Raw genomic sequence first — 68,750 nt, forward strand, 5'->3', positions numbered from 1 at the left:
TCCAGGTCCAGCACGTCACTGGGTGAATAGCCCATCCCTAGCTCCATGTGGCCAATACAGACCTTCAGATGCGTCTGCAGAGCGAAGGAGGGTTGGGAAACCTGCTCCTCCAGCAAGGGGCCCACCCAGAATCCGGGAAGCGGAGGTTAATCTGTAAGCCAGCCTTGTAAACAGGGAAGCCATTTCGCCAGTCACCAGCAGAGGATGGCCTCTGGAGCCGGCTCTTCCCTTGACTTGCTATGTGGCTTCCGGCAGCCCCTCCCCCCTCAGCCCTCAGTTTACTAAGCATAAGAGTCATCATTTGTTAGCATCACCTTCCCAGGAGTCATCTGTGTCCATGGTCACTCCTCTGACTTGTACAAGGTGCAAATAGCCTACCCTTGAACCCAGATCAGTCTGGCTCAGGGCTTTGCTCATTCCTGGTCTCCGGGGTGCTATGTGTATACCCTGAGAGGCCTTCGCCTCCCAGGTGCCAGGGTTCTCCTCCCTGCTCCTCTCAGCAGGTATCCAGGCCTCGTGCCCTTTGACCTGGCTGGGCCTCAGTTTCTCATCAGTGAAATGGGAGAACTTTCCGAGAAGGAAGCCAGCGGTATTTAAAGCTGAATCCCGGCTATGAGTCCAGGAGGACAGGGGAAGAACCCGGGTGGGTGCGGTGCTGACCCCCAGGAGGGCAGCCTGAGCCAGGAGGGGTGGGAGAACGGTGGGGCCAGATGGTGGTGGTGGGTGGCCTTGTGGCTAAAGTGGCATTTCCTGGGTGCCCACTTTCTCTGCTTCACTCCTGCCCCCGGCATCCAGATGCACTTCGCCTTTTTATCTACTTGAAAGGGTAATAATTACCACGAACGCCCCGCTTCAGCCCCTTCCTCAGCAGTCATATCCAGACTGACTTTGATGGGCTGCCTTACCTGCTTTTTTAAAGAAGAGCACATTAAAATGAGCACGAATCTATTAAAAATTAACGTTTCTCTTCTCCACACTGTGTCTCAGGCCCCAGTCCCCACTTTGGGAAACTAAGATCAAGGCCAGAGCCCGTGCCTCAGTTTCCTAATCTGTAAAATGGAGATAATCACCCCCCCCCCCCACTCCCTCCCAGCCCAGCGGGTTGTTAGGAATAGATCCAAGGTCTCCCAGACCATGGGCATGGCACCTGGGAAGAAACGGAGGGCTTCATTAGCGCTGATATTATTATTACTATTACTAATATTGCAAGGAGTAGATGTGGAGGAAATAGGGTGGGTAGGCTGGGGGGAATTAAAGAGGGGCGTTTTGGCACGGGGACCCATGGGGGTCCTCCAGGGTGGGGCGTTTTTACCGGGCGGGGTGGGGGGCGGGTCTCCTGCGCCTCGAGCCTCCGTCCCCGCCCCCCCCCCAACACCCCCCGCTGCTCCTGGACCCCCCAACCCCCTGCTTGGGTCGGGGGCCGCGCACGGGTCTCTCTCGACTCACCGGCGGGGAATCCTTCCCACGCGCTTCCTCCTTCCTCCTCCTCCCGGCCCCTCCTCCCTGCTCGTGCGCTCCCTCCCTCTCCTCCCTCCCTCCCGGCCGCCGCCTCCTCCTCCTCCTCCTCCTCCTCCTCCCTTTCTCTCCCGCTCGCTCTCTCCCGGCCCGGAATCCATTCCGGCCTGGGAGCCGGAGCGGCCTGGCCGCCGTCTGCCCGACCCCGGCGCCCCGGGCCGCCCTCCGCGCGCCCATCTGCCCGGTGCGCCCGCCGCCCGCCCGCCGCCCAGGTGAGCGCCCCCGCCCCGCGCCCCGTCCCAGCGGCGCTGGGAGCCCCGCCCGGGACCACCCTGGCGCCGATCGCCGGGCCGCAGGGCTCCGGTCCCCCCTCCGCCCCACCCCCGACGGGTCCGCGGTCCCGGAGCGCCGGGCGGGCGCGCAGGGCTCGCCCAGGTCGGCCTTTTGTTGTGATGCCGCGGAGGGAGGGAGGGGGCCGGGCGGGGGCTCGGGGTCCTGTCCCCGCGGGGACCTCCTCCGCCTCCCCCTGCCCCTCGGAGCCCCTTGAGGATAGCCAGCCCGGCCCCAGCCTCCAGGCCGGGTCTAGGCCAAATCCGAAATCTGAGCCAGGCGGCGCCACCTCTGGCCACGGCGCAGGGCCTGGTGCCCGGCCCAGGAGGGGAGGTGGGGAGGGGTCCCGCGGCACCCAGGCCTGGGGGCGCTGGCTGGGCACCGGAACCTCTGTCCTCCTGGGGCTTTGGGCAGGGCCTGGTGGGTGCCACTGGCTTGGAAGGGACTGGGCCAGACTGTGCTCGGGCCCTCCGGGGCCCAGCCCCCAGACTCACCCCTGATGGCGCCCAGAGGCCTACCTGCTCAGAAGTTGACAAAAGTTTTGGGGTTTCACCCCCAGGCCGGGTCCACCTGCCCGCCTGGCCCGGGTTGGGCGTGGTTGCCCTTGCTGGCGATCCTCAGAGAACTGCCTTCCCTCTCCGAGCTGGAGGGTCTTCCCCCGTGGCCGGTGGGCCTGGCGGAGGGGGTGAACCTAAGGACCTCACCTGTGGGGTACCGGTTCCCTCTCTGGGGCTTTCGGGCCAGCTTGAGCGTGGACAGAGCCTGGGGGGGGGGGGGGGGGGGCCCTGGGGAGGCTTTCTGAACTCCAGGGATTCTGTACGCTTGGAGCGTGGTCCCTGGGTGAACTGGGCTGAGTCCAGGCCCCGCTACAGGGAGTGAGAGGAGATGAGACTGTTTTCAAGAATGGGCTGGGCTGGTCCTCCTGCTGCTGACCCTCTTCTCAGCCTCCTGGCTGGGGAGGCCAGACGCCTGGGCTGCTCATCCCACTGGGTGACCTGGGGCCAGGGCACTGGCCTCTGAATTCCCATCGGCGGAATGGGAATCCTTGGGGCAAGAACCTATGTGTTTCTGCACGGAGGGGCTTGGCATGTAGTAGGCGCTTAATTAATGAGCACTTCCCTGGATGGATTTCCTGAAGTGGGTAAGGTTATAGGCCCTCAGGGGAAGCCTCCTCATACCCCCTGCACAGCCCTGCCACCCAGCCGCTGTGTGACCGTAGGCAACTCCCTGCTCCTTCTGGCCTCCGTTCTGAAATGGGCCAGTGAGAACGATAGCTGCGAACATCTGCTGAGCACCTCCTGCGAGGCAGGGACTCCTGCTTGTCCTCATTTTGCCGATGGAGAAACAGGTGTAGAGGGGGGAAGTGACTTGACCAGGGCCACACAGTTTGGCACCGGAATTAGAACCTAGACCTCGGGGACCCCAGCCCAGCTGCCCTCGAACCCCTCCATGGTCGGGGCAGCAGGAGTTGCCCAGTGTGCGACCAGGCACATGGCATTGTGGGAAAGGACTGTACCGGTGGGTGATGGCGTGGGAGACACGAGGCTGTTTGGTGATGTGTGTTGTCTTGGTGATGTGGTCTTTCCACCCCAGGGAGGTGATTTATGGTGTGTCACCTCTCTCAGCTGACTGTCTGGCCAGGTCCTCCTGGGTGGCCCTTGGGCCTTTGCTCCTGACGTTGGCCCTGCCTGGGCTGCCCTGTCCTCTGAGCTGCTTATCTGCTCTTGCTCTTTAAGGCTTAGCTGAAGGCCCACCTCTCCCAGGAAGGCCCTCCTCTGCCACCTCTCCCCTGCTCTGTCTCCTCCTCTCCCTTAGCCTCTTCCTGGAGCTCGAACTATCCCTAGCTCACAGCCAGTTCCTGCTTTTGCTGCTTCCCTGATGGTGCCCTGGGAACCAGGCAGGAGATGGCTCAGTGACCTGCTGACCGACACCCTCTCACGCCCCTGGCCCGCAGTGGACTCTGTGTTTCCCAAACCCACCTTGATACAGGCGTCCATGACCATTGAGCGCCGCCTGTGTCCTAGGAGCTTTGAACTCAGGCTGAGCGGTGTGGGGAGGGGGCTGGCAGTGCGAGCTGGAGGGAGGCGCTGGGAGGCTGCCAGGAGGTGGTGCTGAGAGGAGCAGCAGTTCACTTAACAAGGGGACAGGGTGCTCTTTCTTTGCTTCTGATCCGGGTGGGGAGGCGCTGGCCGGGGAGGGTTCCTGCTGGGGAATTGTGAAGAGATCCCTGGCCTGCCAGAAATGTGGGTCTAGGGGGTGAGCCAAATGGCAAACAAGTTGCCAAATGAATGAATGTATAATCACGGATGTGATAAGGGTGCAGAGAAAGAGGTGTGGGAAACAGAGGATCTTGAAAGAAGCGCGGAGGAGTTGGTCAGGCGTGGAGGAGCTAGGGGAAGGGCTTGTCAGAGGAAACTGCGTGTGCAAAGGCCCTGTGGTGCAGGAGTAGGTGCTGCTGTGGAGAAGCAGTGGGAAAGCCGGTGAGTCTGCAGACAGAGAATTCAGAGGATTAGGTGAGAGGTGTTAGCAGCAGGGCTGGACCATGTGGGCCTTGAGGAGAGTTTGGCCGTCATTTCACACTGGGAGCTGAGGGGGGTCCCCTGTGTGAACAGTTCCATGCGGAAGGCCAGGGGTACTGAGCTGGCCAAGGCATCTGGTAGCACTAGATCTGTGGGATGGACTCCAGGTGTTCCGTGGAGGCCTAGATCGGGTCAAGAGGAGGAGGCGTTTGAGGCTGGGCTTTGGAAGTGGCGTAGGAGTTCACTAGCAGGAAGGCAGGGGAGAGTGAGAGCTGTGCGTTGGGGAAGTGCAGTGCAGGGTAGCTGGAGGCTGGGAGTGAGGTGGGGAGCAGTGGAGGGGTCAGCTGGAGACCAGAGGTGTGGTAAGGGCTCCGGAGTCAGACAGGTCTGACCGTCTTCACTTGTGTGTCTTTGGGTCACTCATTGTATCTGAGACTTAGTTTCCTTGTCTTGAAAAGGAGGACAATAACTACCTCCCTATCAGGCAAGGGTGAAAGGAGGGCTGTGTGCCCCGTGCCTGGCACAGGGAGGCACTTGCGTGGCATTACATTGGGCAGGTCGGTTGGCACAGTGAGTCTCGCCTCGCCAGCTGCGTGGCGAAGGCTTTGCGTGATGACCTCACTGAGCCTGGAGGTGCTGATCTGGGCAGGACTGTCCCAGGAAGGGATGCTGGCAGCCGGGGCCACCGTGTTCGGGGTGAAGTTAGCTCTGCCCTGACCTCTCTGTGTGCGGAGGCTGACCCGGGGAGGGAGGGTCCAGCTCACCCCAGCTTCTTGAAAGCCTGGCCTGGGGCGAGGGCGGTTCATTTTCCAGATGAACATACAGCGGGGAGAAGCCTCTTGACTAGACCGTGACTAGGGTCTCTCCCCGTGGACAAGTGACAGGGCTGAGTCGAGGCTGTAGGGCTCTGGACTCCTGGTCCGGTGCTGGGAGCTGCCAGGAGCCTCCCCTGTCACTGTGGGCCTTAGAGCCACTTCAGAGGCCCTCTGCGCCCTGCGCCGGGCCTTCCACCAGAGCCTCATTTCCTGCCTCCATCATGTGATCCCCCACACCTCCGTCTCCCTTTGGGTTCCCAGAGCCCTTCGCTTCCCTTCCACGGTCCCCGCCCCCTTATCTCCCTGGTAAACGGTCTGGTTTCCACTTGAACCCCTGGGGGAGGCACTTCCTCTGGGGCACCTCAGTTTCCTCATCTCTGAAGTGGGGTGCTATGTATGAGTCATGGCTCCCACGATGTCCCGAGAGGACTGGCACCATGTGCTTCATGCGTTCACCTGGTAAATACGAGTGGGGAAGAGCCAGACACGGGCTCCAGTCCTTCTCCCTCTGGCAGCTGGCACCCCTCCCGGTGACTCCGTCTCTGAGCCTGTAGAATGGGCATGAGGCTTGCACGTAGTAGGGCCCAGAGGAGAGTGGAGCGTTAGGGGCTTCCGTGCTGGCTGTTGGCTGGCTGTGTGTCACTGTTCTGGGGGAGGGTGGTTGAGTAGATAGCTCCGGTGTCCGAAGGCCAGTCATGCAGCCTTGCCGAGCCTCGGCCGCTGCACCTCTCCCCTGTGAAGATTCAATCAGCTCACGTCCCCCGTGGCTCGACTCTCTTGGATACTCAGGAAATGCTAAGTCTTTCTTTTCCCCTTCTCCTCCCTCAGGGGGGCTCAGCTATTATCCAGTCTCGGGTAATTCTCCAGCCCTGTACTGCTGTGTGGAGAAGCATTCTGAGGCTCGGTCTTGGCTCCATGGGAAAGAGCACGGCGATAGATTTGTAATGTCTGCCGTGGGCAGAGGATGAAAGAACACCCTATGGGTGCCCTGAGTTTGTTGTTCCTGATCTATTCTGGCCTTCTCTTCACAGATGGGGGAAACGAGGCCAGAAAGACCCAGGACATAGTCTCCAAGCCGGGAGGAAAATGCACATCTTTTGTCTTTTGATCCAGGGCTCTCCCTACCCAGTTAGCCAGCCTGCCCCTTCCCACAGCCTGGGTGGGGCTGAGCCAAGGGGTCAGGGGTTGGAGAGGATCCTAGAACTGGAAGCCAACACCGCCATTTCCCTCCTCCTTGCTGTGGGGCACGAGTGACTTCCCTGCCACCTGGGCCCCTCCCCCTGGAACTGCCCAGAGAAATTCTAGAATGAGATGAGAAGCCAGAGGGAAGGAGAACCGGGTGATCTGGGCCAGCTCCCTTCCTGCTCTGGTCCTCAGTTTCCTCACCTGTGGGGCGAGGGTTCTTCCCTCTCTGAGGCTCTGTGGTGGGGATCCTACCCCTCAGGGTGGGCCAGGCAGAGCACTCTGCTTTGCTGCCCGCCGCGGGGCTGGTAAGGCCCTCTGGGAGTGGGTCCTTTGAGCCCTCAAGCTTCCAGTGCCGGGGGCGGGAAGTCGGGCTTGGGTGGTGGTGGGAAGTTTGGCTTCCCCGTTAAGGGTCGGTTGTCTCCTCCTGGGCTGCTCTGTCCAGGTGTGTGGCCTTGACTTTCACTCTGTTCGATGTCAGTGTCTTTGCGTTGTGCTCTTCCCACCCAGGTCAGAGCAGGCGGCCCATTCCGTCCCTTCCCCCATCGTGGGGAGGGTAGAACTTTAGTTCCTAATACATCGCAGAGGAGACTGAGGCTCAGCAAGGCCAAGGGCTGGGGCCATGGTCATGGGGCTTTTGTTCCTATTACATCGCAGAGGAGACTGAGGCTCAGCAAGGCCAAGGGCTGGGGCCACGGAGTGAAGTGTGAGCCCAGACTTCCGGCTTCTGGGTGGTTTTGGACACCTGAGTCCGGCTGCGTGTGCACCAGCGTGGCTGAAATCTTTCCCTAGGCGGGGCTGAGCGTGTTGCTGGGAGCAGGTATCGCGACTCTGGACTTGCAGGTCTGACCGATGGATCTCCACTTGGGCCTGGAGTACTCCGATCTCACAGGGAACCCTCAGGTCTCAGGATTGGCGTAGCAGGGTGCTCAGTGGACGTTAGCAAGGCCTTTGGAGCTGGTTGGATCTGGGCTCGAACCCTGGCTGTGCCCCTTGTTCGCTGTGTATGGTTGTGGGGAAGTGATGGCGGTGAGCTTTAGCTTCCCTGCTTGTGCAGTGGGAGGACAGTACCAGTACCGGCTCTGATGCGGTGATGGGAGCTTCAGGTGAGCGAATGTGTGCCTGCTCTGTCTGGTGCAGGGCCTGTACCCAGGACATGCGTACTATTTCTGAGTGCCTGTGATTAAGAAGGTAGGTCCCTGGCAAGGTGGGTTGCTGGGCCTCTGTAGGCCGATTGATTCCAAGGCGTGAGCCTGGACACACCTCTGTCCATGGTGGCCTTGACCTGTGGGGCGGGGCTGAGGAAAGGTTAACTAGCGACAGACAAGGGTGGTGGCTGGATAGACTGGAAGTCACCAGCTCTAACCAGCCTGCCTGAGCCCAGCTCCCGCCTCCACCCTTGCCCACCTGTAACTCGTCATGGCCTCTTTGTGCCCTCATCCCTGACATTCCGTACTCTCTCCATCCCCCATCCCCTGACCCCCAAATGCATCCATCTCTCCAGAGGTGGCCGCTGGGTAAGCACCGGCACTTTGTATCTTTGCCCACTTGGCCTGGGAGGCAGCGGAGGCGAAGAGAGGCCAGGATGGGCCCAGGCTCCACAGCCCGGGCTCCTGTAGGGGCTGCTGGTCTGGGCCAGAGCTCTGCCCTCTACCTTCTCGCCCATCACCTCCCACATTTCCCTTCCACTCAGGTGACCTTTGGCCTTTCGGAACCACTGGCTGTCTTTCTGCTCGCCCTGGGATGTCAGCTTCCACGCCTTGGCCTCTGGGGGTCCCAGAGCCTCTGTGCCCTTCCTCTCCGCACCGGCCTCTGTCTCCCTGACCATCCTCTCTGCCCAACCGGAGCCCATTCTGCCCTCCCCTGCCCTCCCTCAGGGCTCTGACATGTCCTGCCTTAGTTGGCAGGTCATTCGATTCTTCTTATTGTTTAATCCTCACCCGAGGGCAAGCTTAGAGAGAGAAGGGGAGGGGGGTGGAGAGAAAGAGAGAAAGAACAATGTGAAAAATATGTCAATTGGTTGCCTTCCCTATGTGCCCTGACAGGGAATCGAACCTGCAACCTTGCAGTGCACTGGACAACACTTGACCAGGTCATGCCAGCTGTTCTCTGTGCTGGACAGATGGAACTGAACCTGCCCCCTCTCCCCATCCCCGTGAGCCCCCTCTCATAGTCCCTTAAAGCCTCCACGTATTGCCTAAAGGGGCATCTAGAGGTTCTGAGAGGTGAACTGACTTGCCTGAAGTCACACAGCCTGGAAGGCTGGCAGAGCTGGGAGGGTTCCTTTTAGGAATTAAAGAGGCAGTTCGTGTCCACATTCCCTCCGCTTCTGAGTGCAGAATCAGATACAACCAGGATCCTGAAGGAGCAGTGAGCTGCATGGACAAGCCCTGGATTCCTTTAATAGTCATTCATTCCTTCAGCACCCGTGAACGCCTGGGTCTGATCCTCACAGAATCCCTGAGAGGCAGAACGTCTGGCTCCATCTCACCAAAGAGGACACAGGCTCAGAGAAGCCAAGGGACTTGCCCAAGGTCACCCAGTGCCTGGATTTGGACCCAGGGCTTTCTGAGCAGCACAGGCCTGCCCCATCCTCCAGGCTGAGTCCTTCTGTGCTCCCTGCCTGACCCCTGACCCTTCCCCAGCCCCTCCCCGTTTCTCTCAGGGCAGGGTGAAGGCCAGGTGCCCCTCCTGTAAGCACGCCGGCTCCTAGCCCAGGGTCTTCTCCTTCTAACTGCTGTCATCCACCATCTGTGTGGCTCCGTGAATCAGTTCACCTTTCTGTGCCTCGGTTTTCCCATCTGGAAAACGGGTCACGTGGCAGTCTCCACATCCTGGGCTTGTTCTAAGAATCAAGTGAGTTAGTGTGCAAGACTTGCTCAGCAATACCAGCACATAGTACGCTCTCAATAATAAATGTTCCTTGTTGTTTTATTACGATTTGCATCAACCTGAAGAGGAACGGAATGACAGCCCTGTTCTCTAGAGAGGGGAACCGAAATCAGAGAAAGGAAACGGGGTCCACCAGGCCACCGTAGGGTGTCACAGCCAGAGGTTCCTGGGGGGACATCCCACTTTCCAGATGGGGAAACTGTCCCCTTCCAGGACTCAGTTTTCTCATCTGTACAGTGGGTCTGTGCATATTGTGTAGGAGACAGTCTCATCACATTGTGCCAACGCGGCTCCTCCCTCAGCAGCCAGCCAACTAGGGGGGGGAGTTATTCTGCCGAGGCAGGTGGGATTGTGCCCTGTATACTTCGCTGGGCCTGCGTAGGAGGCTGATCCAGGCCCCACCAGGCCTTCTGGGTGCCCTGTGACTGCTGGCACCTAGGACCCATCATATCACCTGGCCCACCTGCCTCTTTGGCTGTGTCCTTTGGGCAAATGGCTTCTCTTTTTTTTTGAGCCTCAGTTTACTCATCTGTGAGATGGGTGCAGGAATCCTTTCCTCGCAGGGATGTTGAGAAGACCTGATAATCTCATTCTTCTCACATGCCTGCCCATGCCAGGCTTACAGAGAGGGCCCAGGCAGTGGTCAGGGGCATAGAGATGGCAGGATTCTGATTGGCAGCCGGGGAACTACATTCCAGGCAGAGGGTCCATGCAAGCGAAGGCTCTGAGGGGGGCAGCTTAGGGAGCACCCTGTAGCCAGGAGGGGTACGTGGGTTTGGACTGGCCCTGTGCGAAGTGGTTGGGGTATCCGTGCCGATGGTGATGAGGTTGACTCCTCTGCTTTTCAGTCTTCAGATTTCCTTTCGGTCCTTGGGAGCGGCCACCTGCCCTCCCCACCCCCACCCCTGCCAGGTGTTCCCGGAGGCCCTGGAACCAGATGAGCCACCGTTCTATTTGGGGACAACTCTGCTGTTCCCGTTTCTCTCCTGTGCCCTAGATTTAGAAACAACGTGGGTTTGGTTACCATTTGGCCATTTGCACAGAGAGGCCCCCTCCGCCTATACCTCAGGTCTGTGGACTGCGCCGGGCAAAGTGGGACTCGGCACTGCCAGGGGCAGTTGCTCCTGCCCTCTGCCCCTGGGTTTTCCGGGTAGGGAGTCGGCAGCTGGAGTCTCAAGTACCTGCTGGTGATGTCTGGCCCTTGTGCTGGGTGCTGGGGACCCCAAAAGTACCCTCCGGGAGCCTGCTCACTGCCCTGCCCTGGGGGAGGTGCCGACTGAACCGTGGCAGTCCATCACCCATGCCAGAAGGGCTTCCCGGAGGAGGTGACACCTGGCCTGAGGCTCAGTGGTAAGCAGGAACTCAGGAGGAAAAAAGAAGGCTGAGGACTCGCTGGGGAGAACGGCAGCCCGCGGGGCAAAGATCTGGAGGTGGGCAGTCGTCTAGTGTGTGCAGGCAGAGCCTGAGGAGGTGGGCGCTGCGCGTCATGTTCAAGGCCGTTAGAGGATGAGCAGGTGGATGAGGGCAGGCCTCCTGCGGAAGGTGTGGAGAGAGGACAGAGAAGGGTCAGACTGGGCTCAGGTGCTCAATGACTGCTGTCAAGGGAAGGCAGCCCACCTGAGGCTGGGGTTCCGGATGGGGATCAAGAACCTCCGCTCGGGGCGGAAGGCTGAGGCTGGTCTGGGGCTTTGGAGGGAGTGAGTCAGGGAAGGCTTCCTGGAAGAAGCGGTGCATGTGACATACCTGGAAGGCTGGGACGATTCTCTGCGGTGAGGTGGGGCTTGAGCACAGGCCTGAAGGTACTGCAGGAGCCATTCCTCTGGTTGGAGCTCAGAGGCGCGGAGGAGATTTAACCTGAGGGGTGGCCAGTGTCAGTCCGTGGAGGGCCTCGAGTACCTGCTCCGACGTCTGCGTGCCGCCCTGAGGCCGTGAGGAGAGGCTGCTGTAGGCCTGACGTAGCCAGCGCTGTGGGAAGTGCCTGGCTCAGGGGAGTGTGGCTTTGGTGAGGTGGCCCTGGTGGCTTCCCCGAGAGCTGATGAGCCTGGACAGAAGGTGGGTGCTGGCTGGCCAGGCAAATGGTAGATCTGGGTTGAAAGGGGAACAGCGGGGTGAGGGCTGGGGGGCCTCTACCCTCTGGCCTGCCTGCCCTTACGTCCTTTCCCTGCAGGTGCCCTGACTGGCAGGAAGTGGCGGGGACGTGTTGGGGCCTGGCTGGCAGATTCCAGAAGTGCCGGGAATATGGGCTGGGTGTGTGTAAGAGCTCCGGGCGCAGGGGCCAGCCTCCCTCCCATAGGCAACCTCCCTGTAAGGGGCAAGGCCACCTGTGCTTCCAGAAAGGCCCCTCCACCCTCTTGAGCCCACAGGGTCCCTACTCCAGACAGGGGGTGCTGAGAGCGGTAGCTGACGACTCTGGTGCCAGACGGGCCTGAATGGCCTGGATGGTGCCAGATGGTCTTCGCTGGCTGGGAGAGCTGGCCTTTCTGAGCCTTGGTTCCCCCAGCCACAGAAATGGGGGTCATCCCAGGGCCTCCCTCCTGGAGAACAGAAATGAGATGTTAGAGGGCCGCGCCCAGCACCAGGCCAGCTCCTGCGACGGGGCTTACTGGGGGTTCTGGGACCGGCTGGGCAGCGGAGGGCGACTTCCGGCCTGCCCCAGGCTCTCGGCACCGAGCACAAAGCCCCTTTGTGGTGGGACAGATGGAGCCTGGGAGCCCCCACTCTTTGGGGACGAAAGGGCCACCTGCCCCTCCTCCTCACCCAGTTCCCGAGGGGGAAGGAGTTTCCTCCGACGGAGAGGATGGGAACTGAAAGCTGGTTTGTGCAGGAGGAGCGGCCAGGCCGGCTGCAGCTGCTGAGGCCACAGTCTGGCTGGTGAACGTGGGAAAGCCATTCCCCTCTGGGACCACCTTCTCAGGGCCACAGGTATCTCTGGCAAATCCCAGGCCCACTGTGCGTGCCCTGTTCACTTACCCATCCATCCGTCCCTCCCTCCATCCATCCATCCATCCCTCCATGTGCTCGCTCATTCATTCATTACCGAGTGCCCGCTCCACGCTAGGTGCTCTGCTTTGGGCCACTGTCTGCTCTGACCAGATGGTGCCCAGTCATCCCAGCTGCTAACTGTTCTGAATCTGACACCCACTCCCACGTGCTCAGCTGTGCGTGTGGCAGACGTGTCCCTTGTCCTCACCAGACATGTACTCATCATACAGTGAGTGAGGGATGTGCTAGGGCTGTGGGCGGGGCCAGGAAGGAGAAGTTGAAGGTCCTCACGTGGGCCGGGGGAGGTCCGAGAGGACTGCTGGGAGGAGGTGGTTTTTGCACTGAGATGCAGAGAGCAGGCTGTCTGGGTGTGCTGCCCTTTAAGCAGGTGGCCGGGAAGGGCCTCTCTGAGTAGGTGTCATTTCAGTAAAGCTGCCGAAGGAAGTGAGGGGATTAGGCGTGAACATCCGGGGAAGTGAGGGAAGGACAGAGGGCCCGAGGCAGGGGTGCACCGCATTCTCTGGGAAAGGGGAAGCAGAGGTGTGGAAGCGGAATGAATGAAGGGCGGAATGAATGAAGGGCGTGGGCTGGTGGAGTCCACTCACTGTAAGGGCCGGAGGGCCCTGAGAGGACTTTGCTCGCAGTCTTTGAGTTCAGGGCCTGTGAGCCTAATAAGCAAAAGTTACTGGTCCCGATGGACACCTGAGAAAGGTTTTCTGCCCCCGATGGGCCAGCCTTCGGGAAGAGGCTGGGTGGAGGGAAGGAAGGGGATTCAGGATGTGTTTGGAGGAGGGACTGACAGGGCTTGGGACTGGGTTACATGGGGGACAGGAGGAGTCATTCTTCCTCTCTCGGCTGCTGATCATGAGGGGCTGGGCTCTGTTCGCTCCCCTTCTTCCTAATATATCTGGGGGCACGTGGGCCCGCACGCTGTCCTGAGGGCTGGACTGAGTCCTCCTGCCGCTATCCCTTAGCCCGAACTGGCAGGACCCCACCCATTTCACAGATGAGAAAGCGGAGGTTCCTGCCCCCCGGTGCTGCGAGGAGGACCAGGGGAAACAGCGCCTGTAGAGCTCCGAGCCTGGTGCTGGGCTACAGTAAGCGCTCAGCATCAGCAGGTGTTCTTGTTTAGTACCAGCAGGCAGTGCTGTTTGTGTGGGGAGTAAGGACATGTGTGCGAGTCTGGGCTCCGGTCATGTTCACCCCTAGAGCTGGGCTTTGGGGTGGGCCCGGAGGTGCGGAGGGGCCTCTTCTCGGTCACTCAGGACCTTGGGATTGAAGGACCCGGAACCCATCCCAGCACCACTTCCCACGGAGTGCAGAGGTCACAGGAGGGCCCATGCTACGCAGTAGCGGGGGACAGAGCAGGGTTTTACACGCTTTGTCCTGGGCCGGTGCCGCCACCTCCCACCGGGCCCTTCTGTCTGAGGCTCCAGACTGTGGCGGGCCCTGGCGGGAAGGGCTGCTGCCCTCCGCAGTGCAGGTCCGGCAGGGCCCGGGGCTGGAAAGGGGTCCCCTTCCTGCTCAGGAGGGAACCTGAGAACTTTCGGGGCCTGGACCAGTCCCATCTCTGCAGGACTGAGCGCCGCGGTCTACTGTGCTCTCCCAGGCTGCTCCCCAGGCTGCGGGTCTCTTCTCCGGAGCCCCCTCCCTCCCTCCCTCCCTCCGCCAGGGCCAGGCCAGCGTGAGCCTGCAGCGCCGCCCCACCCGCCCCGCCACACTGGCAGAGCCGGTTTGAGGCCTGTCAGCCCCCGGCGTGTTTGCGGCAGGAATATGGGACCAGACACGTCCGGGCCGCCCTGGCCCACAGACAGCCCCCGGCTCCGTCGTCATTCGCTCCTTGCTCATTCAGCAAACATGCTCCGGAACCTGGTCCCCGTCCCAGCGCCTGCCGGGCGGGGCTCTGGGTCTGAGGCTGTCCCAGACGTGCACGTGGCTCTGTCTGTCAGGGGGATCGGAGGCCCTGCCGCCTGGCTGTGCCAGGCCGTGGCAGGAGAGCGCAGTGGTCGGGGCACAGGCTGTGGTGGTGCTGGACAGACCCAGGGCAGAGATCCTACCCAGGACCCCACTCATCTTGTGGGGTCCTGGGTAGGATCCATTCATCCATCCACCCCTCCATCCTTCCCTCCATCACTCCATTTCCACTCCCACCCCCTTCCATAAATACCGTGTTTCCCCGAAAATAAGACATCCCCTGAAAATAAGACCTAGCGCAACTTTGGGAGAAAAAATTAACATAAGACACTGTCTTATTTTTGGGGAAACAGGGTATTTACTGAGCCCTGCCATGTGCCAGACAGTGTTCTAGAGGCAAAGAACCAACCGGACAAACCGCTGTTCTCGCACAGTGACCTTCTGGGTGAGGAGACAAAAGCCCCACAAAGGAGGGGAGTGTGCACACCGTTTGGAGGGTGACACGTGCTGCGGGTCAGAGGTGAACGGCGAAGGGGGTGAGGAGTGGGTGTGGTGAGAGGGGGCCCTGGGAGGAAAGACCTCTCCCAGAAGCTCACATCTAAGCTCGGGAGGCGAGTCTCGTTGCTCCGGGGGTAGCGAATGCCGGCGGCGGAGGAACAGCCAGTGCCAAGGCCCTGCGGTAGGGAGGGGCCGGACGGTGGGAGTGTGGGAGGAACAGCAGGGAGGGCAGGGGAACAGGACGGGTGAGGGGGAGAATGGAAGAAGAAAAGGGCAAACTGCCCCAGGGACCAGTGAAGGAGGTCTCTGGGCCATTCGCAGGTTGGCTTTTAACCGTAAGGCTGACTTTTAACTGCGAGTGAAATGAGGGCCAGGGGATGGTTCTAAGTGCATCTGGCTACTGCGGAGAACAGACTGTGGGAGTCGGGGCTTGGGGGGGCGGGGGGAGAGCGAGAGCGGAGGCAGGTAGATTACTGTGTTATCCAGCGAGGGGAGGGCGATAATGGTTTGCCCAGGGTGAGGGCAGTTGGTGGAAGGGGGAAAGGGGCTAAACATTATTTTTTTTGTTTTGTTATTTAATTTAATCTTCTCTTTAAAACTATTGTGTAGGCATATTTGTATAATGAACCCCCATAAACCCATCACTGAGCCCCAAACACCATCAACCCACGGCCTGTCCTGCCCCCTCCACACCCATCTGTCGCATCCCCATCCTGTGCCATTGGAAGCAAATCCCACACGTCATGTTTCATGTTTCAATCTTTCAGTATGTCTGTCTGAGAGAGAAAGTAGCCACAAAACCATAATTCCTCCAAAAGAAATGAGCAGCAATTCCTAACGTCACCCCAAATCCCCTTCTCTGACATGCATTTTAAAAAAATATATGTGTGTGTGTGTGTGTGTGTGTGTATATATATATATATATATATGTATATGTATATATATATATATATATATTATTGATTTTTTACATAGAGGAAGGGAGAGAGATAGAGAGTTAGAAACATCTATGAGAGAGAGACATCCATCAGCTGCCCCCTGCACTCCCCGTACTGGGGATTGAGCCCACAATCAAGGTACGTGCCCCTGACAGGAATCAAACCTGGGACCCTTCAGTCCGCAGACCGATGCTCTATCCACTGAGCCACACCAGTTTTGGCATCCCACATGCATTTTTGGATGCATCTGGGCCTCCCTCTCTTTACCATAAAGTGAGCTTCTCTGCGGCCCCTGCTCCCGGCCCCTGTGAGAGGACCCAGGTGAGACGCTGGGCAGGGGGCCTCGCAGGTCGTAGGTATTCAGCACGTACCAGCGGCTGCTGTGACGGATCGATGACACACCCTGACGGGACATTTGCTTACGTCTGGGCTCTAAGTAGTTCATGAATAGGAATTCCTTTAATCCTCACAGAAATCCTTGGAGGTCGCTTATCATTTCTGCCCCTGTTTTATGGGTGAGGAAACGGAGGCACAGAGAGGGGGAGCAACTTTCCCGAGGTCACACAGCTAGAATGGGCCGGAGGTGGGTTTTGAACCTAGGCAGTTAATCCCCATGGTATGGGGGCTATGTGAGCCCAGGAAAAGGGGCCGGGGAAGGGCAGGTGTTGCGTGTGGTCAGATCGTAGGTACACCGGAGGTCACGTGGGGGCCCCGGGGCAGCGGCGGTGGATGGGGAAGCTTCAGGGAGGGGTCAGCAGGTGCGAAGGTCTGGAAGCGAGGGGGTAGTTGTGAGCTGAAGGGAAGGCCAGGGGGTGAGGAGGAGGGAGCGTGCAGCAGGCCCTCCTCCATCCTCAGCCGTAACCTTGTGAGCTTTATGGGTTTTGGCCGTCTTGCGGACCACATGATGGGGAGGGTTGGACCTTCCCAAAGGCGCACGTCCAGGGTAGGCCACCTGCGGGCTTTGGGAGTGGGGCAGGGGTTAGCTCAGGCTGACGGTGTGCGGACCTGGCCACCAGGCGGTCTCCCTGAAGGGAGTTACTCTGTGTGTGTGGGGCGGTGGGGGGTGGGTGCCCTGTGTGTTCTCAGCAGAGAAGCAGCCAGAGCTGCTGGCAGGAAATAGCGGGCCCCGTGGGCAGGGGCCAGCTGGTGACTGTCCCCCCAAGGCCCCTCAGCCAGCAGCTCCTGGGGGCGCGGCAGCTGGGAGGCCCCGGAGAGACGACCTTCGAGAGGTTGGGAGAGAACATAAGGTCACCTCCGTGTTCCCTGTGCTCACCCCCTGACGCTGGGTCTGCTGAGTCCTGGGCACGCCAGGGCCTCCGCCCAGGGGCAGGTGCTGAGGCCCGAGGGGAGGCACGACTTGCCCAAGGCCACGCTCAGCCCTGCGCGGGGCAGCCCTCATCAGGACGGGCCAGTGGGTACCTGGCCGGTCCCTCTACCTGCCCGGCCTGTGGCTTGGAGCCAGCACCTCCTTCCTTTCCCAGCGTCCCCTCAGCCCAGCGCTCTCGGGGCTGGTGCTCCGAGAACCTTATCTTCAGTCCCGGGGCCCACACCCTCCTTCGAGGGCCGGCCTCCGCCTGGCCGTGTGACTGGGCCTGGGCACGCCCCTCGGAGCTCTCTGCACGCCTGTCCGTCCAAACGCCAGCATGACCCAGTCAGGCCGGGCCCACTCGGCCAGACCTCTCACCTGATAACTCCCTGCACCTCGGGCTGTCCCACCCGAGGGCCTCTGCAGTGCCGTGCCCGCCTCCCGGCTCCCCCCCACGCCTCCTCCCGGACGGGCGCAGCGGAGAGAGGTGGCTCTGGCATCACTGGGATCTGGGTTGCCATTCCGTCCCTCCACTTCCTGGCTGGGGCAGCTTCCTGGAGCCCCATGTCCTCAGGACTGAAACGAGCCTGGACACAGCTTGTTCCGGGCTGCTGGGAGAATTGAAGGGGAGGCACGAGCCCCAGGTGGGAGGATGTGGGAGGGGAGAGCGTGGGTCTCAACACCCTCATCAGCAGGCCCGTCCCACCTCCCCGGCCCGCACTGGAATGGGGGCTGGGGGAGGGGGGCTGAGTGGGCCCTGGAGCTGACCAGGCAGAGCCCAGCTGCAGGCTGCTTTCCTGGGCCCTTCCCAGGGGTTCTGGGCAGCACCCCTCCTCAGGGAGAAGCTCAGAGTGGGAGGGGCTTGTAACCCAGCTGCTAGAAGGTGGAGTTTTAACCACATCATTAACCTGCCGGTGCCTCGGTTTCCCCACCTGTGAAATGGGATAATAGGAATGGCACAGCATAGGTGATAAATAAATATTAACCATCATTCATGCCCTTCCCCCCCCCCCACACCCCTCCCCCCTGCTTGGAGGCAGGAGTCCTTTCTACAGTTAAAAAGCCATGTGTAGCTGGTTTGGCTCAGTGGATAGAGCATCGGCTTGCGGACTGAAAGGTCCCGGTTTCGATTCCGGTCAAGGGCATGTACCTTGGTTGTGGGCACATCCCCAGTAGGGGGTGTGCAAGAGGCAGCTGATCGGTCTTTGTAACTCTCTCTCTCTCTTCCTCTCTGTAAAAAAAAAAAAAAAAAAAAGCTGCGAGTAGAAAAAGTGCTCAGTTGAGTAGGTGGTTTTTTGAGTCTGAAGGGAACCAGTGGAATCAGGTGAAGATCGCTGCCTGGGGAGCTTCTCTTCCAGTGTGGGAGGGCACCGGGAGGCAGGAGAGGGGTGCAGCCCCTCTGTGAACTGGGCACGTTGGGGAGCCCTCCCCCATGCTGCTCCAGCCCCGCTTCGTCCTCTGGGCAGGCCGTGCTGGGTCCCTGCCCCACGGGGCTGTGGTGAGGAGGGTGGGGGTCCGTGGGGGACCCGGCCTTGGGCGTCGAGGGGTCGCATGTTCTCTCCATACATGGTCCTCTTGGGCTTTGTGGCCTGGGGCCAGCCACTCCCCCTGCTCCAGCCTCCATTTCCCCGAAGGGAAAATGGACTGTCCCTGCCATAGGATACCCAGCGAGCGCCAGTGGGAGCAGTGCCGTTGGTAAGAGACTGATAGTGGTCTGGGGCCGGGAGGGCCGGGAGGGCCGGGAGGGCCAGGGCTCCCGGCTGGCCCTCTGCTGTCTTGGCTGGTGGCCAGGGCACCTGACTTCCCTGAGCCGCCTTCTGCCCCCTCCTCTGAAAGGCCCGTGTGGCAGGGTCCTGGTGAGAACTGGAGAGCAGAACAGTGACAATGGAAATAATAATGTTAGCGGCAACAGTCACAGCACGGCCTGTGTGCCCAGGGCTTGGCCTGGGTAAGCGCACTGGCCTTTGCTACTGCCTGGGAATGACTATGGGCATCTTTATGGTACTGAAGAAGGCTTCTGTTTTTTAAATATATTTTATTGATTTTTCAGAGAGGGAGGGAGAGGGATAGAGAGCTAGAAACATTGATGAGAGAGATACATCGACCAGCTGCCTCCTGCACCCCCCCCTCCCCAATGGGGATGTGCCCGCAACCAATGTACATGCCCTTGACCGAAATTGAACCTGGGGCCCTTCAGTCCGCAGACCGACGCTCTATCCACTGAGCCAAACAGGTTTCGGCAAGGTTTTTGTTTGAGAGGAAAGGAGAGAGATGAGAGAGAGAGGGAGAGAGGGAGAGAGAGAAATAAATATATTGGTGTGAAAGAGAAATGTTGGTTGGCCACTTTCCATAAGTGCCCAACCAGGGTTCGAACCCACAACCTGGATATGTGCCCTGACCAGGAACGGAACCTGCCACCCCTCGGCATACTGGATGACGCTTCAACCACTGAGCCACACTGGCCAGGGCTGAAGGAGGTTTTGGTTGATTTCCCGGAGTCCTCCCTGTGTCACAGCAGGGCCCATGGTGCTGTACCCACCTGGTTCGGGCAGGCGCCCGATGGGGCCTTGGTGCTCCCCTCTCTCCGAGGCAGGACGATGGCTGCCCATGGGCCTCGGCCATCCCCACGGCCTCCTCCCTCCTCTGTCCCCACACATTCCTGCCACACCTCCACCACCCACTCCCCCCCGAACCCTGCCTTGGGCCATTGTTATCAGGAGACATTCCTGGCTGCCTGAGAACAGCTTCCACCTGGGGCCCTGCTGAGAGGGGTGCTGAGAGGGGTTCACTGATACAGGCCCTGCCAGCGGCTCCCCTGGGGGATGGGCCCCGGGCAGGAGGCTGAGAAACCCTAATAGCCTGAGCCTGCCTGCAGATGCTGTCTCTTATGAACTGTGTGACCTTAGGCAAGCAACTTGACCTCTCTGTGCTCGGTTTTCTCTGCGGAGTGGGGCTGTGCACACAGGCTGCAGCTGGTCTCCCGGGCGCGTGTGCTCGGTTTTCTCCTCTGCGGAGTGGGGCTGTGCACACGGGGTGCAGCGGGTCTGCCGGGCGCGTGTGCTCGGTTTTCTCCTCTGCGGAGTGGGGCTGTGCACACGGGGTGCAGCGGGTCTGCCGGGCGCGTGTGCTCGGTTTTCTCCTCTGCGGAGTGGGGCTGTGCACACGGGGTGCAGCGGGTCTGCCGGGCGCGGGTGCTCGGTTTTCTCCTCTGCGGAGTGGGGCTGTGCGCACGGGGCTGCGGAGGGTCTGCCGGGCGCGTGTGCTCGGTTTTCTCCTCTGCGGAGTGGGGCTGTGCACCCGGGGCTGCAGCGGGTCTCCCGGCGCGTGTGCTCGGTTTTCTCCTCTGCGGAGTGGGGCTGTGCGCACTCCGCAGCCCCGTGTGCTCGGTTTTCTCCTCTGCGGAGTGGGGCTGTGCACACGGGGCTGCGGAGGGTCTGCCGGGCGCGTGTGCTCGGTTTTCTCCTCTGCGGAGTGGGGCTGTGCGCACGGGGTGCAGCGGGTCTGCCGGGCGCGTGTGCTCGGTTTTCTCCTCTGCGAAGGGGGGCTGTGCACACGGGGTGCAGCGAGCGGGTCTCCCGGGCGCGTGTGCTCGGTTTTCTCCTCTGCGGAGTGGGGCTGTGCACACGGGTGCAGCGGGTCTCCCGGGCGCGTGTGCTCGGTTTTCTCCTCTGCGGAGTGGGGCTGTGCACCCGGGGCTGCAGCGGGTCTCCGGGCTCGTGTGTGCTGTGCAGTTCTTGGCATGGTGCCCGGCACACAGGAGTCTCTCTACCCGTTGAGTAGCTGTTGTGATCACCTGAGAAGCAATTGTCCCTCCTCCTGTGGGCCCCCAGGTTAGACTGCCTCTGTGTCCACCTCCTGCTGAGGGCACATCAGGAGGGCCCCTGTGGGCTTTCTCTCCTCCAGGCCCAGGGGCCGAGGAGAGGGCAGAGCTGAGAGCTATTTTCAGAAGCCGAGAGCCTGCTGTGTGACCTTAGGTTGCACCTCTTCGGCTCTGAGCCTCCTGTTTCTGGTCTGCTCTGTGAGCACTTGGACCTGGGGAAGGCCCTAGGCCCTCACTGCCCCCTCCCCGCACTGTCTGCAATGCCTTCCTGGCTGGGCTTTTGCTTGTCTTTCCCTCTATAGAGCCTGGCCCATAGTAGGTGCTCAGCTAAGCTTTGCTGAAGGAGCCGATCGATGCACAGTGATGGGCTTCGCTGTTCGCCGGCTCTTTGCCAGGAGCATCAGCCCCGTCCTCTCTGCTCGTGGAACTCCTGTCCTCGAAGCCCTTCTCAAATGCTGCCTTTGCTAGAAGCCTTTCCTGGTGCCTCCCGGTCGGAGGGGATTGCTGGTGCCCTGAACACGTGGTCCGAGGGTCTCTGGGGCCCCTGCTGCAGTCCTCCTCGGTACACGCAGTTCCATGTGAATAATCAACCAGACCCACACACTTACACTTACGAGGAGCCGCCGTGGTGGGGAGCCCGGTGCCTGCGGGGTCTTATTTAATCCTCCACAACAGCCTCGCAAGGCAGCTGTTACAATTCTCCTTCCCTTCGCAGAATCCAGAGGCTCAGAGAAGGGGAGGAATTGCCCAGCTATGAGAGAGCGAGCCAGGATTTGAAACCAGGTAAGCCTACATCTTTTTCTTAAAAGGGAAAGAAAAAGCATTGATACACACACGGTAAAAAAAATAATTCAAGCAGTACAAAAGAAACGGGAAAAAGAAACCTCTGTACCCAGGTCTCTCTGCCAGAGCTGTCCGTGGAGAGGTGTTTCTGGTGTGTCCTTGTAGGGAAATCCAGGCCTCTGTAAGCGTAAATGCCAGAAACATTATTTAAAAAAAGCACGCGTACCCTGCTCTGTGCCTGTGTTCTCTTAACAGGGTAACTTGGAGATAATTTTGTGCTGCTTCCTTCTTTTTATAAAAAAATTTAAATCTTTATTGTCGAAAATTTTATGTATTGCTTCTTTCTTTTTCTTTAAAAATATATTTTATTGATTTTTTATATACATAGAGGAAGGGAGAGGGATAGAGAGCTAGAAACGTCGATGAGAGAGAAACATCAACCAGCTGCCTATTGCACCCCCCCTCCCCCCCGGGATGTGCCTGCAACCAAGGTACATGCCCTTGACCGGAATCGAACCTGGGACCCTTCAGTCCACAGACCGACACTCTATCCACTGAGCCAAACCGGTTTCGGCAGTTCTTTCTTTTTCATGGTTGCATAGAACTCATTGTGTGGATGGAGACCACGCTTTATTTAATCAGCAGGGAATACTTTGGTTGTTTCCAGACTTTGCTTGATTATAGACAATTCTGCGGTGAATATCCCGCCATAGGCTTAGCGCTCGTGTGTGAGAGTGCCTTTCGGATGAATCCCACGTTGCAAGGCCATAGGGTGTGTGCGGTAGTAATTTGGTGTATGTTACCAGGTACCCCTCAGGGAGGCTGTGCTGATGTACCCTCACCCCATACTGTCCGGTTCGCCTCTCTCTCACCAACACGGGTTGCTGTGGAGTTTTGGGATCTTTGCCAACCTAAGAGATGATCAGTGGCCTCTGGTGTAGTTTCCCCCCCACAAACTTTAGTTTTTAATTTTTATTTACTTCAAGGAAGTTTTCATTGAATTTATTGGGATGACATTGGTTAATAAAACCATACAGGTTTCACGTGTACAATTCTATAACACATCATCTGCCTACTGCATCCGACAGTCACCACCCAAGTTTTTTCTTTTTTTTTAATAGTACAGCTTTACTGAGAAATATTTTACATACCAACCAAATCACCCAATTAAAATGCATAACTTAATGTGTGTGGTTTTTTTTAGTATATTCACAGAGTTTTGCAATCGTCACCACAGCCAATTTTAGAATATTACCCCCCAAGAAACTGGGTACCCATTAGTCACTCTCCACTTCCCCTCAAGCCTTCTTCCCCCTCCCCGGCAACGGCGAGTCCAGTTTCTGTTTCTGTACATCGGCCTATTGTGGACGTTTCAATGAAATCATACAGGATGGTGTCTTTTGTGTCTGGCTTCTCTCACTTTAGTATAATGTTTTCAACATTAACTCATGCTGTTGCAGTACTTCATTCCTTCTTCTTGCCAAATACTATTCTGTTATATGGAAATGTCACATTTTATTTATCCGTTCATCCAGTGATGGACAAATGGCTTGTTTCCACTTCTTGGTTATTATGAGTAATGCTGCTAGGAACACTTGTGTATAAGTTTTTATGTAGATTTTTTTCCCTTTTTGTTAGGTATAATATTAGAAGCAGAACTTCTGGCTCATATGATAACTCGGTGTTTAACTTTTTGAGGAAATGCCAGACTGTTTTCCAAAATGGTTACACCATTTTACATTCCTACCGGCAATGTGCAAAGTCCCCAGTTTCTCCACATCCTTGCCAACCACTTGCTGTTAATCTGTCTTAATTGCAGCCATCCTCGTGTGTGTGTGTGAAGCATTATCTCATTGTGGTTTAGATCGGCATTTCTCTAATGACGAATCATATGGAGCATCTTTTCATGCGATGATTGGCCCCTGGTATATCTTTCTCTGGAAAAATGTCTGGTCAAATCCTTTGCCCACTTTTTAAATTGGGTCCTTTGTCTGTTTGTTGTTGAGTTATGAGAATTCTTTATATATTCTGGATACAAGTTCCTTATCAGATATGTGGTCTGCAAACATTTCCTCCCATTCTTCGGATTCTTTTTACTTCACTAATGGCGTTCTTTGGCACATAAAAGTTTTTATTGTTGATGAAGTCCAGTTTAACTTTTTTGTTTGTTTGTTTGTTTGTGTCCTAAGGGTTCAGTGTGATCCAAGGTTTGGTGCCTATATGTTGTTGTAAGAATTCTAAAAAGTGTTCCCTGTACGTTTAGCTTTGTGGTCCATTTTGAGTTCATTTTTGTGTGGGTTTAAGGAAGGAGTCCAGCTTCTTTGCTTTGCATGTGGATATTCCCTTGTTTCTACACCATTTGTTGAAAAGACTGTTCCATTGAATAGTATAAGCACACGAGTCAAAAATCAACGGAGTGTCAATGTGCAGGTATATTTCTGGACCCTTAAATTCTGTCCATTGATTTGTAAGTCTGTCCTCATACCAGTACCACAGTGTAGATTACTGGAGCTTTGCAGCAAGTTTTGAAATTGAGAAGTGTGAACCCTCAAACTTTGTTTTTCTTATTTAAGAATGTTTTGGCTATTTCTGGTCCCTTGGCTTTCCATATGAAATTTAGGATCAGTTCTGGCTTCGGCAGCACATAAACTAAAATTAGAACGATAGAAGATTAGCATGGTCCCTGTGCAAGGATGACATGCAAATTCGTGAAGGGTTCCATATTAAAAAAAAAAATTAGGATCAGTTTTTTAATTTTTGCAAAGTACCTAGTTGGAATATTGATAGGGGTTCTGTTGAATCTGTGGGTCAATTTGGGGACTTTTGCCACCTTAGCAATGTTTAGTTTTCCAATCCATGAATATGGGATGTCTTTTTATTTATTTAGATCTTTAATTTCTTTAAACAATTTTTGTAGTTTTCAGAGTTTAAGTTTTGCACCTTTTTTGTTAAAAAAGTATTCTTTTGATATTGTACATTGTTTCCTTAATTTTATTTTTGGATTATTCATTGCTAGTATATATAAATACAATTTATTTTTATAGTGTGATCTGATAACTTACAATGTTACTAAACTTGTTTACTAGTTCTAATAATTTTTTTAGTGGAATTTTTAAGATTTTCTCTATATAAGACCATTTCATCTGCAAATAGAGATAGTTTTATTTCTTCTTTCCAATTAGGATGCCTTTTATGTCCTCTTTTTTCCTGGCTAGAACTCCAGGACAGTGTTGAATGGAAGTGGTGAGAGTGGACATTCTTGTCTTGTTCCAGCTCTTAGGGGAATGCATTCACTCTCTCACCATTAAATATGATGTAAGATGTGGGTTTTTCATAGATGCCCATCATCAGGTTGAGGAAATTCCCTTCTATTTCTAGTTTGTTGAGTGTTTTTGTTATAAAAGGGTGTTGGATTTGTTAAATACTTTTCTGAATATATGTTGAGATTATTATGTGGTTTTTGTCCTTGATTCTATTGGTTGGTGTATTACATGAATTGATTTTCAGAAGTTAAACCAACCTTGTATTCTTGGGGTCAGTTTCATTTGGTCATGATGATAATTCTCTTTATATATTGCTGGATCCAGTGTGCTAGTATTTTATTGAAGAATTTTACATCTTATGTCCTAGGGAATAGCAGCCTGTAGTTTTCTTTTCTTATGGTGTTTTTGTCCACTTTGGGTATTAGGGTTAATTCTGGCTTCATAGAACCAATTGGGAAGTGTTCCCTAGTGAAAAATTCGTATTCTTTCTTTTTCTTTAGTGTGTGTGTGTGCTAATCTTCACCTGTGAATATTTTTTTACCATTCATTTAAAATATATATAATTTTATTGATTTCAGACAGGAAGGGAGTCGGAGAGAGAGAGAGAAAGAATCGTCAGTTATGTAAGAAATCATTGATCAGCTGCCTCCTGCATGCCTCCCACTGAGGATTGAGCCCACAACCTAAGCATGTGCCCTGACCAGGAATTGAACTGTGACCTCCTGGTTCATATGTTGGTGCTCAACCACCAAGCCACACTGACCAGACTCCCACTGATTTTTAGATAAAGTGGAAGGGAGGGATGGGGGTGGAGTAAGAGAGAGACAGAGGAAGAGAGAAACATTGATGTGAGAGAGACATCAATTGGTTACCTCCTGCTAGTGCCCCAACCAGGGCTGGGTAAATGGATCTGCAACTGAGGTATGTGCCCTTGACCAGGAATCGAACTCGTGACCCTTTGGTGCTCAGGTCGATGCTATACCACTGAGCCACACCAGCCAGGGCTGTTTCTTTAAATGTTCAATAGAATTCATCAGTGGAGCCATCTGGGCCTGGCTTTTCCTTGTGAGAAGTTTTAAAATTACTAATTCAATCTCTTATTTTAATTTTACTCAGATTTTCTATTTCGTCTTAGTTTCGGTGGTTTGTGTTTTTCTAAGAATCTGTGCATTTCATTCAGTAGTAGGTTATTCAGTTTGTTGGCATAGCATTCTCTCCTAATCTTTATTTCTGTAAGGTTGGTAGTATTATCCTCTCTTTCATTCCTGATTTTAGTAATTTGAGTCTTCTCTCTTTTTCTCTTGGTCAGTCTAGATAAAGGTTTGCCAATTTTGTTGATCTTTTCAAAGAACCAACATTTGGTTTTGTTGATTTTCTCTATTTTTTTTTCTGACTTCATTAATTTTTCTGCTCTAATCTTTATTTCCTTTCTTTTTACTTGCTTTAGGGTTCATTTGCTCTTCGTTTGCCAGTGTCTTAAGGTGGAAGGTTAGGTTTTCCTTTTTTAAAAAAATATATTTTATTGATTTTGTACAGAGCGGAAGGGTGAGAGATAGAGAGCTAGAAACATCAATGAGAGAGAATCATCGATCAGCTGCCTCTTGCACACCCCCTACTGGGGATATGCCTGCAACCAAGGTACATGCCCTTGACGGGAATCGAACCCGGGTTCCTTCAGTCCCCAAGCCGAGGCTCTATCCATTGAGCCAAACCGGTTTCGGCAGGTTTTCCTTTTTTAATACAAACTTTTACAGCTCTAAATTTCCCTTTAACTTCTCCTTTACTGCGTCCTATACATTTTGATAAGTTGTTTCTTCATTTTCATTCATCTCAAAGTATTTTCTACTTTTTTTTGTGACCTCTCCTTTGATTCGTTGGTTATTGAGGAATTATTAATATTCACATATTTGTAATTTCCCAATTTTCTCTCTATTAATGATTTCATATCCTTTCATTGTAGTCAGAAACATACTTTGTATTATTTCACTCCTGAATTTATTCAGGCTTCTTTTGTGGTTTAATATACAGCCTACGCTGGAGAATGTTCCATGTGCATTGAGAAGGATGTATAGTCTGCTGTGGTTGGGTAGCCTGTGTAGTTGTAATTTGCATTAATCTTATAAGTGTAGTTGAGCACCTTATCGTATGTTTAAGAGCCATTTGCTATGCTATCCATGGTTACTTTTCTCATTTTGTGGGAGCTCATCATGAGGTACTAATATTTTTCCTAGTTTGTGTCTTTTTGAATTTGTTGATGATGTTTATTGAGTTATGCAGACATTTTATTTTATTAAACAAAGACATTTCACAAAGTCTCGTTTTGTAAAAAGATTTTGTATATATATATATATATATATATATATATATATATATATATACATACACACACACACACACACATATTTTTTAGAGAGAGAGAGGAAAGGAGAGAGAGGAAAACATTGATGAGCATCAATCGCTGCTTCCTGCAGCCCCCCTACCGGCGACCGAGCCCACACCCCAGGCATGTGACCTGACCCAAAATGAACTGCAGCCTTTTGGTACCAGGATGCTGCCCAAGCAACTGAGCCACACCAGTCAGGGCTACGCAGACATTTTAGATTTTTATGTGGATTGATTTGTCACTTTAAGAATGATGCTTTGGCCCTAACTGGTTTGGCTCAGTGGATAGAGCATCAGCCTGTGGACTCAAGGGTGTCCCAGGTTCGATTCCTGTCAAGGGCATGTACCTTGGTTGCGGGCACATCCCCAGTAGGGGGTGTGCAGGAGGCAGCTGATCGATATTTCTCTCTCATTGCTGTTTACAACTCTTTCTCTCCCTTCCTCTCTGTAAAAAAAAATCAATAAAATTTTTTTTTTTTTTTTTTAAATGATGCTTAGGTTTTGTGCCATGTTTAGAAATGCTTTTTCCATTTGGATATAAGAAAATGTATTCTCCCCTCCCCTTTTTAGAACTTCATCATTTTGGTTTTGTGGGGTTCAGAGCCGATTGATGTGGAATTCATAGGCATATGGAATGAGATTGAGATCCAACTTTGTTTCCTGATGGCAATTCCTTAGTTCCAATTCTATCTTAAATACAGTCTATCTTTTTCTCACTGGTGTGAAATGCCACTTTCATTACTTATTAAATTTTCGTATGTGTGGGGACAATTTTTGGACATTATTTTGTTCCATTTATTTGTCTGTTTTTGTGCTGGTATCACACAGTGTTAAGTACTACGATTTTATAGTAATTTTTACTATCTGGGTGGGCTATTTCCTCTCTCATTAACCTTTTTTCTATGATTTTCCTTGCTACGCATACCCCTTTTAATTATAAATTTTAAAATGGATGTCTTCAGCCAGAAGAAAATCCTATTGGAGGTTTTATTGGTATCACATTGGTATCACCAATTTTTAGATTAATTTAGGAAGAATTGATATTTTTATAATGCTAGGCTTTTAAAAAATTAATTTTCTGCCCTAGTTTGTTTTGCTCAGTGGTTAGAGCATTGGTCCGCAGACTGAAGGGTCGAGGGTTTGATTCTCATCAAGGGCACATTCCTTAGTTGCAGGCTCAATCCCTGTATGGGAGGCAAGCAATGGATGTGTCTCTGTTGCACTGATGTTTCTCTCTCTGTGTCTCTCCCCCTCCCTTCCACTCTCTAAAAATCAGTGGAAAAAATATCCTCAGTTGAGTATTAAGCAAAAAAAAATTTTTTTTTTTAATTTTCTGATTGCTGTTGGTATATAGATACAGTGCTGATTAAAAAAAAAAAAATATATATATATATATATATATATATATATATATATATATATATATTTTATTGATTTTTTACAGAGAGGAAGAGAGAGGGATAGAGAGTTAGAAACATCGATGAGAGAGAATCATCTACCAGCTGCCTCTTGCACACCCCCTTCTGGGGATGTGCCCGAAACCAAGGTACATGGCCTTGACCGGAATCCAACCCGGGACCCTTCAGTCCGCAGGCCGATGCTCTATCCACTGAGCCAAACCGGTTTCGGCCAGTGTTGATTTTTTGATATTACCTTTTAATTTCCTACCAGTTAACTTAGTTCACTTTTTGCTTAATAGTTTTGCAGCAGATTCTTTTGTGTTTCCCGGATCTACATTGGTTAACATCTGAAAATGGTCATACTCATCTTCCCTTTTCTACTTCCATTTTATTCTTTCCATTTCTTTTTCTTAGCTCATTGCATTGGCAAGTATCTTAGAGGAAGTGGACATGCTTGTCTTTCCTGAACTCTTCCCCTGTGAAATAGTTCTTGTAGGCCTGGGCTCCTGCTCCACTCCACCAGGCAACCCTTCCAGGGCCAGGCACAAGGCTTGACTCAGATCAGGAATTTTGGAAGCCTTTGCTTAAAAAAAAAAAGGTGATTAGAAAAGAGAGCAAGGGTCTGACGTGTAATGATCTTAACAGCTAATATTCACTGAGCACTTCTTAGGTACCAGGCACTTTACAAGTATTATCTCATGTTTTCCCCACAACAAGCCCAGTTACCTAGGAACAATTACCCCGATTCCCATTTTCGATAAGGGGTAAACTGAGGCCCCCTTGAGGCTGAATGGCTAGGAAGTGACCATCTGGCAACGGAACCTGGTGTTCTGGGTCCAGGCTTGTAGTTTTGACTCCTCCATGTTGCTTCCTCCTCCTGGAGGGTGCGGAGATCTGGATGGTGAGTCAGTGGTGGGGTGCCTGGGGCAGTGGGGTTGTCAGCACAGAGGCTGGACCATCAGAGGTGCGTTCTGATGACTCTATCGAACCTCCAGCGTCCCAGCTCTGCTGCACTCACTGGTGTGGCTTTTGGCAAAGTTCTGGCTTTTCTGAACCTGAGTTCCCTCTGCAAAGTGGGTGCAGTCATAGGCCCTCCTTCATTGCGCTGTCAGGGTGATTGAGTATCAGCTGCTTATGAGGATCTCAGCTCTGACTTAGGCCCGGCCACCTAACTCCTGCTTCCTTTGCATTGCTCCTCTTATTGCCTAAACTATCAGAACAACATTGTGTGCTGTTAACCAAACACTTATTTTGTGCCCTTCACATGGACTCTCTCACTTCATTCTCAGATGTTAGGTTTCTTATTATTCCCATCCTATCTAATAAAAGGACAATATGCAAGTTGTCCCTTCCACCTGGAGTTTGACTGGAGTTCGACCAGGGGGCAAGGCTGACCAGCCAACCCCCCTATTGGCCCCCCTCCCTGATTGGGGGTGGGGCCGGCCAGTCAAACTCCAGCATCCCCTCCCCTCGGCCGGCCCATCCCTATCAGCCCTGATCAGGGTGGGCCAGCTAGACCCCACTTGTGCACGAATTTGTGCACCGCGTCTCTAGTCATATATTCATATATATATATATATATATATATATATATATATATATATATATATATATGCCTAAGCAACCGAGCAACTGAATGACTGAATGACTGGTTGACAGGTCGCTAGGACATGCACTGACCAAAAGGGGGCAGATGCTCAATGCAGGAGCTGCTGCCTGGTGGTCAGTGCGCTCCCACAGAGGGAGCACCACCAGAGGGTGTGCCAGATGCTGTGCTCATGGCTGGCGAGTGCAGCTGCGGTGGCACCAGCCTCTCCTGCCTCAGGGGCAGTGCTATGGAGCAGCAGTAGCTACAGGCGCAGTGGGGCCAGGCTGAGTGGGAGTGGTGTGGGACCCAGCCTGGGCTTGGGCTCCTCCCTGGCCACCTGGCCTGCAGCTTCATGCGCTACTACACCCCTGAGGGATCCCGGATTGCACGAGGGTGCGGGCCAGGCCGAGGGACCCCACCAGTGCACAAATCCATGCACTGGGCCTCTGGTTTTAAAGATAAGGAAACTGAGGCAAAGTAACTTGTCCAAGGAGATTTAGCTAGTAAGGCTAAATCTAAGGATTCAAACCCAGGTCTGACTGAGTCCTTATTCTCAACTCCTAAGCTCCTGGCCTCCCTCCGCCCTTAGGAGGCGGTGGAGATGGTATTCTTCCGAGTCGGGAAGGAAGGAGTGGGTAGGTCATGACTGAGCACCCGTTTTCTCTGGGCTCTTCTGGATGTTGTGAGCATTTGTACACCTGAAGGGGCGGCACAGCCTATGCAAAAGCCGGGCGGTGAGAGCCAGTGTGCTCCCTCTGAGGGTCTGTGGGTGAGGGTGACAGCACCAGCTCTGCGCGTCTGTCTGTGTGGCTTATAGCGCTGCCTCGCCTGGGAGGAGGGTGCACGGAGGGCCCCCCTGCCCTGGCAGGATGAGGGCCTGGCCTGAGGGGTGGAGATAGGGCGGGAAGAGGATGCCTGTGAGGAAGATGGGAGGGAGGATGGGAACCCAGCCCTGACGGGGACGTGGGGCGGGGACGTGGGGCGGGGCCGCCTTAGGGAGAGATGCCGGGTCAGGCTGGCACCCGCTGAGCATGAAGTGTTGGGGGGCCTGAGCCGGGCCTCTCTCATGGGGAGCGATAGCTCATGCCTCTGTGGTCAGGAGCGGCTCCCCATAGGAAAGGGGCCTCCTTCCTCTGGGAACCTCAGGCGCCCAGCACAGCCCTCACCACTTCCCCTTACTATTTCTGCCTTGGAGTGTGCACGTGGTGGGAGAGATGTGTGTGTGTGTGTGGGGGGGGGGGGGGGGGGAGGGGGCGGCGGAGAGGGGTTGGCCATTCTCAAATGGACAAGTCATGGTGACTTGGTGTTTGGGCCCCGAAACGGGGTCCTGCCTGGAGAAAGGAGACGGAGGCCAAGAGGGCCGCCCCTCCGAGGTCACAAGCATGGCGGCAGCCCTGCAGGGACCAGACCCCGCCTAAACGTGCCTGTCCTTCCTCAAGCACGCTCTCTTTGTGAGGAGCCCGACACTTCCAGCTTTCTCTCGGCGCGGGGCTGGGCTGCCTCACCCGCTCCCGGCCCATCTGCCCGGTGTCTGGCTGTTTGGGGAGAGAGGTCCCGAGGGTGAGAGGTGGGCCCCAGGAGCTCCTCCGCCCTGAGCAGCCCCGGATGCCGCCTGCCTGCTGTGTTTTCCTACCCCCACTTCTTCTTTTTTAATATTTTATTGATTTTTTTTACAGAGAGGAAGGGAGAGGGATAGAGAGATAGAAACATCGATGAGAGAGAAACATCGACCAGCTGCCTCCTGCACAGCCCCTACTGGGGATGTGCCCGCAACCAATGTACATGCCCCTGACCGGAATCGAACCTGGGACCTTTCAGTCCGCAGACCGATGCTCTGTCCGCTGAGCTAAACCGATTTCAGCCCTACCCCCACTTCTTTCCGTTCTCACCCTCATGGTGTGACCTCAGGCAAGTTCCTCAGCCTCTCCGTGCCTCAGTTTCCTCACCAGTAAGACAGGGGCACTGTTAGCATCTACCTCCTGGATTATCACGGGGATTCGATGAGTCAGTAGTTGCCAGGTGCTTAGTTCAGGGCCCCGTAGAAGGACCAGGCTCTGGGAGGGCTTGAATATCGCAGAATGATACTTGGTCTCCACACGAAATTGCAGGAACAAAGCAGGATGCAAACCACATGTCTGTGTTCTTTAGTCTTTTGTCTATTCTGCAGATATTTCCAGAGCACCTGGTAGGAGCCAGGCCTCCTGGTACCCGGGAAACGGAGATGGATCCGCCCTGGTCCTGCCTGCGGGGAGATAGGGTCCCGGGCACCACGTGGGTCCCAGTTTACAGCCCTATGGTCACGTGATGCCAGGAGGAAACATGTGCTCCATGCACTCCCCTCACGGGTTCTCCCAGCAGCCCTATGATGTGGTACCTTTATTATACCCAGTTGACAGAGGAGGAAACTGAGGCACAGGGTCCCATGCCAGGGTGGTAGGGCTTGGGTTCAAACACAAGTACTCCAATCCAGGACTCTGGCTCTTAACCTCGACCTGCCTCCTGCCCACAAATATATATATTTATTTGTATGATTAGAATCAACCACAAGGACCAAAAAAAACCCCACAAAAGACCAAACCCCAGAAACCAGGAAACACTGCAGTCGCCTCGGCCTATTCTTGAAGGCTGTCTTATGCTTTTTGGAGTGCCCCAGAGGGGAGTGTAAGACTTAGGGCCACGAGCTGTCTCTTCCTTCGCCCCTCACAGGGGGCACATGCATCCCCTTGGTGCCGGGAAGAGGCTCCAGGGTCCCGTGCTGGCTCTCCCTCTCACTCCACAGCACCTTAGCCAAGTTCCTTGTCTCCTGTTCTTGGTTACCTCCCGTGACAGGAGGCTCACTTCCCATCATTCAGTTCCTTGTAAAGAACGTTTGGGACCTTAGAAAGCTCTTCACTTAAAAACTTTTAAAACATATATATTTACAATTTTTATTTCCTCTCAAAGAGCCACAAACAAGTGCTCTGTTAGGGCGTGCCGTCTCGGAGGCAGGGCCTGTCCAGTGCACCTCCGTCCTGCCACAGGGACCCACAGAGAGCCTCCTGCACAGTTGGCGCTGTGAAAGCTGGACCAGGGTAGTGGGCTGGAGGTGTGGTGGTTGGGGCTCAGCCTCCATCGAGCCTGGGAACGTGGGTGATCAGGTCAGGAGGTCCCACGGGACACGGACTATATGAGTGCTGATGGGCACCATGACCTCAATGGGTTGGGTTGCCGTAGAAATTGGTCATTTCTGTCCCCAGGCCCGTCGGTCCCTCAGGAGGCCCTGGTGATCCTTTGGGCTGTTAAGCAGGTCTCCCTAGGGCCTCCCCAGCCCCACATTCTCTGAGCTGGAGGGACCCCAGGGAGCATGCAGGCCACACCTCCATTGTGCGGCAGAGCAGGCTGCGGCCCAGAGGGCGGAGGGGCCGGCTGAGGCTCACGTAAGGAGTGGGCTCACAGAGCTGGGCTCAGCTCTCAGGGCTCGCAGGCTTGCCTGAGACCCTAAACAGTCAAAGGGGCTTCTCTCCATCCATAGATTCTCAGAGGGAACTCTGGGCTAATTCCAGGGCCTGCAGCGTGCCCAGTGCCCTGGAGAACCGTCGGAACCACCCGGCGGGTGTGTCCAGCGTCACACAGACCAGCGAGAGCCGATGTCAGGGTGGCCTGCTGTGTTGCCAGCACTCTGGCTTCCTCGCTCAGTGATGCCCACGACCCAACCATTTCCAGATGGAGAAACGGGGCACCGAGAGGAGTTAGGTCGCTTACCTGAGGTCATGCGACTGCTCAGGGGCAGAGGCAGGGCCTGAGCTGTGGAGCCTGGCTCTAGAGCCCACTCCTTACCACCGTGCCCGGCCCAGCATCGTTCTCGCTCAGAAAAGGCTTCGGGAGCCGAGAAGGAAACGCCAGTATTGGGAAGCGCGTGGCTTTGTCTCCCAGAGGCAGAGCCGTGGATCAGGACCCACCGGCACAGCCGTGGTGATTTCTCTTCTGCGCGTACCCTCACCGCAGCCCTGAGAGTTTGCTTTGTCCCTGCTTTGCAGGTGAGGATGCGGAGGCCCGGAGAGGGGAAGTGACTCCTTGAGGTCACGGAGTGGGAAGAGGCACAGCGGGGCCTTTAGTCTGCAACCTCTGACTCCACGCCTGGTGTTTGCCGAGACCCCAGGCTGCTTCCCAGGTCCTGGGACAGCCCCCTCCTTCCTCCAGGTGAGGTGAGGGCCCGTCAGGACTGCCGAGAAGAGGGAGCAGGGAGGTGGCCGTGATGGTAGGGAGACCCTGGCCACGTCCGGTCGGTGGGAGTGGGGGCCAGCCAGGACCTGACAATGGGAAATGGGAGGCAAAAGGGCGTGGCAGGGCAACGGGCACCGCTGGGAAGCTTTGACCGGCCAGGTTTCTGGCTCAGAAATCTTTGTTTTTTTCTTTTTCTTTCTTTTTTTAAATATATATTTTATTGATTTTTTTACAGAGAGGAAGAGAGAGGGATAGATAGTTAGAAACATCGATGAGAGAGAATCATCGACCAGCTGCCTCTTACACAGCCCCTACTGGGGATGTGCCCACAACCAAGATACATGCCCTTGACCGGAATTGAACCCGGGACCCTTCAGTCCGCAGGCCGACTGAGCTAAACTGGTTTTGGCAGAAATCTCTATCCACTGAGCTAAACTGGTTTTGGCAGAAATCTCTTTCATTCTGCTGTTTATTGAGCACCTGCTGTGTGCCATGTTGTGCTCGGTACAGGGAGCAGAGCAGTGAACTAGTCAGACTAAAGTCCATGACAATAATAACAATAATATAACCACACAAACACAAACTAAGTGGTCACGGGGCCACAGGTGACCAAGGAGAGGCACAAAAGTCACATGAACTTAGACCGGTGAAAGGGTCCGAGGAGCGTTTCCTAGGGCAGTGGCTTATGCACTGAGAGCTGAGGGAGGCCCGCGTTGCCCTGGTGAAGTGGTCAGAGGGGAGCATTTAGGCAGAGGGAACAGCATGCGCAAAGGCCCTGTGGCTGGGGTGAGCTCCCAGCCATCTCTCCTCCTCTCAGCTGCCTGAGTTGATGGCCACGTTTAGCACCTTTCCCCCGGGATCAGACTATTGCAGTCCGTCATGTATTCACTCGGCAAACCCTTCACAGCCCCCTCCTCTGTGCTGAGTGCCTGGGGCGCAGACATGGCTCAGGTACTGTCCCAGCCCACGAGGGACAGAAGCAGTGACCCAGGAGAATGTGGAAGAGGTTAGGGCTTGTGCTTATGAGGTCTCTTTCTGCGCTCGATCCTGTACCAAAGGAAGCCCTTCCTGGGGGACGCCATCATTCCCACGCCACAGATGAAGCTGTGGAGGCTGTGAAAGGCTGGCGTCCCCAAAGAGGCTAGTGCCCCTCGTGGGCCTCAGAGTCCCCGTCTGTGGAATGGGTCAGGGCGGAGGCTGTCTCAGGGGCCCAGGCAGCCCTGCCGGTCCCCACGGTCCCTCCTTCACGCCAGGCTCCTCTCTCTTCCCCACCCAGGACCATGGGCAGCAACAAGAGCAAGCCCAAGGAGGCCAGCCAGCGGCGCCGCAGCCTGGAGCCTGCTGAGAGCGCCCACGGCGGCGGCAGCGGTGGGGGTGCCTTCCCCACCTCGCAGACCCCCAGCAAGCCGGCCTCCGCCGACGGCCACCGCGGCCCCAACTCCGCCTTCTCCCCGGCCGCCGCCGCCGAGCCCAAGCTGTTTGGAGGCTTCAACTCCTCGGACACGGTCACCTCCCCGCAGAGGGCGGGGTCGCTGGCTGGTCAGTGGGCCCGGGGGCATGTGTTCCAGGCCGCCTCTGCCAGAGGGCTGTGTGTCCTGGGGCAGCGACACCCCCTCTCTGGGCTGCCGCTCCTTTTGCTCACCGAAGGGGCAGTGTCTGTGGGTTAACTGGCCTGGGGACTCCTGGGAGTTTCCTGGAGGCTGTGGGCGGGAAGTGCGGTGCACAGTCCGTCCGATGCAGAGCGTAAAGGGGTCTGAAGATAGAGGACTGCAGGGGGACACGAAGGCCCAGAGGGTCAGGGAGCCGCTCTGGGCAGCATGGAGACCACGCCTGGGGCTTTGCTCTTCGCTCTGGCCAGCCCAGCAACGGGTCGGGATAGGTGGCTAGTGTGTGGTCAAGGGGCCTGGCGGGTTGGGAGGAAAAATCAAAGCTCTTTTGAGGCCTCTGATGCTGAGATGCGCCCCTGCGCCCTCTGCTGGCACGTTGGGGTATAACAGCCAAGACAGGGAAGCTCGAGACAGATGTGGTCCTAGGAGACCACATGACACTTTCAAGCACTTGTACTCTCACCCAGCACACTCCCACGGAGCCATACACACATCGTTACACAACGAGTCAGCACCTGGTGCAGAGAAATCATTAAAAGACATGTGCATGTGCAAAGCTGGAGACGCCATCATAGACACACACAGCTCACGCATAGAGCACACGTGGATTTGCACTCCCTGGGCATAGACACCCCCCTATGCAGTGTACACAAATACATGCACCCATACAACTAACCTCCTGCTCCCGGATGAAGACACACATGTAGTCAAAGCCCTTCCAAGACACACACGGGACACAGACACAGACTTGAGAAACGGATTTACAGATGCCCATAGGCTCACAGAGGCATGAGTGTACACATGCAGAGAGATCACAAAAGCTCACAGAGACACATGGACACGCTTGGACTCCTCAGGCACAGACACACGTCCAAGTGAGACCAACAGACCCACATGCACACCGTTCATTTGTGGCACCTCTCCTGTGTGCTCAGATTCTTCTGGCCTGGGGACCCCGCAGTGTGTAATGCAGACGTGATCCCCGCAGGGGAGGGAAACAAGGCGAGATGTGTGCACTGGGCGGCGTGCTAGAAGGTGGTCGCAGCTGAGAAGGACCGAAGGGCCAGGGAGGGCCTTTTGGAGGGTGGGGGGATAGAGGTTGTGATTAAAACGGGGGGCAGAGAGAGAGGGCCTCTTTGAGGGGACAGTTACCTGCCACCAAGCTCCCCACCGACACAGAGAAGAACCAGGAGAGAGACATAGAGCCACCTCCGCTGGGGCAGTGTCCTTCGTTCACGGGTTCATTCATCCCACAGTTAGTGGTTCTCGAGCACCTACTGTGTGTCAGGCTCAGGAACAAAGCGAAAACGCCTGTTCGCAGGGGCTTCTGCTTCTGTGGAGAAGACAGACACCAAACAAATGCCAGCACGGCTCGGAGCCCCGGGGGACTAGGCAGGAAGAGACGGGTGCCTGCTGCCGCCCTCGCAGGGCTGCCCGGGCACACGGACACAGATCTGAATGTGACCGTGACCCTGGGCTTGGGCTCTGATGGCCAGCCTCCACGCCCCCGGGGGACGGGCCCTGGTGTCCACGCTTCTCCCTGCCCCTGGCCGTGCTGACGCGCCCGACCCTCTCTGCAGGCGGAGTGACCACCTTTGTGGCCCTCTACGACTACGAGTCCCGGACAGAGACCGACCTATCCTTCAAGAAAGGGGAGCGGCTGCAGATTGTCAACAATACGTGAGTTCCTCCCCCCCTGTCGCCCTTGGGCCTGGCGTTGGGCCAGAACCACGTCTGAGCATCTCAGGCGCAGAGGGCAGCATGTTGGGCAGCAGGCAGAGCTGAGCGCGAGGCTGTGGAGGCCCAGGAGACCGTCCTGGGGCCTGTGGGGGTGATAATGAGGCAAGTGGTGGTGGTTAGGCCTCCAGGAGGGCCCCTGGGACAGAGGTCTGGGCTCAGTAACTTGTCAATGGGCACAGTACCCCCGATCCCCAGATCCCAGACTCTGCCAGGGGGCATGTGGTCATGGCAGGACTGGGTCCAGGACCCAGGACTCAGGACTCCACAAAGCAGGGCTGAACACTGGAGGCCGTGCCCACCGAGGTGCCCCCATTAGTGACCTAGGGCTGGAGGGCCTGCAACACCGGATAAGTCAGCGTGTCCCTCTGTAAGGGGAGGAGCCCGCCCTGGGAGGAGTGGGGCACCCATATTGGGCACATAGAGGGAGAAGGTCAGCACTGGGCATGTGGATGAGATGGTAGCGTAGGCTGTGGAGGGCAGGACTCCCTGGTGGGTGTCTGGTTTACCTCCAGGGACTCCATCCTCGGGGTAGGCTATCCTAGAGCCAGGCTGGCCTGTGGGGGCGCCAGCATGGGGTGGGGTCCTCCTCCTCCCGCCCCCTCCTAAAGGGCAGTGGGAGTGAGGTGCTACCCCTGTCCTGGGGGTGCCGTGAAGCCTCGGGGCCCAGGGAGGGCGGTGGAGGGCCTCAGGGCGGGCTTGGGACGGTTTGCTCACGCAGGAGGGCTGACAGGGCAGGGCAGAGACTGCACCTGCTGCATTGCTGCCCCTCCCCCTGCAGCCTGGGCCCTCCCCACCCCACCCCTGGCCCGCACTCGCTTCCCCAGCCCTCTCTCAGCTTCTCCTCTCTCTGCTTCTCTCTCGCTGGCCCTTAGGAGGAAGGTGGATGTCAGGTGTGTACCTACCTGGTGGGCGGGCCGGGTGGGGGTGCTTTGCTGGTGGTGGTGGGGCTGCTGTCTGCATGCGGCTGTGTCCCTCCTCCCTGCCTGTGGTCTCCGGCTCCCTTGGCTGCCCGCTTCCAGCTCCCCGGCCTGTGTCCTCACCCCCACCCCCAGCCAGTTTGACCAGGTCCCGACCTCAACCTCAGGCTGAGAATGGGGAGAGCCCTTTCATCACTCCTGCCACGCTCCCCCGCCCCCCCCCCCCGCCCCCCCTCCCAACTCACCCACCCCTCCTTCTGACCATCCGCCCACACTGAGTGCCAGCTGCAGGCATGGCTCAGCGCTGGGCCCATCAAGGCCTGGGGGGAGGAGGCCTTGCCCACGCCTTCCTGGAGCCAGAGGGCAGCCAGGGGCCGGCCCCAGGCCAGGCAGAGGGGACAGGCAGAGGGTGGATCCGCCTAGGCATCTGGGCTTCTGTTGTGTGTCCCCCTCTGTGGTGACCACAGGGCCCGGGAGGTTCAAGGTCTTTGGAGGGGAAACAGTGGAGGCGGTGGAAGGCGGTCCCTCACAGAGGGACAGCTGAGGGAGGTGCAGCGCTGGAGGGAGCCGTGGGAGGGCCAGAAGGTCCCAGAGGACAGGGTGGAGGTGGTCCCTGAGGGTCCTTGAAGGCCTGGCTCAGGAGATTGGCCGTCTCCACCCTCCTCGAGTGTGCCTTGCTTGTCCGTGCCTCCCTGCCCTTGTGCATGCTGTTCCTTCTGCCTGAAATGCCCTGTGCCCCACCTCTGCCTGGCATACTCTATTCATCCCTCAAGACCCAGCCAAAGACCGCCTTCTCTGAGAGGTGCGAGGGGCCGGGCCAGGCATTTTAAACCCACGCCCTCACATGTGCGCGGCTGCAGTCCCGCCAGGGCTATAGTGATGGGGGGAGGGGATGTCTCCATTTTGCAAACGAGGAAACTGAGGCTCAGAGATGGGAAGGCCCTTGCCCAGAGTCACACAGCTACCAGACAGCAAAGCCTGGATGGGAGCTTGGGCCGCGGCTCTCTCCCTCCCTCAGGCTGCTCTCCCCTGGGGAGGGGCTTTCCCCACGTCCCACCCCCTCGCGGGTCCCGTTCCTAGTGTCACTCCAGTTCTCTCTCGGTTCCAGCCGTTTGTATCTGCCTCCCCCCAAAGGGGGAGCGCCTTGAGGGCTGCTCGGGCTCCCCACATTTCTGGGTCCTCCTATTACCTGTTGCTCAGCACGCTGGGGGGCCCCCTGGTGCAGGTGAGCCGGCCGGCCGGACAGCAGTGGCACAGCTCCGTTCACTGTGCTGTGTGTGAGCCAGGTCCTGTGCGGAGCGCTTGGAGCTGCATTGTTCTGTTTACACGAGTGTGTGGAAACTCATATTTGCTCCATTTTACAGATGAGGAAACTGAGGCCCAGAGAGGGGAAATTACTTGCTCAAGGTCACACAGCTAGCAGTGGCAAAGCTGGGAGGGTAGGCGTGCCCCAGGGCCCTTGCTGGGGAGGAGCAGAGGAGCCAGGAGGAGGGAAAGGCGGTGCAGGGAGGATGCAGGGTCAGAGGCTTTGAAGAACTGGGGGGGCGTCTCAACCAGCAATGATGGGAAGGGCATCTCAGGCGTGGTGGGAGGAGCGGCTCTGGAAACGGATTCTGCATCTTTCACCCCGAGAGCAGCCCTCGCTCCTGCTCTGTCCACCTCTCTCCTTCCCTTTTCCTGCCTTCGGGTTGGGTTGCGGGTGTTTGGCCAGCTCTGCGGCTGTCAGGGGGGCTGGCCGCGCTGGAGCTCCATGCATGGGAGGCCCCTGATTGAAGGGTGGGGGTGAATCGAGCGTCCCTCCGCATGCACCGTGCTCAGCCGCCCCTTCGCCTGGGAAGTGTGGTGGTGGCGGATTCAGGGCTGGCATTAGAGGAGGAGGAGAGAGGAAGGGATCCGAGTTGAGGGCTTATCGGAAGGTGGGGGTGTTCAGGTCGCATACCCCACCCAGGGACCACCCTGCATGTCCTTCCATTGTTATTGCTTAGGGTGCATTATTGTGTAATCCCCCTGCCCCTGCCCCAAACCCCCGCCTCCTCCTATGAGTGAGGGACTTTCTGATATAACCTGAGGTGGGCTGGGTGTTAGGAGGTGAAGAGCTCAGGCGGAGCGCCTTTGTGGCTGGGGTTCGGCCAGGGCTGGCTGGGCCGGGCCTCACAGCAGGCCTGGAGAGCCCGTGTCCGGATCTTCGTGCCCTGTGGCCTGAGCCCGAGAACCTGGGCCCTCTGTGGCCCTGCTCTGAGGAAGCCCACGGGGGTCTGAGGCCTGGCTGTCCCCAGCCCAGCCCTGGTGTCTGAGTCTCCGGGAGTCAGAGCCCCTTTGGGTTGCTCCCTGAACGGCCCCTTTCTCCCGCCCACATTGTGGCGGCTTCTCTGGGGGAGCACTCATCTCTCACCCCTTGCCGTGGGTACTCCCCACCGTGGGCAAAGGGCACCTTCCTGTCCTCCTTACTCCACCTGCCCAGGCCTCACCTGCCCTCTCCGATGTGCCCTGTGCCCAGGCCTCACCTGCCCTCTCCGAAGTGCCCTGTGCCCTGTGCCCAGGCCTCACCTGCCCTCTCCGAAGTGCCCTGTGCCCTGTGCCCAGGCCTCACCTGCCCTCTCCGAAGTGCCCTGTGCCCAGGCCTCACCTGCCCTCTCCGAAGTGCCCTGTGCCCTGTGCCCAGGCCTCACCTGCCCTCTCCGAAGTGCCCTGTGCCCTGTGACCAGGCCTCACCTGACCTCTCCGATGTGCCCTGTGCCCTGTGCCCAGGCCTCACCTGCCCTCTCCGAAGTGCCCTGTGCCCAGGCCTCACCTGCCCTCTCCGATGTGCCCTGTGCCCTGTGCCCAGGCCTCACCTGACCTCTCCGATGTGCCCTGTGACCAGGCCTCACCTGACCTCTCCGATGTGCCCTGTGCCCTGTGCCCAGGCCTCACCTGCCCTCTCCGAAGTGCCCTGTGCCCAGGCCTCACCTGCCCTCTCCGAAGTGCCCTGGGCCCAGGCCTCACCTGCCCTCTCCGAAGTGCCCTGGGCCCTGTGCCCAGGCCTCACCTGACCTCTCCGATGTGCCCTGTGCCCTGTGCCCAGGCCTCACCTGCCCTCTCCGAAGTGCCCTGGGCCCAGGCCTCACCTGCCCTCTCCGAAGTGCCCTGTGCCCAGGCCTCACCTGCCCTCTCCGATGTGCCCTGTGCCCAGGCCTCACCTGCCCTCTCCGAAGTGCCCTGTGCCCAGGCCTCAGGAAACTTGCCTGCTAGGGCCATGCCCGCTGCCCAGGCTTGCCTAGTTGACCAGTATGTAAGCACCCAAACGGGCATAACTTAGGTTCTAAAGCTGCCACAATCCTGACCCATGTACGACCTGGCAGCACAAGGATTAGGTCCAAGAAGAGGGTCCTGAGGCTCAGACAGGGGTGGTCAGTAGCCCGAGGTCACACAGCTGGTGAGCAGCCGTTGGAATATAAAACGGCGGCTCAGGGGCTTCTGGTCCGTGGCTTCCTCTTCTGGCCACAGGTGGGAAGGTGAGGGATCAGGCGGGGAATGACTTTTTCTAGAAAAATCTTTATCGTTGAAAGTATTACGTAGGTCCTCCCCTTTCCCCCATAAGCCTCTTCCAGCCGCGGCCGTCCTCCCCTGCACCCAGGCCCTCCCCACCCCATCGTCTGTGTCCACGGGGAAATTCTCTTCCTTCTTTCCCTTTTTCCTACCCACCGGATAAGGACTAGGCCCCAGGGAAGGTGCCAGATTTGGCGAATCTGCTCTGCCTGATAGGTTCATTCACTGCTGCTTCTGAGGCTGGGTGGGGGCCGCGTCCCTGCGGCACTGGGCTGGTCTGGGAAGCTGTGGGCATCTCCTGGCGGGGCAGCCTCAGGCCCGTGGCACACCTGTGGCAGGTTTGAGTCGCCCAGGCCAGGGGTCGCCACCCGGGGATCTGTGGATCACTGCTGGCCTGTAAGGTCTGAAGGGCTGGTGACCGCTGTCCCAGATTGTAGACTTGGGAAGGTGGGGCTTGATGGCTCCCTTTCACAGGTGGGTAAACTGAGGCTCAGGTGATGCAGGATTAGCTTGCTGAAGGGAAGCTGGCTGGATACCGATTGATTTACATACTTCTCAGCAAGTATGATTCTGCGAAGAAGGAAATAAGAAGTATTATTTATAGTATCTTTCGTATAGATGAGGAAACTAAGGCCCAGAGAGGGCAGGGTACTTGCCCAAGGTCACACAGCAAATCCTTATTGGAGGTGGACTGAGCTGCTTTGGCTTTAGTTTTAAAAACACATTTTTGAGAGTGGGGAGAGGGTCACCACTGAGATATAAATTCAAATTTTTTTTTAGCCAAATCAAGATATTCATAGTTCATGCACACTGAGCACCCCTCGGAGGGATGCAGGAGTATTATCCCCATTAACAGATGGGGAAACTGAGGCAGGGCCAAGGTCACACAGCCTGTGGCTAACTCTGGTGCTCCAGCTCTCTGATGCCTCTCACACTGGGGCCAGGCTCACGTCGGACCCTGGGTCCTTTAGTGAGATGGCAAACAGCCACCCTCCCTGCCCTTGGGAACTAAAACTCAGAAACGGGACTAGGAACCCAAACTCACACGTGGGCTGATGTCAGGGAGCGAGAGGCTCTGCTGGGTCTTTCCTTGCTTCTGGGTCTCTCCTTGGCCTCTGGACACACGCTCCACCGACCTTGCCCTCTGAGGTGGAGGCTGCTCAGCTTTCAGACTCTGGTTTGTCAATCTGCCTGGTTTTGTAGCCTGTGACCAGCCCAGCCCCCTGCCCTCCAGTCCTGCGCCTCCTCTTTCATGTTCCCCTGGTTCCCCGAGGGCCTCTGGGCCCCGAGGGCCCGGGGAGACGGCAGGTGTGTCCTGGAGGCCTGCTGGCTGCGGGCACTCGGGCCCTGGCCGCCCTCTTGCTCTGCCATTGACTTGCGATATCGCTTTGGGCACAGCACTGCCCCTCTCTGTGCCGTGTTTTCCCCATTGGTGAAATGCAGCTTTGGACTGGATGATCACAGTTGTGCCCTGAGACTTGAGTCCTTGCTTTGTAGCTTTGGGCGAGTCTCAGCCCCTCTCTGTGCCTCAAGTTCTCCAACTCTGCAAAGGAAGTGCTGGGCTGCGTGTCCTAATGTGGGGGCTGAGGCCTGCCTTCCTCCCGCTCAGGGTGGCCTTGAGGGTCAAATGGGACAGACAAGTGCAGACACCCCTGATGGGTGCACAGCAGAGGGTGGATGGAGGCCCTGGCCATCCAGGGGCTTCTTTCCTTGAGGTGGGCCTTGTCCCCTCACTCTGGGGCCTCCTTCTCCTGCAGAAACTCCCACATGAACTGTGTCCCTGCCTGAGTGCAGGTCAGCGATGGCACAGCCAGGTCAGCCTGCACAGCCGTATCCTGCTGCTCTCACCTCCGTCCAGCCAGAGGGATCCTACCCCTCTGATCCAGCGCCCCCTCCGGTGGCTCAGCCCCAGTCTGAGTGCTTACCTACCCTTTCCCAGGGCCTTGGAGGGCATCCCTAGCCCCGTGCTCTCCTGGCCTCAACTTCTCCATCTTCAAAATGGGCTGAAGAACGTGGGTCAGGGGAAGCTCAGAAAAACCAGGAGCCGGGGATTTGGGTTCAAGTCCAGACTGTGTGACTGTTGGCAAGGCCCTTTCCCTCTCCGGGCCCTGGTGATGGGGAGGGGAGTCCGTCCCGACAGCCGTCTGTCTGTCTCCTCAGGGTCGTGGTGAGGCCAGAGGCGTCCTTGGGTGGAGAAGCTCAGAAAGCTATCGAGCCCCTGTAGGGAGGGCGCCTTCTTATCGGGCGGCTGGAGCCTGGCCTGGCTGTGTGACCTTGAGCTTCTCTGGCCTCAGTCTTCCCATCCACGCCGTGGGAATGGGAGGGAGCTGGCCCCTGTTTCCCAGGCAGCCCTTCCCATCACCGCCCCCTTCCCACGGACGCCTCCCAGCCTCTCCGGTTGCTTTGGATGCGAGGCCTCTGTGGCTGCCCCCTGGCTGCCCCTCCCCAGCACCGCCTGGCTGTCCTGCTCTTTCCCTCGCTCCTCCTGCCTCTCCCTCTCACCACCCCCATCTCTGCCTCTTCTTTCCCGTTGGGCTCTCGCTTTCTCCTCTCTCCTCTGTGTCTCTGGACCCCCGCTCCAGCCAGACCTGGTTCACATTCAGATGGCTGCAAAGGTACTTCGCCCCTCTCCCTTCCTCCCACCAGGCCCAGGGGACCCCGCCCTCTGGGGAGCTCCTCCTGCCCTGGCCCATCTCCTCTTCCTGCTCGTGGGGCGTTAGTACAGGAGGGTCCCGGGCCTCGGGGCTCTGTAGCCCCTTCGGGCATGGCTCGCTGTGTGATTTTGGGCAAGTCCCAGCCCCCTCTGGCCTCAGTTTCCCCCCTAGACGGGCAGGCAGCGAGAGGAGGCGTGTGGTTTCCAGTCAGGGATCCCTTCCGTGTGACCTCTGATTTGTGACAAAGGCAGGCATCGCTCTAGGTTGCAGGGTTAGCATCTGGATGGTCACCAATCCCCAGAAGGGCCACCCCCTGCCTTCACCCAGGTCTCACCAGCTCCCAGGACTGGGCTTCCCAGTCTCAGGGCCTGGGGAGAAGTTGAAGGTCTGATTGGACATCCATCTCTGACAGGAAACTTGCTCTTGAAACTTGCTTGCTCCCCAAAGACAAGGGTTCCCCTTACCTCACTCCCAGGCAGCTCTTGGTGTCTTGAATAGCTGGTCTCTCTGTAGGGAAGCGGGCGTCCTTCCCATTGACTCTGCCCTGTGCGCTCGGGCTCCAGGCTGACCAAGGCCAGTCCTGCCACAGTCCTGGACCACGCCGGTCGGAGTCAGCTCTGGCCGAGGCATGTGGGCTGGCATGGCCGGCCGGGCTGCGAGGGGCCTGGTCCCGCCGTTCCTTCCCGGTGCTCCACCGGCCTCCGGGGCTCCCAGCACAGCACCCTGAACACTGCAGGCAGCGGGACCCACCGCTGACGGCCCCCTTCTCCTTTGTTCCCTCCCGCTCCCCCGCCCAGAGAGGGAGACTGGTGGCTGGCCCACTCGCTCAGCACGGGACAGACCGGCTACATCCCCAGCAACTACGTGGCGCCCTCCGACTCCATCCAGGCTGAGGAGTGAGTATGGACCCTGGCCTCCGGCCTGCTCGCGGGGGCTCCTCTCCTGGGCTGGGCTTGGAGGTCTGGCTGCCGAGGGCCCAGGCCAGAGGCCCTGTGGACGGGCGGAAGGAAGCCTGGATCGCCGGTATCACCCTCCTCCCTCCCTCCCGCTCCAGGTGGTACTTCGGCAAGATCACCAGACGGGAGTCAGAGCGGCTACTGCTCAACGCAGAGAACCCGAGAGGGACCTTCCTCGTGCGGGAGAGCGAGACCACGAAAGGTAGGGGCCCATGGGAGCCAGAACTTCTGGTGGGCTGTGTGAGCAGGGTCTTGCAGAGTGAACAGGAGCTCGGTGTATGCCGTGAAGTGGGAAGAACCCTCAGGGTGGAGGAAATGACAAGACCAAAGGCAGAGAGGTCCACCTGAGGACACGGCGTTGTCTTGGGCGCCAGAGGGGCAGTGAAAGAGGGCACGTGGCCTCTCCGGCCTCCGTTTGCTGCGATGAGGAGCGGATACAGGTTGTCAGGAGGGCTGGGGGTCACACAGTGAAAGGCTTGCTCCCAGGGTGGGTGTTGCTACAAGGGGTCCCTCTTCTTCCCCTTCTTCCGGGGCCTCTGGGGCTGCACTGGGTCCTGGGACCTGGCTTTAACCTTCCCCCACTGGTCCCGGCCCCTGTTCTTCTGCCCCCTCCCCCCCAGCAAGAGAACGCATATGCATCACTGCTTTCTCTCCGGCCCCTCTGCAAGTGGGTTGCAGGCGCCCCATCACCATGGCAACGAAGCTGGGCCACTTCCTGTGGGCCTGGGCCTCAGCAGGAGTTGGGAAAGCAGATCACCCGTGTCATGCACGTGCACGGTCCTGTGGCCATGCACGCCGAGTGTGGGTCTGGGCGTGTGTGTGCACATGGGGGTGGCTTTGTGTGTGTATTGTTGCGTGGGAGTGAATTGTGGGTTTGTCTTCATGCCTGTGGGCCCGGGGAGTGTGTGCCTTTGTGAGCATGCAGCCATGGGCACAGACACGCCTGTGTGTGTGCACATGGTCAAGGGCTGGCTTCAGGCGCAGGCCTATGGCTCCCATGTGCACGGGGCCGGGTCGTCCGGAGGAAGTCATGGGCTTTAGAGACCTAGGTTCCAGTTCAGGTCAGCTCGGGGCCCGACTTGCTATGTGACCTGAAGCCCAGCTGCTTCCCCTCTCTGGGCCTCATTTTCCCGTCTTCACACAGGTTTTAGCCTCCATCTGAGGACTGTCCAGAGGGTCCATGGCCTGCGGGGGCTGGGCTTCTGGCGAAGCACCTGTACGCTGCCTCCCGAGAAGGGCTTTCTAGTCTGTGGCCACGAGAGCTTTTGCGCCCACTGCCCCCCCTCTGGGCTCAGCCTTGTTCCCTGAGGCCACTGTCTCTGGGCTCAGGTTAACAGAGGCTCCTAGCCAGGCCTGCTGGGTAGGAGGGAGCTGTTCCAGCCCAAAGCTTTTCCAGGGTCAAGGAAAGGAGGGAGGGGCCATTGTGGCTGCCCAGCTGAGCCCTAGCAGCCTCCAGGTCATGCCCAGCACATGGGCTCCTGCCTTGTCTGCCTCGGCCTCAGCCAGTCTCTGGCTCCTGCATGAGCCTGGAGTGTAGGGCACAGAGAGGGCTCCCAAGGCAGACCCAGAGAGGGGAGCAGTTAATCGGGGTGCGCACAGCCACGTGAGGCCACGTCTATGCTCCCATCAAGCATTTTCTGAGCTCCTCTTTTCTCTCTCTCTCTCTCTCTTTTTTTTTTTTTTTTTTTACAGAGCAGAAGAGAGAGGGATAGAGAGTTAGAAACATCGATGAGAGAGAATCATCGACCAGCTGCCTCTTGCACACCCCCCTACTGGGGATGTGCCCGCAACCAAGGTACATGCCCTTGACCGGAATCGAACCCAGGACCCTTCGGTCTGCAGGCTGACGCTCTATCCACTGAGCCAAACCGGTTTTGGCCTGAGCTCCTCTTATAGGTAGTTTTATTAAGTCTTCCCAGCGGCCCTGGGAGTAGCCCCATTGTGCGGAGGAGGAAACTGAGGCACGGAGAGGGCAAGCAGCAACTTGTTCAGGTCACACAGTTCGGACACTCACTCAGGCTTCAGAGGTCTTGCCAGGGTCAAGGATGCCTGGCCGAGCTCTCCAGCCAGGCACTGCCTTGCTCACTTGGCCCTGTCTCTGTGGCTGCCCCAGAGCTGGGCTGAACCGGACCTGGCTCCGCCTGGGCCAGGGGCTGCCAGCTTGCATCCCTCTGCCCCCCCCTGTTGGACAGGCACAGAGCTGTGCTTAGTGCTGCGGCCGGGGGGTGGCAGGCCTGGTGGTCACGCTCCTCTCTGGCCCTCCCCCGCAGGCGCCTACTGCCTCTCCGTGTCTGACTTCGACAACACCAAGGGCCTCAACGTGAAGCACTACAAGATCCGAAAGCTGGACAGCGGCGGCTTCTACATCACCTCCCGCACCCAGTTCAACAGCCTGCAGCAGCTCGTGGCCTATTACTCCAGTGAGTGCCGCCCCCAGCCCCAGCCCCAGCCCCAGCCCCAGCCCGGGGTGCAGGCCTCCGGGGGTGGACAGCTGGGCCAGCAGAGAGCCTGGCCGGGGCTAGGCCCTCTCAGGGCCTCAGCTGCAGACCCTGAGGAGGGGCCTTTGGGGCCAACAAGGGCTGGGGCTTTTGTTATGCTGAGGATATGTGGCTCCTGCCTTCCTCCCTGCTTTTTCCCTTGCCCCTCCTCCCTGTGCTCTCTTCCTTATTTCCTCTCCTTCTCTCCCTCCACTGCTCCCCCCTCCTTTTTCTCCTCCTCTCTGCAGCTGGCTGGTGAGGAGGGGGCTGCCTGGAGGAGTGAGCAGGGAAGGGAGGGGCCCAGGCGGTGTCCTTTGTCTCTGCAGCCAGTAGCACCGGTCTGAACTGGTTGCTGGTAGAGGAGGAGGGGGCTGCCACATTGATTGCTGCTGGGAGGGGGGGCGCAGGGGGAGCGAGGGCTGGTGTGCTCACATGCACAGCCCCTGCGTTCACAGAGCGGCTGCTGTGTCTGGCTGGTGAGGTGCCCGGTGGACTGAAGCGCCCCGGGCCTGTGCTCCCTGGGGGGGCCTGTGGGAGTCTGTGCTGGGGTGTGCAGCGCTGGCCTCTGTGCAGGGGTGGCCTAGTCTGAGCGTGCCTGCTCCTTCCCGCCCCACACGCCCTCCTCCTCCTCCTCTGTCAGCCCGCCTCCTGACTCCTCTAGGATCTGCCACTTCTGTCAGTCCCTCGGCCACCCTACTCTTCCTTCTGAATCCTGTTCCCCCAGATCAAAACCCTCCGGGGTGCTCTTGCCATCTTAGGAAAAGGACCCCAGTGTGGCCTCGGAGGCCTTGAATAGTCTAAGCCCGGCTGCCCTTCCTCCATCCCCTTCCCCGCAGCCCAACCCCCAGCCTCCTTTCCGCTCCTCTCCCCAGCAGCCGTCCCTCCCTAAGGGCCTTTACACAGGCGTGAGCACCGTGCCTTCTGCTTAGAGTGCTCCTTCCTGGTTAACCACTCACGCTCCTGCCACGCAAGCCCAAGTACCACCTCCTCTGGGAAGTCTTCCCGGACTCTCTCCACCCCCCCTAGTGTGGCATGCACGTCACACACGTGGTCCTGGGCTTTGATTAAGGAAGTTGGGCTCCCCCTGGACTGTGAGCTCCCAGAGGCCGAGGGCCCAGGCCTTCTCCTCTCCGGTGAGTCCCGGGTATCCGCCTCGCTGGCCACGCCTTGAAGCGTGATGACTGCGTGGACGGATGGCTCAGGGAGCAGGTGCCTGGGGTGGTGTGAGCTGTGTGGGGTGAGGGTGTGTACACACAGGTGTGGATGCTCGGCCTCACGGGCCTCCTGCGTGTCCCCGGAGCCTGTGTGCAGCCTGTGTGCACACAGCGTGTCGGTCTGTGCCCAGGGTGGGCCGGGGAGGCCCCAGGGCGGACGCCAGGCCTGAACGCCACTCCCCTGTCTCCGTCCACAGAACATGCCGACGGCCTGTGCCACCGGCTCACCACCGTGTGCCCCACGTCCAAGCCGCAGACGCAGGGCCTGGCCAAGGACGCCTGGGAGATCCCCCGGGAGTCTCTGCGGCTGGAGGTCAAGCTGGGCCAGGGCTGCTTTGGAGAGGTGTGGATGGGTGAGTGCTCGCCGCACCTCCAAGGAGAACACGGTCCCCTCGGGGGACTTGGGTGTCCCACCTGAGAACCAGGCCGACGTCCATCTGTCTGGCAGCTCAGGATCCTCTTATTCCCCTTCCCCATAATTACCTCCCAGAGTCTCGCTCGCCGCTGTTGAACTTGGGCCTTATTTTAATACGAGGCTCCCCCAGTGGTGGCTGGCACCAAGATGGGAAGTAGCCTCTTTATGCCTCTGCAGAGGGGCTGGGCATTGGGCCAGGTGGCTTCACTCTGAGCCTCAATCTTTCCAACTGTGAAATGGGGCTGCTGGTAGTAGGATCCACCGAGGGGCTGTGTGAGGGTGCGTCCACCGGGAGCTCTCAGCCTTGGGAAGAGAAGCCTCGGCTCCCAGAGGAAGTCCGGGGAAGCACAGCCTGGCAGGTTCTGGGCCTGTTAATCTCGGTCTCACACTGAGAAACTGCAAAGCCGTCCTTGAAAACAAATACGCTGCAGCCCTGACCAGACTCAGGTGCCCTTCCACGGCCTGGTTTCTGCCGGCACAGCGGGATCGTGGAAGTTGGGGTGAGGTCGGCGTGACACAGTGGCCTGCCTTCAAGGTGTCCCTCTGAGCCACTGTCTTCACTTGGCATTGCTGTCTTCACTTCCCTCCCTTCAGCGGAAGAGAGGATGGAGAGGAGCAGGGAAGGTTCCTGGGTGGGAGGCACTGCAGGGACAAAGGCCTGGAGGCTGGAGCTCAGGCCAAGTCAGGAGAAGAGAGGTGCTGGCTCTGAGCTAGAGAGAGGGCAGAGGATAAGAAGCCGGCTCCGACGCACATATGCAAAACGAGGATGTGAGCAAACGCTGGCTAAGTCCTCGCATCTGCTGTTCCGGTGGCTGCAGGACTCCTACCTGGGTTGGTTGTGCATTAGTCAATAGGGGAGGATCTTACTTCTTCCCGGTTGCTCCCAGCCCCAGCCCCATTCATTTGCTGGCACCCGAGGCACCTTCTTTGTGCTGCTGAGAAGGAACAGGACCACCCAGGGAAGAGTAGTTGCTTGGAACTGTGGTCTCCCATCTCAGGTGAATGTGCTGCTTTGGGGGGACATTCCTAATAACCATAGTCCTGACAACAGATGCTATTCCTGGAGCAGGTACCAGAGACTCATTTCATCTCTGGAATAGTCCTGGGAGGAGCACCTGTTCTTGTGCCCATTTTACAGGTGGGAGCGCTGAGGCTCAGAATGGCCATGGAGGCCAGAGCTGATCCTAGGTCCCTATGGGCGGGAATGGGGGGCCTCCACTGAGGCAGCCTGCATCCCTCCCCACACAGGGACCTGGAACGGCACCACCAGGGTGGCCATCAAAACCCTGAAGCCAGGCACCATGTCTCCCGAGGCCTTCCTGCAGGAGGCCCAGGTCATGAAGAAACTGAGACACGAGAAGCTGGTGCAGCTGTACGCCGTGGTGTCTGAGGAGCCCATCTACATCGTCACGGAGTACATGAGCAAGGGTGAGGCCGGTGACTGGCACCGAGACGTGGGCAGCCCCCGGCGGGGTTATCTCTGAATCAGGGTGCTCACCAAACAGCAGGTAGGGAGTGCTTTACTGCCCCCCCCTCCCCATGGGAGTGTACCTCTTTAAAAGTGGGGTGGACTAGAACACAACTTCTCACGTTGATGCAAAGCTAAAACAAAGATGGCCTTTCTCGTTTCATTTTGTTTTTAACAATCTCCCACAATGCATCTTGCCTACCTCAGTTGGCTGGTTTTCTAAAGCCGTTTGCCATTTTGGGGCAGAAAGAGATCTTCCCCAACCATCCTCCCTGAGCCACATTAAGTCCCTGGCTTTATCTTGACTGAATTTTAAAATTAATGAATTCTTTTAAAATTCTACTTTTTAGAGACATAATTTATATATTCTAAAGCTTGCCCATTACATATTATAAAGTACACCCAGCTCAGTGAGTTCTAACAGACGGACACGCTCTGTATTCCTTACCACAGTCTGGATAGAGAGGATCCGTGTCACTCTGGACAGTTCCCTTGCCCCCTCTCCAGCCCCAAAGCAACCACACGTCTTCCGTCATCCTGGGGTGGTTCCTTCTAGGACGTCATTGGTGTAATCTTTTACACCAGAGGGTCTTCCTGGCGGTGCGTTATCCGTACCTTGTTCCTTTTGTGCTGCTGAGTAGGGTTCCATCAGTGGGTGGGCCATCGTTTCCGTTCCCCTGGAGGTGGACATTGGGCTGTTTCTCCTCCTGCGTGCCCCTGGAGGACGAACGCTGAGTGAGACTTTATTCAGAGACGGGTGTACGTAAAGCCTGCAGTGCTGGTTAGCGCGTGGCCAGCCCTTCCCGCTGGGGCAGGACCTGGAGTCCCAGCTTCTCGGCTCAGGGAGGGCGGGGCCGGGGCTAGAGCTGCCTTCTCTCTGCCCAGGGAGTTTGCTGGACTTTCTCAAGGGGGAGACGGGCAAGTACCTGCGGCTGCCGCAGCTGGTGGACATGGCTGCTCAGGTGAGTCGCCCCTCTCGCACCGTGGCTTCGTGCTCCGCCCGCTCTGGCCTCCTGGGTGCGCCTCCGGGAGGCTTGCTTTGGCTGCCTTCACACGCGCTGATCCCGCCCGTGCGTTACTGGGGCGCCTATGGCGCTGCCGGCGGTGGCTCTGGCAGAGGAAAGAGCCCTGACCGCGCAGCAGGAGCCTCTGCCCCTGACTTGCTGTGGGTCTTCAGGCTTCAGTTTTCTTCTCTGTGAAGGTGACTCGCCCACTGAACAAACATGAGTATTCACCAACATGTACTTGTTTGCTCCACAACTATTTTTTCACTTAATCCTTATCCCAACCAGGGGAGGCAGGGATGGCTCTGACTCCATTTGATGGGAAAGGAAACTGAGGCTCAGAGAGCGGATTTGGGACTGCAGGCGTGGGGACCTGACACTCCTGGGGCCTCTGGGGCCTCTTTTATGGTCGCCCGCTTTCCTGGGTGCCTCTCTCTTGTGCCTCCCCTCTGCCCTTTGCCCTTTGCGCCCCACAGCCCCCCCCCCCCCCCGTTCCCTCCTTCTGCTGAGCGCTGGTCCTGCTTTTTGTGCAGCAGCATTTATGGTAACCTGCGTCCCTTGAAGGTCGGGAAGGAGGGTGTTTGGCTGGCTCTCTGCCCTCGGGATGACCCCAGCCCTGGGCACATGCCTGTGACCCGGAAGGGCTCGGGGTGGCCCCTGAGCCGGGCTCCCGGTTTTGCCCGCAGATCGCCTCGGGCATGGCGTACGTGGAGCGGATGAACTATGTCCACCGCGACCTCCGTGCCGCCAACATCCTGGTTGGAGAGAACCTCGTGTGCAAAGTGGCTGACTTCGGCCTGGCCCGGCTCATCGAGGACAACGAGTACACAGCCCGGCAAGGTGGGCGGGGCCTGGGCGGCACCGGGGCCTTGGGAAGCCCGGTCCCTTCTCTGAGTCTCAGTGTCCTGGTCTGCCATGCGGGGTGGGAACGGTGCCCCTATGACCTTCCGCTCCTGCAGGTGCCAAGTTCCCCATTAAGTGGACGGCTCCGGAAGCTGCCCTCTACGGCCGGTTCACCATCAAGTCCGACGTCTGGTCCTTTGGGATCCTGCTGACGGAGCTCACGACCAAGGGCCGGGTACCCTACCCTGGTGAGAGGGCTCCCCCAGCCCGTCTGCGGCCCCTGACCCCCTCTGCCCCGGTGACCTTGGACAAGCCAGGCCCCCTCCCAGGCCTCAGTTTCCCCATCTGTATAAGCAGGAAGCTGAGCATCGGATCTTAGGCTCTCTCTCGGGTCAGGGCTTCCAGCCTTGGGGAGGGGCTTTCGCGTGCACCCGCCCTGTTATCCCCATCAGCTTCCCCCACCTCACCCTGCTCCCCAGAGCCAGCCTCCCCACTCCTCCCTCCGCCCACAGGGATGGTGAACCGGGAGGTGCTGGACCAGGTGGAGCGAGGCTACCGGATGCCCTGCCCACCCGAGTGCCCCGAGTCCCTGCACGACCTCATGTGCCAGTGCTGGCGGAAGGAGCCCGAGGAACGGCCCACGTTCGAGTACCTGCAGGCCTTCCTGGAGGACTATTTCACGTCCACTGAGCCCCAGTACCAGCCTGGAGAGAACCTATAGGGGGCAGGCTGCCGGGCCAGACTGGCTGCTCGGCTGGGACGGGGCCGGGCGGCCCCCGGTGTGGGGTCCTGCCTCGCTCTTCCCGCCCGCGGTGGCTCCGCTGCGGGGCTGAGTGGTCAGTGACGAGGCCTCTCCCTCTGTTGTGGATGGGAGGGCTCGGGGCCTGGAGCAGCCCCGAGGCGGGGTCCAAAGCTGGCACAGCGACTGTGTCCTGGCTCCTGCTCCTGCCTCGCACCTCCTCCTCGTGCGCCTCCCGGAGCCCCGTGAGGTGCGGCCGGAGGGCCTGGGGAAAAGGGCTGGAGCCGAGGGCTCCCTTTCCCAGCCTCAGCCTCCTCTCCACACGGGCTCCTCCCCTCTCCCGCGCCGACCAGGGCTGTCTCCAGAGCTGGCCAAAGAGCCTTTCCAAAGAAAAGCGATCGGCCCCTGGCCGTCAGCCTGCCTGGTACCCTGCCCCTTGCCGTCCGTTTCTGAAGCACCTGCCGCTGGGTCCAGACCCTCCGCCATGGCTCCCGGGCAGGGCCGCCTAGAGCCCAGACTGACTTGATCATGGTGGGTGGGGTGGGCTCCCCTCCAGACCTAGCCCTTCTTAGACCCGAGGGTCCCTTAGAGGGCGTCAGCTCCTTGTCCCTCATTACCCACGGGGCAGCAGTCCAGAGAGAGGCTGTGACTTAGCCACGTCCTCGGAGCAGTTCAGAGTTGAGGTGGGATCAGAACCCGGTGCTCCCTCCGTCTTCCTCAGGAACCAACAAGATTGTCCTCAGCGGCATCCTGGACAGACCGGCAGCCCCGGGGACAAGGGGCCTGAGGGTGGGCTAGAATAGCAGAGAGTTCCGTTGCCATGTCCCGCTCAGCGGGGCTGTGGTGGGGGAGAGAGTGGAGGAGGTGGGTGTGGGGCCGAGCTGGGAATGGGGGGTGAAGGTGCAGGCGTAGGGAGGCAGACTTCCATCTGAATGTGGGTGGGTTTTGACCTTCAGGCTAGCCAGCCACGGAAGGGAGTGAGCTCCCAGGCTCTGGGGGGCAATCGAGCAGACATGGACGATCCAGGTGGTTGGGAAACTTGCCCTGGCCTTAGGAGGGAGCCGCAGGTTGTCTGCCCAGTTTGCCCTGTGCCATTTCCATGCCTGGCCCCTGCTCTCCTCCCCAAGTTGGCGCCCTAAACTCGTGAGGAGGGAAAGGAGTGCCCAGGAGGGGGTGCGGGAGGAAGAGGGCTCCAGTGTCACGTGTCCAGACTGGCTGAGACCCTGGGTGGACCTGACGTCTGTGGGCTGCAGCCTCTGCCTCCTTATGAGGCCACGGCCTGTGCGGCGGCTCCTCCTGCCTGTCCAGACCCCGTGACCTGGCGTCACACAGTGAGCGCAGTCCGGGCGCCGGGGGCCGTTTTGGCCCTCGCTCCGTTGTTCAGTCTTAGGGTTTGTGGTGGCTTCTCCGAAAAGGGGAGCTGACAGTTTGTGGGCATCTTGGTAAGGGCCTCTGTGTGTGTGTATGTGTGTGTGTGTGTGTGTGCGTGTGTACGTGTACGTGTGCGTTCCTCCATGTGTGTCCATATTTAACATGTAAAAATGCCCCTTACTCTGTCGCCCAGACACATTGTACATTTCACCCACAACCCCTCCAACTCCCCCCCCCACCCGCCTCATAGCAATAACATTCCTGCTGCCAGGGGTTCTTGAGCCAGCCAGGCCCTGCCAGCGGGGAAGGAGGCCAAGAGGTGCCTGCCTATGAAATTTCAACTTTCCCTCTCAGACATGCCTGTCACCCTCGTCTTCCCCTGTCTGTCCCAGTACACGAGCGTGCTCTCACGTCCCATTCCAACTGCCCAAGGCCCTTTGTGTAAGGTGTCCTGATACTGTCCTTTTTTAAAGACAAACCAACAGTGTTTTGTAGATTTCAGATGACTATGCAGAGGCCTAGGGGACCTCCAGTTCTGGGCAGGGCCTGGGGGTCCCACATTCCATGGCCCAGGTTTCGGGGAGGGGCGGTGGGGGAATCCAGAATTGGTTGTAAATACTTTGTATATTGTCTGATTAAACACAAACAGACCTCAGAGTTCAGCCGGTGGTTTATTGAGCCTCTGCTGTGTGCCGGAGGGTGATGATGGGGTGGGAGGTAAGGCCGGACTGCCATCAGCGGGGCCTGGGTGTGTGCACGGTCAGATGGGGGTCCACCGTTACCATGGCACGTGACCATGAATGCACACCGGGACCCGCATTTGGGGTGTGAGCAGAGGCCTGGCTTGTGTCTGAGATGCTCAGATGAACCCCAAGATGCCCACAGTGTCCGCAGGTCAGAACTCCGAGGCCCGGGCAGCTGGGGCTGTCAGGCCTGTGTGGAGCTGTGGACATGCTTGTGGGGAGGTGGCTGTGCGGCTGGTTTGTTTTTTTTTTTTTTTTTTTTTTTTTTAATATATATTTTATACATTTTTTACAAAGAGGAAGAGAGAGGGATAGAGAGTTAGAAACATCGATCAGCTGCCTCCTGCACACCCCCCCACTGGGGGTGTGCCTGCAACCAAGGTACATGCCCTTGACTGGAATCGGACCCGGGACCCTACAGTCTGCAGGCTGACGCTCTATCCACTGAGCCAAACTGGTTTCAGTATGTAAGGGTGTTTTTTTTATTTGCGTTTCCGAGAGCAAGGGGCTGGGTGGGAGGCAGGGCTGCATCGAAGTCCTGGGCACTTGAGAAAAATTCCAGACTCTTCCTCTCCTCCCTTCTCTCCCGCCACCAACGGACCCAACCCGGGAAGTTCGTTTGCAACAGTGTGTACGAAGAAGTGGATTTTACATCAGGTCACACGCACATCTACGCGTCACCTCTGGTGGTAATAACACTTCCATCAAATGGGGGTGTTACTTTGTTCAGTGTCAATTTTCACAAGCTGGAGAGACCCTGGGAGTGTGCTTGTGAGAGCATGAATGGGAACCCCGAGGAGCGTGGCTGTGTTTGTGGCCCTGGTCTTCTGATTGTTCCTGGGGTGTGTGTGCCCTAGGATGTGTGTGCCTTTGTGTTCATGGGTGTGTGTTGGGGACTGTTTGCCATGGCTCTGTGTGTCTCTATACACACACACATGTCCAGATAGTGCGCTAGCCTGTGGGCTCCTGGGGTGTGTGCACCTGGGTATAATGGGGCATGAAGTGAGTAGGTCTGTTTTTTCCAGCTGCGTGTGCACAGATGTGTGTGTATTGTGTGGACACAATCCCAGTTCCGTCCAGCTTGAGCCTGTGGGCTCCTGGGCTGTGGATGAGCACGGAGCAGCGTGGTCAGTGCAGATCCCTGTGGGCTTGGAGCGCACACGCCAAGCAGGCCGCTCGGCAAGACCCCGGTGTGCGCTGGGACGCAGGAGCAGCCAGCAGGCGGGGACAGCTGCCCCGCGGGGACAGAGAACTGCCTGTGCGTTCCCCGGCGCCCCCCCCCCCCCCTCCTCTGGGAGGAGGTTCCGCACCCCTCCCTCTGTGGCCTTGCTCTGTTTCTCTGTTTGCCTTTCCCCCGTCTTTGCGCCGCGGCAGTTCCTCCTGCCCTCTGTGAGTGTGGCTCTGGCTCTCATGCTTGACAAGTCTTTGTTCCTTTCTATTCCCCCCTTCGCCTCCCTTCTCCCCAGTTCTTGGTCTTTCTCTGTGTGCTTCCCATTTGCTGTCTTTTTTTTTTTTTAATTTGAAAAGCATTCTTATTTCTTTAGGGAATTCAAGGCCAAATAATTTGAGGCAAATGCTTAAGCATCTGGAAATCCCAACTCTCATTATTTTGGTCTAATCTCACAGAGATGCAAACATACATTGGAGAATTGCCTCAGCTTTTCCATTTTTATTTTTTTATTTTTTTTATTGATTAAGGTATTAAAAAATGTTTTTATGTCTCTCTGTTTCTGGCTGTGGTTCGTTTTTCTTTTCCCTGTGCCTTGCTGTTCTTTCTCTGCCTTCTCTCCCTCTCTTTCAGATTTCCTTTCTTATCCATATCTTGATGCCTCTGATTCTCCCCCAGGCCTTCTCGCCTCCATGCCTTTGTTCATTCAGGCTGTTTCCACCGCTGGGAATGCCCTTTCTTCCCTCTCCGCAACTTGGCAAACTCCTATTCCTCCTTCAAGACACACCTCGAGGGAAGGACTGCCTCTGGGAGCTTCCCTGGCCCCGGGAATTTGCAGGGTTGTCCAGAACAAGAACTTGAGGGAACTGGGCGAGTCTCGCTGCTGCGCCCCGATGCTCTGCTCTTCGTGAGGGAGGCAGAAGCCTGCGGATCTGCCGGGGAACAGGGGTCTGGCTCCCCATTGTCCCCAGGCCTGCGCTCCCAGATCTGCAGGCTGGCTGCCTCTCAGTGTGGGCTGTGCTCCCCGGGCCCGTGCTGGGAGGGGGAGGGGTGTCCCTGCTTCCATCGGTCCCTCAGCTCTTCAGACTTGTTGGAACACTCACTGTGGAGCAGCTGCTCCTGCCTGGCCATGTGCATGTGCGTGTGTACATGTGTTTGAGTGTGCGTGCCTCTGTGTGTGCGTGTGCATGTGCATGAATGTGAGTGTGCCTCTGTGTGTGTGTGTGTGTGTGTGTGTGTGTGTGTGTGTTCCCCCACCCCCAGGCCTCCATCTTGATTATTCCAGATGTGCCTGCCCGTCTTTCTGTCCCCCTTTGGGCCTCTCCCTTCCCCCCTCTGCCTCCTCCCCTTTTACCCTCTGCTTTTTCATCTGCGTTCATCCTGGGTGCTCTCACTCAGTGTGGAAACATGCATCCACTCACTGGCCCATTTCTTTCTTTAAAGTTTAATGGGTTCCCAGGCGTACCCACTTTATGCCTGACCCTGGCTGGGGGCCCAGGGGCGCGGGAAGTTGGCTGAGAGCAGCCCTGGACACCCACCGTCTAGAAGGACGGATGAGAGAACAGGTGCGGGAAGACCTCAGTCCCAGGAGCACAGAGAGCTTGAGCAGAGGGTCAGGGAGGGCTCCCCTGATGAGGAGCCGAGGGGGAGCTGAGAGTGAGTAACAGGAGAAGAGGGGGGGGGGTGCTCCAGATGCCAGGACAGCCGGGCAAGGCCAGGAGGTGGGAGCGGGCAGAGCCAGGGTGGGACTGCCACTGAGTCTTGATCCTCTCTTGCTCTGCCCCCTGCTTCTCCCCTTTTCTGGGGGTTTGTGATTGTGCGTGTGAAGGACCAGCGAGAGGGAGACAGACAGACACCAGAAGAGGGCGGGAGAGGCACAGGGAAGTCTGCTGCTTTTCCTGTTCACCTCCCCTCGCTCCCCTTCTCTCTGGGCTGACCTAAATCTCCTTTCTCCGGACTTGCTGCATTTGTTCTTGCGCACGCACGTGTGTGTGTGTGTGTGTGTGTGTGTGTGTGCGCGCGCGCGTACATGTATGGTGTGGCATGTGTGCGGTGTGTATGTAGTATAGTACGTGTGTTTTGGGTGATAGGTGGCGTATGTGTGTTGTATGTGGCCTGTGTGTGGTGTGGCACATGTGTGTTGGTATATGTGTTGTGTGTTGTGGTGTGCATGCAGGATGTGCGTGTGGTCTGTGTGTGGTGGTGTGGTGGCATGTGGTCCCTTGCTGTCTCCCGCACTGTTGCCTGAATCCAGCAGGGGCTGTGCTGAGGTCCCCCCCACCCACACACACATCTTTCTTTCAGGTGCTTGTTCCGTCTGAAAACGCCCAGGGTCCCCTCCTCAGCTGTGGCCAAGGTGGGGCGGGTGCATCTGCCTCTCTTCCTGCTTCACTCGGCCTCTCTCCGCTCCTCTTTCTGAACCCGTCTCTCAGGGTCACTCTTGTTTGTTTATTTATTTTTATTTTTAAAAAATATTTTTAATGTTTTTATTGATTTCAGAGAGGAAAGGAGAGAGAAAGAGAGAAACATCTGTAATGAGAGGGAATCATTGACCAGCTGCCTCCTGCACACCCCACACTGGGGATGGAGCCCACAACCTGGGCATGTGCCCTAGACCAGAATCAAAACCAGGACCTTTCAGTCCGCAGGCCGATGTTCTTTCCACTGAGCCATGCCTGCTGGGGCAGGGACACTCTTATTTAGTGCCTCTTGCATTTGCGTCTGTCTGTCACCTCTCTACCACACTGCCCCCCCTCCCTTCCTTCTCTCTCTTTGTTCTGATTTTCTTTGTCTCTGTTTCTGTCTTTCTCTTTTTGTTTTGTTCTTTCTTTGTTTCTCGCTGTCTCTGCCTCTCAGTTTTAGCTTAATGCTACTTGGCGTTAACTGGTCCTTTTCTATCAATAGGTGACCGCACAGTCACACGTGTGCTTGTGTGTATGTGTGTGTGTCCGCCCCGCACTGTACGGGGCCTGTCAGGCGTGTGCGTGTGTCTGTGCGGCTGAGCCGGCGTCCGGCCCCCGAGCCCGGCCTCCCGCCTCGGCGGGCTGTGTGGATCTCTACTGCAGGCAGCTGTTGCCCTGCTCCGCGCTGGGGTCATTGCCACGGGCTGAGATTTTGTTTCCCTTCACTCCCTCCAATGTTCCTGGAACAGTCATCCGAGAAGCAGCTGCTCCTGCTGGCTTTGGCGTGTGTGTGTGTGTGTGTGTGTGTGTGTGTGTGTGTGTATGTGTGTGTGTGTGTGTGTGTGTGTGTGTGTGTGTGAGAGAGAGAGAGAGAGAGAGAGAGAGAGAGAGAGAGAGGGACAGAACAGCCCCCTTCCCGGCCCCCTTCTCTGTGGGGTTTTGTATTCACTCCGAGTCACTTGCGTTTGTCCCTCCATCCAATCAGCACCCCTGGGCCTCTCCTGCGTGCCGGGTGTGAGTGTGTGTGTGATTCGGCTCCGTCCTGCCTGCTGCTGCCCCGTCTCTAAGGCCATTCTGAAAGCTGCCCTGGCTCTGCGGGGCGTTCGCAGGGAGGGGGGTGTGAACCCGTGTGTGGCAGCTGTCAGCGTGTTGGCTCTTCCACTTCGCTAACCCGCTGCTCCCACCCTGGGGGAAGTTTCCTCTTGGTCAGCAGACACTGAACACCGTGTGTGTGTGTGTGTGTGTGTGTGTGTGTGTGTGTGTGTGTGAGAGAGAGAGAGAGAGAGGGAGAGGGAGACAAAACTCTCAGCTCTCTGCTCACCTCTTCTCTACAGCTCCATCTTGGTTTTTCAGACACGCTGGTGTCTGTCTCTCTCCCCACTCCCCCCAATCTCTCCCTCTCTCCTTCCCCATCCATCTCTGAGGCTCTGTCCAGTGTTGCTTTCACTCTGAGGATGAGCACATGCGATCTGACCATGCACCTATCCATCCACGCATCCATCTGTTTGTCTGAGTTATTTCCAGACCCTTTCCTAGCTCCTGCTTTGTCCTCCCTGTGCTGCTGGCCATCTCAGCACTCACACTGGCCGCCCTCTCTCCTGGCCTCCCACCCTCACCCTCTGTGTGAGCTCCAGACCCGAGCCTGCAGCTGCTCCTGGGCCCCTCACCAACCCCAGCCCTGCACCCCCTCGGCCACCCAGACTCAGCCCTGTCTCTGCCCCTTCTCCCCGCTGTGCCTGCTTCACCCCCCCCCCCCCAACAGGACACCTGCCGGGAGCCCCAGCAGCCAGACCTCCGGATGGAGGGTTTCCTTCCTGCCCTGTGGACCCCCCTCCGAATTCAGGTCTCCCCCTCTCCCCCATTCTCTCTCTTTGCCCACATGAGGGTCTAGGTGTTAGTCTTCTTCTCTTGGGTCAAATTACCTTTTTATTTTCTTTTTTGGCATATTTTGTCAGGGTGTGTTCACACCTGGGCATTGTGTGTGTGTGTGTGTGTGTGTGTGTGTGTGTGTGTCTTCCTTTCTCCCTGTCTGATGCATACATCTTTCCTTCCCTCCCTTATCCTCTTTCTCTCATTAAAAAAACTCCAAACTGAGGTAAGGTATGCCCGGCTCAGTGGATGTGTTGACCTAGGAACCAGGAGGTCACAGTTCAATTCCCCGTCAGGGCACATGCCTGGGTTGGGGGCTCAATCCCCAGTGTGGGGTGTGCAGAAGGCAGCCGATCTCTCTCTCCCTCTCCCTCTCTGAAATCAATAATAAAAAATATATTTAAAAAATTAAGAAGTTGTGGCATCACTTACATATCACAGAATGTGCAGCTCCACACCGCCCCAAGCAAGGACCAGCTCACCGAGCCGCCCCAGCCGCCTCCTCCCTCACGGCCACCCCCACCAAGGGAACCACTGGTCCCACTCAATCACTGCTTCCTTCATTGTTTTAAATCCAAAACTCGACATGGTTTCTCCCCTGTGTGTATGTGTGGCTGTCTGTCTGTCTTGGAACTTTCTCAGTTGTTACTTCCCTTCTGGGGTTTTCTTGTCTTTGTCCCCATTCAATCAATTATTGAGTCCCTCCTAAGATGGGCGGCTGTGCGTCCCCCCTCCATCTACCCCCCTTCCCTCCCAGCCGCTTCTCCCGCTCCTCCGCTCTGTCTCCCAGCCATTATTGAATTCTGTCTCGATTCTGTGCGTCACTGCAGGAGTGTGTGTGTGTGTGTGTGTGTGTGGTGTGTGTGTCCTCCTCGCCCACCACCTCCCCTCACTCCCTGCTTCCCCCTCCTCTGCCTCCCTCCTCCCTCCCCTCCCTGCTTCCTTCCTGCTCCGTCTCAGAGGTGGTGAGAGCTGGCTCTCCGGTGTGGGGCGGTGTGGGGCATGCTGGCCGGTCACTTCCTGTGGCTCTGGCCTCGCCCTGGGTCCCCGGCCCCCTTACTGACGCACCTGGTCCCACAGACAGCCAGGTGCCATCGGGTCTCTGGCTGGGACCTTGGAGCTGAGCCCCAGGCACACCCACCACCCAGGTCCATCTCTCCTGCTGCAGAGCCCCCTCCATGCCAGCCCCAGGGCCATCTTCACCTCCAAACGCCCCCCTCCCTGTGCCTCATCCCCCTGCATCTGTTCCTGTCCTGCTGACCGGCTCTGCCATGGCCTCTCCCGCCTTTCTGCAAACCCCGGGCCTGACTGCAGACAAGTCTATCCCCGGAGCTTCCCTGATGCCACCTCCGGAGTCGTCCCTTCTCTCCCCGCGGCCCTCCACGGTGTCTTTCCCTCTTCTCCCTCCCCACCGGCCTGGAGGCCCCCCTCTCCCTCTGTGTGGACACCCCCCATTCCTCAGACCCCCTGGACACGGCACCCCTGCCTGCTTGGCAGCGGGACAGACCCCAGGCTCAGCACCCCTGCTCCTTGCCACAGCCTGGCATCCCAGCGAGGTGCCCTGGCGTGGGCCTTGTCTCCCCACCCCGGGCCCTGCTCCAGTCCCCCCTCCCCCACTTCCTTGTCCCTTGTCACCTATTGCCGTGCTCCAGCCTGCCCTTGGCCCCCCAGCGTGGCCCTCCTACATCAGGCAATCTGGTTGTGCATTCAGTCAACGAACAGTGAGCATGCAGCCTGTGGGGCAGGCCTTAGGACACCACGTCCCTGTGGCCTGGCCCCCTGTGTGGAGGGGAGGCCCCGAGCCAGGTGGGCTGGGTTGGGTGTGTGCCCACAGCCTCACTGCTCTTCCTCATTCTCTCGTTCTCCCCTCCACCAACCCCTCACCCTCCGACCACCTGCTCTGCTGGTCCCTCCACAGTCAGTGCACGTCTGCCTGTCTCTGTGTGTCTGTCTCTATCGGCAGTTTGCAGGTCATCCGCCTGTCCCTGTGCACCAGTGTGTGTGTGTGTGTGTGTGTGTGTGTGTGTGTCAGTCTGTATGTTCCTCCCTGGGTTTCTGGCTGTTTCTGTCCATGTGTCTTGCTGTCTGCATACCTCTGTGTGCCTGTCTGTGTGCAGTGGTGAGTTCGGCATGGGTCACTGTGCGTTTTGGGGGTGTCCTGGCTGGGTCTCCACATGTTGTGAAGATCATACTGTCTCCGGCTGTCTGCCTGTGTGTAGGGATCTGTCTGTCTGGGTGATTTTGTCCGAGTGTCCTCCTCTCTCTGGGGCTCTGGAGTGACTCCGGCGCTCTGTCTGTCCAGCCACGGATCACCTGCCCCCTTGCTACCCAGCTCACGTCTCTCTCTCCCCCATCCTCTTCCGTCTCTGCACCCCCTTCCTGGGGGTTCTGTGGGCTCACGCCACCGGCACCATCTGCCCGGGGTCCTCCCCGAGTGGGCGTGTGCATCAGTGTGTGTCACCCCTCACCGGCCAGGACCCTCTCCCCGCGGGGGTGCGTGCGTCATCCGTCAGCCGCAGTGTGGAGGCCCGCCGTGCCCCCCTCTCCCGGCCCCTCCCTCCTCCCTCGGAGCCTTTCTCCAGCTTTCTTCTCCAGCTTTCTTTTCCTTTTTCCTGAGTCAGGCTGAGGCCGTGTGCTTGCCAGAGCTGCTCCCTCTGGCCCCTCCCGGGGCCTTTCTGCTGGGCGTTTGTGGGAGAAACTTTCCAACTTTCCTCAGTTTCCCATCCACAAGCCTGAAGGGGGCAGGGCAGGGGGCTTGCTATGCCCCTCGTTTCCTTCCGTCCCCCTCCCCGCTAGGGTCTGTCTCCCTCCAGGGAACCGACGGCAGGAGGACAGGAGAACAGAGGAGGCCTCCCCTCCAGCCTCCCCTCCTGCCTCCTCCTACACTAAGGTGACCAGACGTCCCGCTTTTGGCCGGACAGTCCCGATTTTTAACAATTTGTCCCGAGTCACCTTATCCTACACCCCTCCTCCCCCCCTGCCCTCAGTGACAGGGACGTGGTCTCCCCTGGACCTGCCTCTCTCCCCTCAGGGCCTTTGCACCGCTGTCCCCTCTGCTGGGAGCGCTCTCTCCGGAGACCTGTGCGCTTGCCCAGTCCCTTCCTGTCTCTGCTCCCAAGTGTCAGCGCCCTCTGTCGCCCGCCCCGCCCCGCCCCTGATGCACTGGTTTATTTTCGGTCTCTCACGCACCGCACCCTCTCTGCCTCTGTGCTGCCTGCCTCGGAGGGCAGGGAGAGTCTGTCTGTCCAGTGCTGTGTGTCCAGCTTCTGGAACACGGCTGGTGGGTAGAAGGCTGAGTGAGCAAGCTCTTGGCTAAACCCTGCCTGGCCAGGATGCAGGGTCGGGCCCCTTGCTGCCCACCAGGTCCCTAGCCTCCTCCTGTCCTTCCTCACCCCCTCGGAGAACTGGTTCCCCTCCCCCTCCTCCTGGCCCCCGCCTCTGGCCTCACCTATGTACCCACCCTCCACAGAGCACCCCGGAGGGCTCTGGCAGCGGCAGCCGCAGCGGTAGCCGGCAGTGCTGGGAACGCACTCGCCGCCTCCACCAAGTGTTCAAGCCCACCTGCCCCTGCCCTCCATTCCTCTTCTTATCCGCCCCCCCCCCGCACCCCCTCCCTCATCGCCTGCCTCAGACCTCCACCCCTTCGCATGGACTCGTCCCTCCACTTGGAAATCACTTTCCTCACGTGCCCACTTGGTCAATTCTTACTTTTTTAAAAAATTAAAAACATTTGTTACTGAGGTGAAACTCCTACGGCATAATTTATATAACTATAATCTTTGCTTTCGCTCTGCTCTGGCCCCGGGGTCATTGTCATTGTCACTCTTCAGGCATGTCTCACACACACAATGAGAGAGCAAAAGCCCCCCCACCCCCCCACCTCCAGCCTCCCCGCCTCCCCGCCTCCCAGCCCAGGCCCCGCTCTGCGGGCTCTGTGGGCTCTTGCTTTTGTGCTCATTGAGTCCCCGGCATTCATCCTTCTATTCAGTCAGAGCCCCTCTCCACTCTCCTACGCTGGGCTGTGTGTGTGTGTGTGTGTGTGTGTGTGTGTGTGTGTGTGAGACTCTCCTCTCCCTCCCTTCCTCTAGTCTAGCCCATTCCCTGTCTCTAAGGTGGAACTGAAATCTGCTCTGGTTCTGAGAGAGACAGAAGGGGAGTGTGGGGGCGCCCCCTTTGCTCGCTGCTTCCCACGTCCCTCCTCTCTCGAGGTCTCTGCCTCTGCCTCTGGGTCTCTGCTCCTTTCTCCCCATCTCACTCTCTGTCTCCATCTCTCTGCTCCCGACACTCTCTCCCTCTTTCTCTTCTCTCCTCGCTTTTTCCAGACGTGCCCATGTCCGACACTGTCCCATGCCACGTATCTCCCTCTCTCCTTCCTCCTCGCTCAGGCTGTCTTCTCCCCTTCCTCCCGGCCTCCAGTGTGTGTGTGTGTGTGTGTGTGTGTGTGTGTGTGTCTTTACCTCTCTGTGTGTCTCCACATCTGGGTCTCTTCCTCTCCCCCTGCCTGCCCCTCACCTGCTGGGGCTCCAGGAGCACTACCTCGGGGCTTCGACTTCACGTGCGTACCCCAGCCATAGCCTCACCCCCTTCTGGGGGATCCTCACACCCCGTATCTGGCCGACTCCAGCAAGCTCCTCCTCAAACCGGGTCCCAGGGTTCCTGAGCTGGCATCCATATAATTCCCCTAGGTGCCCAGGTCTGCTCTGCGCCCCACAACTCCCCAGGGACTGTCCCCTCAGCAGCTCTCAATCTGGCCACTACTCTCCCTCCCCAGCGGCTTCCCCTGTGCTCTCCCTGCTCCTGCTCCCCATCATATCAACTCACCCCAAACCCTAAACCCAACAACTTCCTGTTGTGCAAAGAACACAGCCGCCTTCCAGAGTCTTCCAGGCTCGAATACTCAGGCTCTGCCTGCCTTGCAGCCTCCTCTGCTTCTGTCTCTCTGTCTCTGTCTCTCCGCTTCTGTCTCTCTCTGCTTCCCTGTCTCTCTGTCTGTCTGTTTGTCTCTGCTTCTCTGTCTCTCTCTGCTTCCCTATCTCTCTATCTCTCTCTGTTTATCTCTCTCTGCTTCTCTGTCTCTATCTGCTTCCCTGTCTCTCTGTCTGTCTCTGTCTCTGTCTCTGCTTCTCTCTCTCTCTGCTTCTCTGTCTCTCTCTGCTCTCTGTCTCTCATTGCTTCTCTGTCTCTGTCTCTCTATTTCTCTGTGTCTCTCTCTGCTTTTCTCCCTCTTTCTGCTTCTCTGTTTGTCTCTGCCTCTCTGCATGTACTCCTGCTTCTCTAGGCTTTTGTCCCTGTGCCTGAGCTTTGCCCCTGCCTGGTGAGAGGCCACTTTCTTCTCTGCCCATCTGTTTGGCAAACACTTCCTCCTCCCTCAGGGCCCTACTTTGAGCTCTTGGGCTTGGGGACCCTCCTCTGGAGACCCCACCTCTGCCCAGGCTCTGGGTTAGCCCCGATTGCTGCTCAAGATTGCAGCAGGCTCCAGGAGACCAGGCTGGAGCCCCAGCCTCACTCCAGGGGCCTGGACGCAGTAGATGATCAAGAAAAGCACCCCAGGCTCCTTCCGGAGTCTGTCCTGGGGGAGTGGGTGTGTGTGGAGGTCTGGGGCTCTGTGCCTCATTGGCCTACCTCTCCTGCACGCAGTCACAAATGTGCCTGATCACCTCCCCTTGCTTGCTTTCTGTGGCTTCATCTCCATTCTCTCGCTCTCTTTCTCCCTCCCTTCACTCTCTGTACTATGTTTTCCTTGTCTTTTTCTTCCAGGGCACATGTTCTTTTCCTGATCCCAAAAGAAATGCATCCATCTCTGTGAGAGAGCATTTAGAAAACACAGAGAGGCAGGGAGAGGACAATAGATGTCGGTCCTGTTTCCCAAGAGGACTGGATTTTAACGTGTGTGTGTGTGTGTGTGTGTGTGTGTGTGTGTCCCTTCCAGACTCTCTGTTCTTGGCCTTGCTCTCAGCTCCTCTCCGTCCCTGTCCCTGGTCTGTCTGAGTGCCTCGGCTCTATCTGCCTGGGCTCTGCCTCACCCGGGGGCTCCCACCACATTCACTCTCATTCATTCATGAAACCCCTTCTGAGGGCGAGGGGCCAGGCGTGGTGTCTGTGGGACAGCGTGACCCGTCCCATGGCTCAGGTCTCAGTGAATCCCTCCAGTCTGTGAGCTCCTGGGGGGTCTGTCGGGGGGGTGTCTGTCAGTGTGTCTGGCTCCCTGGACACTTGCCCATCTGCGTGCCACCTCTCTCTCTGCAGGCATTTTGAACTGCCATCTTGCTCTTTGCCCATCACTCTGTGTGTGTGTGTGTGTGTGTGTGTGTGTGTGTGTGTTCACTCACTTCCCTTTTTGGTTTCTTCACAGCTTGCTCTCCCTCTGTCTCCGTGGGTCACTCCCATTCATAAGTTTTTTTGCTCATTCAAAAAAGAGAACATCACATTTTCTAAACTGTCTGCCAGCCACACAAGTTGCGTTGCTGCCTTTTAACCAGAAACTCCCATTAAAGTGGTAACTACAGCCGCCAGGCCCGGCCCTGGGCCCTGGGCCCTGTCTGTGAGTGTGTCCTCCCCCCACCTCCGGCCTCCGTCTGCCTCTTCTTTCTTCTCTATTCTTTTCCACCCGCTTCCTTCCTCGGAGATTTCTGGAATTTCACTCTGGCTGCTCATGCCTTCAACCTAGAGAATGGGATTGTGTGCTTGTGTCTCTGTATGTGTGTGTCTGTGTGTGGAGTAAGTGTAAGAGTGTGTGTGAGTGAGGGTATGCAAGCATGTGTGTGCGTGCTAGTGTGTGCAGGTGTGGGTGTGTGAGTGAGTGTGGAGTGTGGAGTGTGCATTCGTGCCCCTCCACCGCCCTCACTGCTTCTCCGCGGCTTCGGCTGGCTTTGTTCCTTTTCCCTGGATGTTTTCTTTCCGTTAGAAATGACATTTATTGTTTTCCTTTAGTTTCAGAAGTAATACATGCTCACTGCCGAGAAGGTGGAAAATACCGGAAAGCATGTGCAGAGCGTCTAAATGGAAATCCTCTCTAACCCCACCGCCCGGAGAGCAGCCTCTGTTAACGGGTGTGTGTGTCTTTTCAGAATCTTTTCCTTGTGTCTGCGCACTTCTCTCTGCAGATCCAGTTCCACTCTGTCCTCACACACCCCTTCCTTCCAAAGCATGTGGGAGCCCCCGCCTGGGACTTGGTCAGCCCGTCTGAATGTCTTGGTCTGGGAGGTCCGTCTGTCTGTCTGACAGTCTCCGACCTCTCTCCCTTCCTCCCTATTTTTCCTCTGGGGCTTTATCAAATGTGTGTGTGTGTGTGTGTGTGTGTGTGTGTGTGTGTGTACGGGCGGGGGGAGGGGGGAGAGAGAGAGAGAGAGAGCTAGACAGAGAAAA

At 57.3% G+C, this 68,750-nt stretch overlaps 1 protein-coding gene across 3 annotated transcripts; it reads left to right on the forward strand.

The window, feature by feature from the left end:
• The first annotated feature begins 1,542 nt into the window (after positions 1-1,542).
• SRC (SRC proto-oncogene, non-receptor tyrosine kinase) lies at positions 1,543-55,860 on the forward strand. Of its 3 annotated transcripts, XM_084888683.1 has the most exons (15): positions 1,543-1,727; positions 21,367-21,434; positions 34,084-34,246; positions 35,547-35,809; positions 37,458-37,557; positions 38,490-38,507; positions 45,514-45,612; positions 45,771-45,874; positions 47,943-48,092; positions 49,561-49,716; positions 51,027-51,206; positions 52,132-52,208; positions 52,937-53,090; positions 53,210-53,341; positions 53,606-55,860. In XM_084888683.1, the coding sequence occupies exons 4-15, from the start codon at positions 35,551-35,553 to the stop codon at positions 53,812-53,814; spliced, it is 1,638 nt and encodes a 545-aa protein (XP_084744809.1). In that variant the 5' UTR covers positions 1,543-1,727; positions 21,367-21,434; positions 34,084-34,246; positions 35,547-35,550; the 3' UTR covers positions 53,815-55,860. The 3 variants fall into 3 exon arrangements, with proteins under 3 accessions (XP_084744809.1, XP_084744810.1, XP_084744811.1); XM_084888684.1 differs by lacking the exon at positions 21,367-21,434; XM_084888685.1 differs by lacking the exon at positions 38,490-38,507 and having other exon boundaries at positions 1,544-1,727.
• The last annotated feature ends 12,890 nt before the right edge of the window (positions 55,861-68,750 follow it).

Source organism: Pipistrellus hanaki, assembly GCF_964339955.1.
Source record: "Pipistrellus hanaki genome assembly, chromosome: 6".
Lineage (NCBI taxonomy): Eukaryota > Metazoa > Chordata > Mammalia > Chiroptera > Vespertilionidae > Pipistrellus > Pipistrellus hanaki.

What these genes read in the sequence shown, in the direction of transcription:
- SRC (XM_084888683.1), top strand. Translation starts at nt 35,551, where the DNA reads ATGGGCAGCAACAAGAGCAAGCCCAAGGAGGCCAGCCAGCGGCGCCGC. An exon ending in GGAGAGCGAGACCACGAAAG is followed by an intron (nt 45,875 to 47,942) that starts GTAGGGGCCCAT and finishes CCTCCCCCGCAG; the next exon opens with GCGCCTACTGCCTCTCCGTG. An exon ending in CTTTGGAGAGGTGTGGATGG is followed by an intron (nt 49,717 to 51,026) that starts GTGAGTGCTCGC and finishes CTCCCCACACAG; the next exon opens with GGACCTGGAACGGCACCACC.